General features: G+C 57.3%; 4 protein-coding genes across 5 annotated transcripts in view; 2 read left to right on the top strand and 2 right to left on the bottom strand.

The window, feature by feature from the left end:
- Window positions 1-2,494, bottom strand: part of LOC105819613 (receptor-type tyrosine-protein phosphatase V-like) — a 17,873-nt gene extending 15,379 nt beyond the window's left edge. Inside the window, 5 exon segments of the mRNA XM_012655898.1 lie at window positions 759-1,022; window positions 1,175-1,444; window positions 1,648-1,920; window positions 2,033-2,081; window positions 2,438-2,494. Coding sequence (XP_012511352.1) covers window positions 759-1,022; window positions 1,175-1,444; window positions 1,648-1,920; window positions 2,033-2,081; window positions 2,438-2,494 — 913 coding nt within the window.
- A 5,160-nt stretch (window positions 2,495-7,654) lies between these two features.
- On the top strand, window positions 7,655-18,641 carry PTPN7 (protein tyrosine phosphatase, non-receptor type 7). Its single transcript, XM_012655905.1, has 10 exons — window positions 7,655-7,822; window positions 9,627-9,796; window positions 10,319-10,502; window positions 10,788-10,872; window positions 12,353-12,429; window positions 13,919-14,056; window positions 14,393-14,503; window positions 15,281-15,438; window positions 17,261-17,374; window positions 18,244-18,641. Exons 2-10 carry the CDS (start codon window positions 9,675-9,677, stop codon window positions 18,335-18,337), a joined length of 1,083 nt encoding a protein of 360 aa, XP_012511359.1. The 5' UTR covers window positions 7,655-7,822; window positions 9,627-9,674; the 3' UTR covers window positions 18,338-18,641.
- A 3,018-nt stretch (window positions 18,642-21,659) lies between these two features.
- Window positions 21,660-30,316, top strand: ARL8A (ADP-ribosylation factor-like 8A). 2 transcript variants are annotated; one of them, XM_012655957.1, is made up of 8 exons: window positions 21,683-21,944; window positions 23,572-23,679; window positions 26,459-26,539; window positions 26,919-26,992; window positions 28,120-28,213; window positions 28,391-28,458; window positions 28,710-28,780; window positions 29,233-29,402. In XM_012655957.1, the coding sequence occupies exons 1-8, from the start codon at window positions 21,822-21,824 to the stop codon at window positions 29,280-29,282; spliced, it is 669 nt and encodes a 222-aa protein (XP_012511411.1). In that variant the 5' UTR covers window positions 21,683-21,821; the 3' UTR covers window positions 29,283-29,402. The 2 variants fall into 2 exon arrangements, with proteins under 2 accessions (XP_012511412.1, XP_012511411.1); XM_012655958.1 differs by lacking the exon at window positions 23,572-23,679 and having other exon boundaries at window positions 21,660-21,944; window positions 29,233-30,316.
- Window positions 30,317-34,259: 3,943 nt separating this feature from the next.
- GPR37L1 (G protein-coupled receptor 37 like 1) lies at window positions 34,260-38,958 on the bottom strand. The gene is made up of 2 exons (XM_012655911.1): window positions 38,245-38,958; window positions 34,260-35,200 (listed from the first exon to the last, which is right to left on the bottom strand). The coding sequence occupies exons 1-2, from the start codon at window positions 38,872-38,874 to the stop codon at window positions 34,385-34,387; spliced, it is 1,446 nt and encodes a 481-aa protein (XP_012511365.1). The 5' UTR covers window positions 38,875-38,958; the 3' UTR covers window positions 34,260-34,384.
- Between the last annotated feature and the right edge of the window lie 29,006 nt (window positions 38,959-67,964).

Genomic DNA, 67,964 nt, shown 5'->3' with positions numbered 1-67,964 from the left:
TCCCAAGTAGCTGGGACTACAGGCATGCGCCACCATGCCCGGCTAATTTTTTCTATTTTTAGTTGTTTGGCCAATTTCTTTCTATTTATAGTAGAGACGGGATCTTGTTCTTGCTCAGGCTGGTCTCGAACTCCCGAGCTCAGGCAATCCTCCCACCTCAGCCTCCCAGAGTGCTAGGATTACAGGCGTGAGCCACACAGCCTATCACCCCTTTTAAACACGCAGAAACCCAAGCACAGAGAACGTAACCAACTTGTCCAGAGACCCATAGCCAGCAGGTGGCAGAAACAAGTAGTCTGGCTCCTCTGCTCTCAATGACCACACAACAGTGCTCCTCTGAGCAGAAGTGGGGAAGCTGCGGCAAAGTCAGCGTGGCTCTGCGCTCGGCGCAGGGTCAGATCAACTCGGCACACATGAGCTACGTGACCTTGGGTTCCTTCTCCCCCTAAACTTCAGCTCCCCCTCCCATAAAATGGGAATAATGTGACTTACACAGGGCTGTTTTGAGGATTAAATGAGACAATACAGAGAAAGTGCTTAACACAGAGCCCAGCACACAGCAGACTTCAACCGCTAACTACCATCTCCACCATCGCTTTCTCTGGTGGGCATCTACCGCCAGCCAGCTGGAAGGACGCCCCCTCCGAGCCTCCAGAGGAAGCCCCCTCCCCATCAGTTGTACCCTGGCTGCTTGGCCAGAGGAGAAGAGCTGAGCAGTCTCTGCTGTGTCCCTTCCCCCCACCCCCCAAGGCACTCACAGGTCCACGCGGTGGCACTGGGGCCTGCCGCCTGATGGGGCCCAGCAATAGCACTAAGTGTCAGCTCATAGCGGGTGCCTGGAGACAGGTGAAGGAAGGTGTGATTGGAGACCCCCCGTCCGACGACGGCAGTCAGGTTGGTGCCACCTAGGAGGTCTGTGAGCACGAGTTGGAGCCAGGCAGCCCCCTCAGAGCCATTCCAGGATGCTCGTAGGGCACTGGTGCCCAGGGCGTGCAGCGCCAGGTGATCCGGAGACATGGGAGCTGGAGGAAGGACGGAGAGAGCAAAGTCAGGCTCGAGAAAAGGCCCTGGGGCAGGATGCTGGCCCTGACTCTGGCACCAGGGAGCCCAGAAGCCACTCCCACCGTGCCCAGATTGGCTGCCATCTGGGGCCCTGCCCAGGTGCCCACCTTACCTGTCCACTGGTGGAGACTGGTCTTGGTTTGGAGGCTGTCAGCCCAGGTGATGACTTCCAAAACATACTCACTACCTGGCAAGAGGTTGCCGAAATTGTAGGACAGGGTGTCCGGAGGCGTGGAGGCATTACGTGCCAGTGTCTTGGATTCCCGGTGGTAGAGGAGGAGTTGGTAGCCATCCTGCTCCCCGGGGGCTTCACTCCACGAGGCCTCCAGGCTGGATGGGCTCCCGGGGTTGTGCAGCTGCAGCCCGTGGACAGGTGATGGGACTGCATCGCAGGTAAGGCAAGCACCAAGGTCAGGGCCAAAGGCCCCCCCCCCCCGTAGTGCTTCTAACGGTCACTGTGCCCGACGCAGGCCGCAGAGAAGCCGTCCCCTTTGGCTACCCTGCCCCATGCCAGCCCTCTGGGTCAGCCAGCTCCCCCCTCAGCCCCAGACGATGCCCCTCCCACTCAGCCTGCAGGCCTCATACCGGTGCAGGCAGTGAGGGTGACGGTGACATTCTGCCCGCAGGGTCGCAGGGCAGTCACTTCCAACTGGTAGCGACTCCCTGGCACCAGGCCCTGGAACTCGAAGCTGGATGCGTTGGTGAGGGCCTGGAGCTGCTGCCCTTCGGGAGAGCCGAGGGGGCTCAGACGCGCGAGGCGGAGGGCGTGGTGGACCCCACCTGGCTCCGGGGCTGCCCAGCTCAGAAAGAGGCTTGTGGGACTCCCCCGGCTGCTGACGTTCACTTTGGGGGGTGGGCCTGGGGAAAAGGGGTTCCTTCAGAATCTCCCAACATGCCTCTGCCCTAAGGGGAGAGCAGAGGCAGGGTCTGTGTGGAGAAATGGTCCCGCATCCCCCGCTCCTCAGCCTACCTCCGCTCTCCCGGGCTGGGCTCCCCTCCTGGGAGTGGCACGGGTCTTCCTGCAGGAAGCAAGGGAGGAGGGGGGAAGGGACGGGCAGGGGCCTCCGAGGTCCAGGCCTCTGGGAAAGCCAGTAGGGGACAGGGCCAGGATCCCAGAGGAGGCTGTCCCTTGTCAACACCCCCACAGTCGAAGGGACATCACCTGAGGCATGCCCAGGGCGCAGGAGGCAGCCCCAGGCAGCCTGGAGCAATCTGTTCTGGATGTGCGCTGGCTGGCGGGTGGGAAGGGAGCAGCCGCCCTGCCCTCTCGCCTAATGCAGCCCAGCTGTGGGCCCCACAGAGCGCTGGGTGGCCCAGCTGTGCCCGGGTGAGCAGGGGCCCCATGCACCAGGCCTGCCCCCCATGCCCCCCTTACCTCAGCCAGAACACCCCGGAGCCAGAGGAGGGCAGCAAGCAGGACCCGGGACCTCATCCTGGTGTCTGCGGAGGAAAGCGGGGAGGCGGCAGGGAGGAGCCAGCCCCCGCTGCCCCGCTGGCTGGCGCGAAGGTGGGAAGGGCAGAGTTTCAAGCCAACTGGGCAGGCAACAGGCAGCAAAGGGCAGGGGCTGCCTCTCAACCCCAGACCCCCGCCCCCTTGGCAAGGCTTGTGAGGGGCAACTGGCAGGCGGAGGCTGGCTCGGGGACTATAACTCTTAGGCTGCAGACGGGCCCACCTCTTTCCTCTGCCTCCCCCGCCCCACCCCACCTCCCGAAGTTGGCTCTCGGGGAGGAAACCGTCCTGTGCTCTCCCGGAAGACCGAGAGGAGAGATGGCCTTGCAAAAGGACACATACAGCAGGGACAGCTGGCTCCCCACTCCCTGACCTCGGAGAGGGGCGTGGCGTCTACTGACTCGGTCCACATGTGCGAGACAGGGTGTTTCTGCTATCGTGTATGTGTCGTGCTGCTGGCACCATGTGGATGTGTGTGCCCGTGTCCTGAGTGGATGGACCAGCTGCGTGTGTGTCCCCTTTTGTGTATCCATGTGGCACCATGTTCTTGTGGACAGAGGCACAGAAGCACATCATTTGGGCCCTAAGTCACAGTGACTGCAGATCTAGAGCCCATTGGTCCTTAGGACTCACCTGGTCCGCCCCTCACTGCCCAGGTGAGGAAGCTACATCCAGGGAGGCGAAGGGCCAGCCCGAGGCCCCACATGTGTGAGGAGAGAAGCTGGACTGGAACCTGGGACTTCAGACTCCATAGAGCAGAGAATGCAAACTCCCTAAATTGGGGTCCTCTGAGCTTAGAACCCACCGAGGACTGATTCAAGTCCCCAGAATTTCTGCTCGCCTTCCCCCACTCCTCTCCCTAGGTCGGCAGTGCCCACCCCGGTTCCCCCGCCTGGCTGCAGGCACTGCAGAGGCCCAGGCAAGACCACCTGAGGCCTGGCCTCAAAGACCTTGAACTTGAGGCTTTGCTGTAGCGCAGCCTAGAGCCAGCTAGTCACCGTGAGCTGCTCACCCCAAGTGCTCCCACCCCAAGACAGCCGAGGGTGGGAAGGGAGGGAGAATGGAAGAAATGCTTTGGGCCCTGGGAGGGAAGCCTGGGACTCAGGAAGTGCGGAGGGGGAGTGTGCAGAAACAGATATGGAAAGTTCGAACACCAAGGCAGCTTCTGTGGGAGCCAGGTTCTCCTGGGCCTGCCCCGGCAGGGAGGACAGGCCTGTGGCAGAGACCAGCTCCCTGCTTAGGCCAGAGCCAGGGGCTGCGTGTCCCTCCCCCACTCCGCCCAGCCCCAAACCTCAGAGCCTCCCACCCGGCCCTGGAAGGGGGCCTGGAAACTCAGCACTGCAGACTCATCAGATTTTCCAGGCTGTGTGCGTGTGTGCGTGTGTGTGTGTGTGTGTGTGTGTGTACACATGCACACGTGTGCTCTTTGGGTGGGGGGAGGGGTGCGACTGGGGAAACTGATGTGAAAGGGAAGAGGTCCCAGGCACCAGTCTGGCCAAGAGGTGGTGGGAACATCCTGCCCCCATCCCTCCTCACCTGGGGACACCTCCCTTGTTCTTTCTAGCAGTCTCCATCAGCAGCCGCAAAGGGCAGAAGTGGGCGGGGGTGAGGGGAAGCGCCCTAATTCAGAATCTCAGTAGAGAGATGCAGCAGGACATGAGTTAGGAAAAAGGGGTCTCAGAACCTGTCCAAGAGTCCTCCCAGAGACAGAGGGCATGGCTAGTCCTGCAGACAGAGCCCTGAGGAGGCGCCTGGCTGGAGAAGGCACAGCTGCCAGCTCCCCGCCCCGTCTGGGGCAGCCTTGGGGATGGGAGGAGGGCTCCGGAGAGGGTGCAGGAGGGTTCTGACAAATAAGCAGCAGCCTCCCCAGCCCAAGCCTCTCCATTCAGCAAAAATAGTACCACAAGGGCTGCATCTCCTCCCCAGCAACCACCCCCACAGACAAACCCACATCCTCTCCCTGGAGAACCCCTGGGGTCCTCCCAAGGTCTCAAAGCACCTTACTGATTTCTTCTGGAGAGAGCCAGCCAGGAGGCAGAGCAGGGCAGGGGGCAGGTCCAGGTGTCCTGGCTCCCAAAGGTGAACTGGCCGGATCTCTCCCTAGAGCCATCCCAGGCAGCTCTCCTGGCCCCTCCCCTGCTCTCCCCCAGCCTGAAGCCAGGCCTTGGGCACCCCCCACGCTGGAGGGAGATAATCACCGGGCAGCAGAGGGGCAGGGTGACTCCGGACAGCCCAGCCGCCCACTCTCCCTGCTTCCTATGCTCTGGGGACAGCGGCCGGGGAGGGGGAAGGCCCAGGGCCCACTGACCGGGTGGTGAGAGAGCAGGGGAGGGGCTGGGGGTGTGTGTGCACACGTGACCATGAGGGTGTACATACCTGTCCGGATGGAGGCGTGAGTGGGTGTTCAGGGACAATACGGAGGGGGAGGGAGACAGGAGGGCCCCTGGGAAGAAAAAGCCACATGTCGAACAGATATCCATTGCGCTGGCTCTGGGCTCAGGAGAGAGGGAGGGACTCTCTCCTCCCTAAAGTCCCCCTACCAGAGTCCTGAGTTCTGGCAACAGCACGCAGGTCCCGCGCCCCCCGTCTGGGCAGGCCTGGACCGAGGGTCCTCTTAGCCAGGGGCGGCGGTGGGAAAGTCCCTTTCACCAGCAGCCACCCAAAAGGCAGCAGTAGGTAACCGGGTCCTGGGTGGCCTGGCACAGGGGTGTGGCCCTGCGACGGGGGTGCCATCCCGGGAGAAGTCCAAGGTCACACAGCCTTCACACTGGCTGTCCCAGACCCATTCTCATGCCCCTAACAGCACTTCTCTGCCCCACTCACTGTGTCTCCACCGGTGTCTCCCAGCCTCCTCCTGGACACGGCTTCCCAGATCCCAGTTCTCAGTGTCTCTGTCTCCCCCACACAGGCAGGGACAAGCCCGGGCTGGTAAAGTTGGGGCAGACCAAGCTGGCTTGGGCTGGCCTAGGATTTAGGGGGCGGGCAGGACTCAGGAGCAGAGAGGAGCTGAGGAGGGCGGCCAGGGAGGGGAGGGGGCAGGTGGAGTGTGCAGGGCCCAGGAGTCCCAGCACCCAGCAGCTGACCCTCTCCCCAAGATCCTCCCCTTGGAATTTTGTAGGGTGGCAGCCTTTGCCTCTGGGGGCCAACGGCAGCCTGGCTAGGAGCTCCCTGCTTCCTAGGGGCTGCCAGGGAACAAGAACTTCTGGGAAGTCCAAATATAATCCCCGTCCTCTCCCCAGGGGCTTCTGACACCGGGGACAGGGAGCTGTGGCCCGCAGCCATGTGATTCCCACGAATTGGGAATCACCAGAGGAGGGAAACAAGAGTCAGGGTGCGTGTGGCCAGAGCTCAGGAGGGCAAGGGTGCCGGCCACAGCCTCAGATGGGACAGGATGCCACCATCACCCTGCTCAGGATACGCCCTCTGCCCTCTCCAGGGGGGGCTGTGCCCCATCTGGGCTGCTGGGAGCCCCTGGGAGCGACTCTGTCCAGAACCTCCCCCTGGCTGGGGTGGAACTGCCCGGGCAGCCTGGCTCCAGGGAGAAAGTGAGCAGTGAGGAGGAAGAGGGCATCTGGCGAGAGGTGAGACTCCTGACCAGGCCCCGATGCTGCTCCCAGGAGCACTCCCCGAGCCGGCTCCCTCAGCCTCCTGCTCCTTCCACTGGCCTGGCCACTCCTGAGCTCCACTGTGAGGGAAGGGCTTCACAGGTCTGGCCCCAGGTGACAAGGGAGGGACTGTTATCATCTCCTGGGAGGGAGCAAGCTCTGGGAGGCGCAGTCACTTGCCCGTGGTCACAGCTAAAAAGCCACAGTTTAGACTCATTACGCACAGGTCTTGCTGACCTCCAACTCTAACCCCACTTGCTCTGGAGCCCGGGGTGGCTAGAACCTAAATCCCAACTCAGGAAGACACAGCAGCAATGGGTGCGATGGAAGTTTGAGAGCTGCCTGGGATAGGACTGTGGACGGTGTTAGCAGAAGGTTCTGGAGGGGAGAGAAGTCACTCCCAGGAGCCTCCCAGCAGCCCAGACGGGGCAAAGCCCACTCCAGAGAGGGCAGAGAGGAGCGCGCCGGCCCCCAGGGCCAGGCTGGGGAGGGGCTGGTGCAGGGCTGTGACTGCGTCTTGTCCTATCCGAGGCTTGCAGTGGGCGCCCACGCCCTTCCTGCACTCTGCCACACACCTCCGTGGACGTCCAGGCATTTCTAAGCAAAAGGGGGGGACCGAGGGGGCAGGCGGCAAGAAGTGACTATCTCCTCTACCCCAAACCCACGCACGGGGACCCAGGGGACACTCAAGACCTTGCCTGGTGCCCAACCACCACCCCCAACCCCACCACCAACTACCTTCTCCATCTCCCAGCTCCCAGCAGCCTTGCTCCCTGCCCAAGAGCTCAGCTCCAACTGGAACCACTGCCGGGCTCCAGCCTGAGGGGCAAGGGGAGTGCTCACAGCCAACGGGGCTCGGACCCTGGAAACCTGGGGCCACTGGGCAGACCAGAGTGGGGAGGGCTTTGCCCACTTCCTCCTTCCCACCCCTGTGGTATCCTAGCTTCCTGTTCTTGATAGCAATCAACAGCGTGGCCCAGAGGCGGTGGCCCTCTTTCCAATCCCCCCGGGGCCCCAGCTGGTGTTGGGGGGTGAGGCAGGGGCCAGTCTTGGGTCACTGCCCACGAGCATGTCCGGGATACCCAGGCTCCTGCTCCCCTCCATCCTGGGCACCAGAGCCAAACACTTCCCCAGCTCTAAGCAGCCTCCTCCTCAGGGAAACCCACCCCCTCCCCAGAGGAGCTCAGGCCAGATGGAAGAGGGAGCCAGGATCAGCTGGCCATGGAGGGGCTCAGCAGAGCGCCAGTCCCTGTGCCCACTGCCAGGCGCAAGGGCAGCTCTGGGAGCCTCCTGAGCCCCAAAGGGGCATCCTTGCTCTTCGCCTCAACCCTCCTCCCCCATGGGCCAGCAGAAGGCCAGCCCCCTCCCACCACCCCCTCCGGGGTGCCTACCCCTGCGCCTATTGTACATCACTCTTTTTTGCTGTCATCGTCTGACAGCTGAATCAGGGAAGTGGGAGGAAGAAAGAAGACGCGGACCGTGTGTGTCGGGGGCCGGGCGGGGAAAGGAAGGGTGCTTGGAACGTTGCGAGGTAGAAGGAGAGGTGCGGGGAGCATGAACCGGCTGGGCCGCGGCCGAGCAGGGGCGGGGGGCAGCGGAGTCTTGGACTCAGGGGCCACTCCCCAGGCCCCAGGCATCCAGGCACCCCAGCAGGAAGAGGACATGGGAGGCCCCTGGTGTGAGGGCCAGAGACTGTCCACCATCTGTGAGTCTCCTGAGTAGATGTTCTGGGAGGAGGTCTAGAGGTGGCTGGGGACCCCGGGGAAGCCCCTCAGGCTCTCGCACAAGCTGTCTCCGCGATCTGCTCCCCGACTGGCTGGCCTGCGCTGGGGCCAGAGACAGCTGAGAGCAGGGGTGCGGCCCTGGGCTCTCCTTCCCCTGGTAGAGCATGGACTCTTGCCTCCTCTGCCCACCCCGAGTCTGCGTCACATCTGCCCTGGGAAGAGGCAGCCTCTACTTGGCCATGAATTCCCAAGGCTTGCAGCCGCAGGGGCTCCAGGGAGAGGACTCTGGAACAGAAGCAAAGAAGTGGAAATTAGTCTCTGGCCAACGTCCGGTTGAGCAAGGGAACCTGAGGTTGTCTGTGGGACATCATGGAGCTGGGGGTCAGCTGAGTGCTGCCCTGCAAGTGGGCAGAGACTGGACATGACAAGGACCCAGAGGAGAAACACGGCAGGAGAGAGGAGAGTTTGGAAGCTAGGGGAACCGGGTGGTCAGCGAAAGACCAGCCCCTCACCCACTCCCAGGGCACAGGGCCCGGAGGGGCACAGGCAGGAGGCATCCGACCCCTGGTGGCAGCAGCAGACACAGGAGGGCAGCATGCAGCTGGGGTGTGCGTGGGTGGCAGCGAGGAGGGGCGGAGGGAGGAAACTGGCTTCCTGAAGCCTTCTCAGCCCTCAAAGACAGACCGACAGACAGACAGACAGCTGGCAAGAGGCAGCCTGGGGGCCACACCTGCTTCAGTAAGTACCTGAAGGGGGGAGTGGGAGTCCCACGGCCCTGGGATGGTGTGAACTTCAGGGAAATGGGAGGGCATCTCCCAGGAGGGTGTGCGAGAGGGCAAGCTGGGTGCCCCAGTGCCTGGCTGCGGAATGGGTGCTGGCAGACCCGGTGTCCCTGAGGCCGGAAGGACAGGGAAGCCGCAGGGCGCTGCAAAGAGAGCAGAGCTACAGGGTCCCCGCCTGCTGCAGAAGAGTCGCCACCACCCGCACCTGCACCAGGCCCACTCTGTCCCCTCACCTCTTCCTGGGGGCTTGGCAACTCTGACACCCCCACCGCCCCAGCCACTGCGACCCTAGCTCTGGGAGATGGGGACCGCCCCCCAGAGGAGATGGTCCCACCACCTCCATGTCCCCTCTCGTGCCCCCTGTCGCCTCACCATGCACCATCGCTCAAGGGCTTGCTGAGGCCATTTCCTGTGACGGTTACAGAGGCGGGAGACAGGGGGATGGGCAGGAGGAGGAAGGAAACACCCCCAGGCTACCTCCCTGGACAGAGACCCCAGAAGCCAGCAATGAACTTGGGAGTGGCACTGCCAGCAGCTAGGAGAGGGCCCTGCTGGGGGCCAGCGGCCTGGCGCGTCAGGGTCCGCAGCCAGATCCAGCTCTGCTGGGCGCCGCCAATCCCTCCTTCGGGAGGAGGCCCACTGGCCAGCCCAGTGGTGGTTTCCATGAGCTTCCTTCTCTGGCGAAGACAAATTTTATATTTCCTCCCTCGCCTTTTCTCACTCGGACCCCAGCTCAGAGCCCCGTGCACTTTGGTCTCTTGCCTCTCTCCCTGCCCTCTTCCTCCTTCCTTCCTATCCTCACCCACAGTGTCTCCCCTGCATCTTGCCCTCTAACCCCAGGCTGCCCGCTTTCCTGGGTCCCACCAAAGACATCCTATCCTTCCCATAGCGGCAATGAGGCCACTTTGTGGGAACAGAAGACACCTCCAGTGAAAACAGAGCAGAAAGCCGGCCTGGCAGACAGGCCAGAGGTCAGCAGGGCAGGGCCTTGTCTTTCAGGCAGAGCTCATGGCTGAGTGAGCTTCCCCTGGGCCCAGCACCCCAGCCCAGCATGGTCCAGGCCTGCGGGGGGCGCTCCAGAGCACAGCCGCCAACCTTGTCTTTGGGGGCAGCCATGACCCAGCCTCCACCCGCCAAAGCGCCAGCCAAGAAGCACGTGCGGCTGCAGGAGAGGTGAGATCCTTCCCAGGGGAGGGGCCTTCCCAGCCCTGAGACCCCGTGCGGCTACTCCCTTCCCTCCACCTGCACCTCCGGCTCTGAGAGTTGAGCCCAGACAGCCCTCAGTTGTTGACTCCAATCTGGAAAGGAAACCAGTGGTGCTCATTTGCATGTCCTGTGCACGTCTGAGACACAGGGTTTCGTGTCAGCCCCGAGCCTGCTTCCTAAATCCCAGGCTGGATGGCGCAGTCCCGGGGCACAGCCAGCGCCCTTCGGTGCTGGAAGCAGGTCGGGCCCGGGGCCGGGAGTGGGAAGAGGTGGGCTGCTGGAAGGAGCAGTGGGGTTCAAAGCTGCCCTGTTCAGGCTGACAAAGGGAGAAGAGGAGACAGGAGGGGCCTGAACCCATGAGTTCACTGGGCCTTTGGGTCAAGGGAAAGACAAGGAATGGCCTCCTCAGATGTGCCTTGCAACAATGATACTTGTAAGAAAAGCAAACGTTATTGGTGCTCACTCGGCACCGGGTGGCTGTGCCCGCAGGCGGGGCTCCAATGTGGCTCTGATGCTGGACGTGCGGTCCCTGGGGGCCGTGGAGCCCATCTGCTCCGTGAACACACCCCGGGAGGTCACCCTGCACTTCCTGCGCACAGCTGGACACCCCCTCACCCGCTGGGCTCTGCAACACCAGCCACCCAGCCCCAAGCAGCTGGAGGAGGAATTCTTGGTAAGAACTCGGGGTCCCCTCGAAGTCGCTGTGCCCCTCTGTATCAGAAGCAGCCAGCTAGCCCCATTCTATCCTGGCACTATGGGCTCCTTAGAAAAGAGAACTTCAGAGCCCGGGGGAGGGGGCCGGCCCTGGGCTTTCCCTTGCGCCCCCTGCCCCATCCAGGCCCACACACTAATGCCAAGAAGGAACAGCCAGGGCCCACCTGTAGTAGGAACGGGCTCAAGGGGGAAAGAGGAGCCCGGGAAGGGGTATCACCTGTTCACTCATATCCTCCCCCACCAGAAGATCCCTTCAAACTTTGTCAGCCCCGAAGACCTGGATATCCCCGGCCACGCCTCCAAGGACCGATACAAGACCATCTTGCCAAGTAAGACCTGCAGCTGGGATTGAGGGAGGTGGGTATACTGTTCCTGGGGCTGGAGAACTTCAGAAGGCAGGATGCACGGCTGGCCGGGAAAGGACCACCTTACTTGGAGCACCTCCTTTCAGTGGAGAAATCCCATAGCATGCCCGGCAGGGGAGGAAGGAGCAGTAACCACAGCAACAACAACAACATTTGCAGATGCTCACTGTGGGCCAGGCCCGGCTTTAAATCCTTTATATTAACTAATGTCTCACAATGATCCCATGATGTTGATACTGCAATATTATTATGCCCATTTTATAAGTGAGCAAACTGAAGCGCAGACAAGTTGAATAACTTGTCCAAGGTCTCACAGCTAGTTGCACAGACCTTCTTCCTCATCTTCCTCCCCTATGGGGAATGCCCAGCAAAGGCTTGCGTGGAGGAGACAGCATCAGGAGGAAGGGCAATGAGACAGCCAGACAGAGGCCAGGCAGCAGCGGTGAGAGAGCAGTGACAGGTTGGGGCGGAAGACCCTGGGCTGGAAGGGGTTGGCCCTACAAGCTGACGGACCCAGGGCCAGCACCTGCCATTTCTGAGGTGGGCATGAGGCCTCCAGCCCTGGAGGCCCTTGGAGCCTCTCCCTCCCTCCTCGCTCCCAGCTGAGCAGCCTTACTGGGCTAACCCCGCTGGTGACTCCCAGCTGAGGTGACAGCCCAGCCGAGCACACTGGTCCTGCCTACTGCTGACCCTCTGGCCTGCCTCCGCCTGCGCGGGCAGAGCAGGGCTGTCAGCACACGCCCAGGCTGCGGGGAGGAGTGGCCCTCGCTCTCCGCCTTGTTCCAGTCAGTCCTGCAGCTGCCAGAGCGGGGAGAGGTCCTTCTGCCTGAGAGTCTGTGGGGTACCCTCTGTCCATACCAGGCTGGCACAGGGAGAGCGACCGTCTCCTCTCCTTTCCTCACAAGCCAACTTCTTCACCCCCAACTGGATTGGACTTGGAGAAATACCACCCTACCCCACCCCCAGAGCCCATAATGCCCAGTGCAGTCTGAGTCTAGTGCCACTTCACTGCTGCGAGATCTTAGGCAAGTCGCTCATCTGAGTCCCATATTCACTGTCAGAAAAAAATTCTTCCTCTACGACATCTCTTGTTCCATTCCCACTGGCACAATCCTATTCTAAACCCCTACTGCGCTCAAGGCTAGAGTACTATATCTCCCCATCGGTCTCTGCTGCTCCATTCCTTTGTCTCTCTAGTCCATCCTGCACACTACCACTCAGTTAACCTTCCCAGCTTATTGCTTTGGTCATGTCACTCTCCTGCTCAAAAACATTCTGTGGCTCCCTATTGTCTACACATAAAATAATTCAGTGGGTATCAGGCTCCCTGCTATACACAAGGTACTGTGATGAGCACAGGAACTCTCCTCTTTCTGACACTGTTGGAATCCACATTCCTTGGTCACCTTTTGACCTCTGACCTCTGCTGATGTTTACTTCCTAGATCCCCAGAGCCGCGTCTGTCTTGGTCGGGCACAGAGCCAGGAGGATGGAGACTACATCAATGCCAACTACATCCGAGTGAGCGGCCTGGCTGCAGTGGCAGCGTGGGGAAGGCCGTGGGTGGGGGCTGTGTGCGAAGGTGTCTGAAGGTGTCTTTCAGCCGCCGCTGGGGGTTCGGGTGCCTGGGTTTCCCTCCTCCTTGCTTCAGCTCACTGATGCCAGAGCCCTGTCAAGCTGGGCTGGACACTGGACAGTCCCCAAGACACCAACCTAGAAAACAGAGCAGCTCACAGTCGGTGGGGCTAAGATAGATCAATTGACAGATGCATAGATAGATAGATAAAGAAAAGAAAAGGGAAACAGAGCAGATGTTAAAAATATTTGAAGAGGCGGGGCGTGGTGGCGCGCGCCTGTAGTCCCAGCTACTGGGGAGGCTGAGGCGAGAGGATCTCGAGCCCAGGAGTTCTTGAGCCCAGGAGTTCAAGGTTACAGTGAGCTATGATTGTGCCACTGCACTCCAGCCTGGGTGACACAGCAAGACCCTGTCTCTAAAAACACTAAAATAAAATGAAAATAAAGATAATATATCTGAAGAGACCACCAAGCCTCCTTAACCTACCCTATCACCGCATCCATTTCAGCAGTCCAAACTTAGCAGGAAGTTAGTTAGCATTGCGGAGCCCAGTCTCTAGCTTCCTGAGGGTTAATCGCTCCTGAAATTTGCAGGGCCTATGCCAGCACTAATGGGACCTCCCTCCCCTCTCCCCTCCCCCCGCTTACCTTAACTTCGCCTCAAGCAGCCCCTCCTTTGTGGGGACGCCTGATTGATGTCAAGCTATAGGAAGCTCAAGGCAAAGTGGGCTCTCCACCCCAGCTGCGTAGAGGAAAAAGCAGCGCTCTCTAACAGCTCAAAGTGGGCAGAACAGCAGTCAGGGGCGCAGGGAAGCAGGGAAGCGCGAGCTTCCATTCTTCCATGTGCTGGCCCAGACCAGGTGAACGGGTCTGGATTTCACCCCGGTCTTGAGGAGCAGGCAGCTGAGGATCCCGGAGGGGAGAGAGACCGGTTATAGAGAGGGTGCTACATTTCGCTACTAAATGGATAAAAAACGCAAAAGTGAAACATCATTCTCAACAAATATTATACACTGTTTTGGTATTTTGTGCTAGAAGAAAGCAGCAGGAGAGGAAAGGAACAAACATTTATAGAGCACTTGCTAAATGCTAGACTCTCAATATATCTCGTTGAATTTAATCCACACTATGATACATTCCTACAAGATAGATATTATGCCCAATTTATAGATGAGAAAACTGAGGCTTACAGAAGCTAGAGAACTAGCTTACAGTGGCACAGCTAGGAAACGGCAGAACAGGGATCTGATCCTCACTCCAGAACCTGTATCCTTCCCACCATGTGGCTTCCGGATGAGTGTGTTCGTGCATATGTGTGTCTGCGTGTGTGTGTTCACTGGCTTCAGCCTGATCCCAGCACCTGCAGACTCTGGGGTCTCCCCAGAGCTCTAAGCTCACTGCTTCCCACCCTTCTCCTGTGCGTCCACCTCTCCAGGGCTATGACGGGCAGGAGAAGGTCTACATTGCAACCCAAGGCCCCATGCCCAACACTGTGTCGGACTTCTGGGAGATGGTGTGGCAAGAAAAAGTATCCGTCATTGTCATGCTCACTCAACTCCGAGAAGGCAAGGAGGTAGGAGGCAGAGCCGTAGTCCTTGGTGAACCTAGAAAGGGCTGTGTCCATGTTCACACAAACACACAGAGGCCGCCCTGAGAGCCAGTCCCAGCTCGCACCTCTCAGAAGGGTCCCTGAGATACACCCCAGGGAGGCCGTCCACGGCCAAAATGTGGGACAGGGTGAGCACTTTGTCTGCAGGTGTCAAGCTCAGGAGAGCCAGGCCCCAGCTGCTGCCCGCCAACAGTGGGGGTGCACAATGGGGAGGGCATACCACCCCCCTCTCTGCTGCCCTGGGCCCTGCTCCAGATGACAGACCCTCCCCCTTCTAACGCCCAGCTCCCTCCCTCCTAGAAATGTGTCCACTATTGGCCCACAGAAGAGGAAACCTATGGACCCTTCCAGCTCCGCGTCCAGGACCTGAAAGAGCATCCCGAATACACCGTGCGGCAGCTCACCATCCAGGTACTGGCCCCGGGCCCGGGCCCATCCACAGGGCAGCTGGGCCTCCCCAGCATCTCTGGAACTCTGGCCCAGTCTTCAATGGGAGCCAAGGGTTTAGGAAACCTTCTTAAATCCACCTCTAAAAGATCATTTTAAGCTATAGAAGAAAGAGAAACTTGAGTACTACCCCAAGGGAGCCTCTAGTCTACTAGGGCAGAGCCAGCAGAAACTGCAGTCCGTCCGTCTGTGCTGAATGGCCCAAGGGAGGAGAGGTGGGGTCCAGGAGGAGAGGTGGGGTCCAGGAGGAGAGGTGGGGTCCAGGAGTCGTGCCGAAGGAATGAGTGGTTGCAATAGATGCACAGTAACCCATGTCAAAGTGCTTTAAAAAATGCCTTCTGTGATTGTGTGGTGTTTTACATTTTTCAAAGCATTTCTCAATCAACTCATTCTCCTCCAAGCATCCTGGGAAGTAAACCAATAAGCTATCACTGTCCCCATTTTCTAGGTGAAGAAAATGAGGCCAAGGGCATTGCCCAAAGTCATGTGCTAGGGAGAGGCAGAGCTAGGACTTGAACTTGGGTCTTTCCCCTCTCCCAGGACAATGCTCCTTCCCAGCATTTTGGAGGGGGCAGTGGTGGAGTAGGATGATCAGGAAAAGCGCCAACCTTGCCTCCTTTGAGTCAGTGACGCCCCCACAGGAAAACTCCAGCCCGTGCCCTCCTCTGGCACCAAAGAGGAAGGTGGGCGGTGCCCCCCATCCCAGGCTGACTCTGATTCTCATGCTTGTCTCCGCCCCAGCACCAGGAGGAGTGCCGGTCCGTAAAGCACGTCCTTTTCTCGGCCTGGCCTGACCACCAGACTCCGGAATCAGCGGGCCCCCTGCTGCGCCTGGTGGCAGAGGTGGAGGAGAGCCCAGAGGCGCCTGCCCACGCCAGGCCCATCGTGGTCCACTGCAGGTGCGCGACCCCTCCCTCCACAGCACCCTGTGTGCTGTGCTCCCTCTCCCGCCCGCTGGGTCTCTCCTGGGAAGGGGTCTGAGCAGAACAGCATCGGGCAGGCCGAGTTCTTCCTTGGACAGGAATCTCAAGATCATTCCGCAAGTGCTCTTCTTACCTCCTTTGTGCAGGACCTGGACCTCTGAGCTGGACACTCAGGCACAATCCAGAGAGGGGGTGGAATGTCAGGAAGCTCCCAGTCTGCTGGGGGAGACATAATCATGATCCCTGCTGTTGGGGAACTCATGTATTCATTCAACAAACATTTACTGAAAGCCTGTTATTGTCAGGTACGGTGTCAGATGTGAAGGAAATGGCTGTGAACACAACAGTTTGGTTTCTTCCCTGACAGGTTCACAGCCTGATGGGAAAGACAGCAGATTAAACAATTAAATACAACATGACGTGATGAGCATTAGCATGGGGGGACTGTGGGGGAACATAGAACCAAGTCTCCTAACGCAGACTTTGGCTGGAGAAAGTGTCCAAGAGAAAGGACATCTAAGCCACCCTAAGACCTGAAAGGTGAATTAGCCAAGTGAGGAGGGAAGGGGTGAGGCGTTCCGGGCAGATGGAACAGCACATGCAAAGGCCCAGAGAAGAAGTTTTAAAATTGCTACATTGCTGGGAGCAGAGTTAGAGGCTGGGTCTGGAGGTCGCGTGTGGGATAATGATGAGAGATGAGTCTGGAAGGCAAATGAAGGCCAGATGAGGACGGACCCTGTAGGACTGGCTAAGACACTTAGATCTGCCATGTTGAAAGAATACTTTCGAGTGAAAAGCGGATCGGGGTGGAGTAGGGGGTGTTCAGGGGACCATGCGGGAGTGCATATCCTAAATGAAACAGGACGCAGAGGCAAAAGTACAGACAGAGGGGGCGCCCGAACCTACCCACAGGTGGCACTGGGACATAAATGCTAGGAGGTTATTGGTGGCTTCTGTTAGAAGAAGGGGAGGCCTGGGAGGGTTGTGAGATAAAGGAAGAGCAAGATAGGGCAGGGCAGAGAGAAGATGACCGTGGGAGGGAACAGAGGTGGGAAACGGGCTGAGCGTCGGCAACACGGGAGGTGGGTCCGGGCTGGGAAGGAAGTCATGGTTAGATAATGGGGGCTCAAGAGGTCGGCAAGTGCACAAGTTGGGGGCTGTCTGTTGGAAACCGCTGTAGACCACTGAGCAGAAGAAAGATCATCAGAATGTCCACAGGGACCGGAAGGTGGCCTGCAAGAGGCTTAGCGTGAGGCGCCAGTTATAACCTGCCTCCAGCAGGGACCCCCGAGGGGGCTGGAATCTGAAGCATTGCTACCTTCCTCCGTCCCGAGAGCCCTGTGCCCCAAGATAGAGCATGTTTAAGGCCGGGCGCAGTGGCTCACGCCTGTAATCCTAGCACTCTGGGAGGCCGAGGCAGGAGGATCGTTTGAGCTCAGGAGTTCGAGACCAGCCTGAGCAAGAGCGAGACCCCGTCTCTACTAAAAATAGAAAGAAATTACTTGGATAACTAAAAATCTGTATAGAAAAAATTAGCCGGGCATGGTGGTGCATGCCTGTAGTCCCAGCTACTCGGGAGGCTGAGGCAGGAGGATCGCTTGAGCCCAGGAGTTTGAGGCTGCTGTGAGCTAGGCTGATGCCACGGCACTCTAGCCCGGGCAACAGAGCGGGACCCTGTCTCAAAAAAAAAAAAGATAGAGCACGTTTAGGTCCCATTTCTTCCTCCATAGTTTGGGGCCTAGCTCCCATGTTCCCAGGTCTCCTGTGACCTCCCCGTCCCCTCCCTGGCTATATCCAGTGCAGGGATTGGCCGGACTGGATGCTTCATCGCCACGCGAATCGGCTGCCAACAGCTGAAGGCCCGAGGGGAAGTGGACATTCTGGGCATCGTGTGCCAGCTGCGGCTAGACAGGTGGGTCCATGGATGTAACAGGTGGCATCGATGCCTCTGGGCCTCAGAGCACTGCTAGGCACATCGCCACCACGCACTCACTCCTGGGAGAAAGGAAGGGACCCTTTTGATTAAAGAGCTGTTTATTTTGCAACTAACGCCCAGGAAAGAATCTCTATCTGAAATTTTGGCTTGGAGGCCTGGGATTGAGCATGTCACTCTATGGATCTACCCTGAGCCTTCAATTTGTTTTTTCCCCAAATTCCCTACGCAGACAAAAGTTGGCAATGGGCAACTTCTAGGCAGCCACAAGCAGTGCACAGAAGTTCACTGGGTTTGGAGACAGGACCCGGGTTCGAATTCTGACGTGTATCTCACTGAGCTGTCACTGTATTTCTCTGGGCCCCCAATTCCTTATCTAGAGAGAGATGACAGCTCCTACCCCACAGAACTGTTAGAAGCAATGAATTAACTTACATGAAAATGTTTTGGAAATGGGCATTACTATACAAATGTATAGAATCGTTATTTTTAAGATTATTGGAAAGAGGGAAATTGAGGCTCAGGGATGTTCCTGGCCCAACCCGAGAGATCAGAGTCTGGTTTTGCCCCAGGAGCTGAGGGCGTCAGGGAAGACCAAGCATCTGCCCGCGCACGCCCAGCCACCGGGCTCGGCCTTGAGTGAGGCGCAGAGGGCTTCCCTCGAAGGGGAGCGCTGAGGGGCAGCGAGGAGGAGTAGGGAGTAGAAAGGAGGAATATACGTGAAGAAGTTGGCGTGTGCTCGGAGAGAGTCAGCACTTTCCCAACAGGACTATGAGGATGTTTGCGCGAGCCATTCGGCAAGTACCCTGGGCCTCCTTCACTCGTCGTCTGTGTGTCTCTCCTTGCAGAGGCGGGATGATCCAGACCGCAGAGCAGTACCAGTTCCTACACCACACTCTGGCCCTGTACGCGGCCCAGCTGCCCGCCGAGCCCAGCCCCTGACCGCTGCCACCCTCCACCAGCCCAGGTGCCAGCCCCACCTCAGGCCTGGGAAGGTGGGTCTGGGGAAAGTGGGCTGTGTGATTGGGGCGACCCCCTGGGTGGGCACGGGGAAGGAGTGCCTCCCTGGGGGCGCTCGCAGTCACAGGAAGCTGCATCAGCAAGGACGAGGGGCCAGACTCCAGGTCTTCACCACTGGCCGCTCCTCTGCTTCCTCTAGTGGCCCCACATGGACCTTAGGGGGATCTCCCCCATGTCTCTCTGTACTTAAAGATGGCACTTACAACAGGCCAAGAAAGCAGCCCAGGTCTCCTGGTCTCCTCTAAGACGCTGTTTGTGGGCTTCAGTTTCCTCATCTACAGCATGGACATTAAGTGCTTTGCTGCCATAATGGAAAGCAATCAGAGAAGTTCCTAGGAGCCATTCCAGCTGTCTCCCTTCCTGGGACTGGCAAGAGGGTAATTCCAAGATCATCCTCCAACTGGGCCCAGCCCCAGCACAGGCCAGATGCAAGAGAGGGGAAAAGTCTGGTCCTGACCTCAGAGTCTCAACATCCTAGCAGTGACTCCCTGCTCCCCCACCACACATCTGTGAGGGCTGGACCCCCTCCGCTGTCAAAGAGAACGAGGACTGAGATTACCTTTGTTTCCACCCATGTGTCCTGAGAGCAGGCTACAGAGGCAACCAGGCCTGGCAGTTGAAATCTCTGCAAGAGGGAATGTGTGGGGACTATTCAGAGGCCGAGAGAGCTGCCCCTGACTCCGTAATTGCCAACCACTCACCCCAGCTTCTCTCCAGGGAGGCCCAGCATTCTCCGCTTTGCTTCCATGACCTTGAATGATACCCCGGGCATGCAGGAAGTACCGAAGAAAGAGGAGAGGAGGAGACAAAGAGCACAGTCTGATTTTAGATAACCAACCCCACCACCTCCCTTCATAGCCTGCATTTGCAGAGTACACCTGGAGAGCTCGGCTGTTTCCAAAAGCAGCCTGGGTGACAACCGCTTCGTGCAGACGTGGAGGATCAACTGAACTGGGACCCGTCACCATTTGCCACAGAGACCTAACCCCCCTCATTCGTCAACAAAATTTCCAGGGGACCCCAGATCTATCTCAGGGTTGAACTCTAACCCCAGGATTCATCCTCCTCGAATCCGAGAGGGGGCTGCCATTCTGAGATGGGGGTAGGGCGAGGCATCATTTCGCCTGGCACCCCACCCCTGAGATCTGCCTTGGCTGACGCCAGCTCTCTGTGGAAAGCCCCAAGGAGCTGAATCCTGGACAGCAGCTGAAGAACATGCAGTGCTAAAGCTGAGGGTGGCTGTCTTCTGCTCGGCCTTACTGAGGAGCTCCTCCTTCTTCACAGCCCTGGGGATGGACTCACCTGCCCCTCCACCTTCCGTAGGGCCTGTGAGCGGCACCACCGTCTGTGCCCGTGCGGCGAGGTGGAGGGCTCCAAGTGCCTGATCCTGCCCTGAGCTCAGCCCCCGTCTGGAGGGGAGCCACTGCATAGCTCCGCAGGCTCCCCTCCCTGGCAGTGTCACCCCAACCCTGTTTCTGGGCTCAGAGGGGACAAGTTCCGCACAAGTAACCAAGTGGCAAAATAAAGGCTTCTTGGATGACTGATTCATTCCTTCTCTCCATCTTCCTCTCAGGCCTCTGAGGCCTCTTGGTAGCAATAGAAAGTAAAAACTCCATAGACAAGGAACGGGCTGCAAATCTTCACCTCTGGGATACGCACTTTTCTAGAACTTCCAGGGACATCAATCAAAGTGAAACTGAAGTCAATTTAGGAAGTGAGACAGAGGTATACTGTCACAGTCCACTCAGGCCTCTATAACAAAATACAGTACCATAAACTGGGGGGGGCTTATAAACAACAGAAATGGATGGCTCACAGTTCTGGAGGCTGAGAAGTCCAAGATCAAGGCCCCTGCAGATCCACTGTCTGGTTAGGGCCTGCTTTCTGCCTCAGACGCAGAGAGTCTTGTCTCTGTCCTTACATGGTAGAAGGAGTATAAGCTAGAGTTTTGTTTTGTTTTTCTTTCTCTCTCTCTCTCCCCCTCCCCTCTATATCTAAGGCCACTAATCCCACTCATGAAGGCTTGGCCCTCATGACCTAATCACCTCCTAATACCATCACCTTGGAGATTAGGATTTCAGCACATGAATTTGGGGTGGACACAAACATTCAGATCGTAGCATGTACCTTAGAAACTAAAGAGGGACTTATATAAAGGACACAGACTAGAAAGGTGGTGCTTAATAAACCAGAATATTCTGCTAGTCCAGGACCTGTGATTCCTCCACTTTGGATACTGTTTGATTATTTGGGGTTATTTAAGTCTTGGATAGATTTGACAGGAGTGGTTGATATTGATAGTTTATTCACCTTTGACTAAAACATTAGACTCGAAGTATGAGCACACTTGAAAACCAATCCTAAGGAGCATCCGACACAGGCGGGGGACTGCCCTGAAGCCTGGGACCAGCGGGGTACAGCCAGCTGGGGTGACCAGCCCCTGCAAGGGATGGGGGAAAGAGCAGGGTGCAGGGCATCCCCGCAGGCCCTACGCCGCCCGCCATCGGTTCTCCTCTTGAAGAAAACTTTGCTTTTTACCACAAACGGGGCCAGAAACGTTCTTCACCAGACATCCCCCAGCAGGGTCTTACGTGTTTCAGTACCATGGCGAGGCTGGTGAGAACCGGCACCAAGTTCAAGCATCCATCTCACTTTGGGCCGGGGCTTCCTAAGCAGGTGGTCCAGGTAAATTGTGGTTAACTAAACCAGACGAAGTATTAAAAGACCCCATACGGTTGTTACTCTCTGCTGGGCACCTTTTGAGGGGATGGGGCTCTGTACCCAAGGGTGCTCAGAGGCGGGGGTTCAGGGAACAAAAGGCCTCCGTTTGCCTTCCCTTCATAGAGTTCTCATCTCCGTGTCCTGGAAAGTGGGTGACCCACCCTTCTTCACCTGGAAATGTTCCTGCTTAACCGGGGCCGCACCCACCTCGAGCCCACCACCCTTTAACAAACGGGGTGCCAGTCAGGGCGAGGCAGCCGGGGACGAGGGGAAAAATAAATTAGACCCTATTCCCCTAGCGCCCCTCGACGCCAGCTGTCAGTCAGCCCCTCGCCCTGGAGCCCGCGGGTTCCCCGCCCACCGCACCCGCGGGCGCCGACCCGGGCCCCGGCCCGCGCGGGGGAGGAGCGCGCGCGGGTGCGAGCAGGACACGGCCCGGCCGCGCCGGAGGGCGGCGGCGGCGGCGCCGGCGGAGGAGGAGGAGGAGGAGGAGGAGGAGGGCGCTGAAGCCACACCCATCGGCGAGCGGATCGGGGGCAGAGTCGTCGGCCGCTGCTCTCCAGCCTCCGCCCGCACCGAGCAGCGGGACCCGGGCCGCACCGGGGAGGGGCCGCTCCGGGCCGCAACGCGAGGGCAGCGAGGGGCGGCGGGGACCCGGCACCGGGCGGGGCCGGCGGCAGCGACCATGATCGCTTTGTTCAACAAGCTGCTGGACTGGTTCAAGGCCCTGTTCTGGAAGGAGGAGATGGAGCTCACGCTGGTCGGGCTGCAGTACTCCGGCAAGACCACCTTCGTCAACGTGATCGCGGTACGGGGGCGCCGGGAGCGGGGCCGCGGGGCCGGCCTGTCTCCGCCCGCGCCGCGCCCTCGTGAGCCGGGGTCGCCGCCTGGCATGGCCGGGCACGGCCGGGCACGGCCGGGCGCCGGGCGGGGGAGGAGCCGGCCCTGGGCGCTTGGGGCCTAGTGCGGCCCGTGGGGGACCCGGGTGGCGCGCCACCCGCTCTCCCGCCCGGGCCGGGGTGGCACGGCCGGGGGCGAGGGAAAGGGTTCAAGGAGACGGGGCTGGTGCCCCGGGGCCGGCGGCCCGGAGGGGGTCTTGAGGCGGGAGGGATCCTCTGCAGGCCCCCTCTGGGCCCCGCGCAAGGGGCATGACGGGGCGAAAGTGCCCGGGCCTTCCCGCCCCGCGTGTGGAGGGTCACGGGACGGGGTGGCTGAGCGGCGTGGGGAGGGGGCCTGGGCTAACCCAGCCCCACCCTGAGGGCTTAACCCCTTCTTGCCGGAAGAGGAAGCCCCGGCCCTGCTGAGGAAGGGGAGGTATCCCCTGGGGGCGGAGGAGTCCGCTGAGGTCCTTGGCTGAAGCCCAGACTCCTCCTCCCTGCGCCTCTCCGCGACCTGCGGTGTCGAGCCGGGGGTCGGGGAGGATGGCATCATGCAGGGAGTCTGGAGTCCCCGCCTGGCTCAGAAGTTGCCGGAGGAGGCGCTTCCGACCAGAGAGTTGTAAGGGGCAGCGCCGCCGGGGACGCGGGTGCGAGTGGCTCTCAGGTCTGCGGGCAGTCCGGCCCGAGGTGGGGGATTATAAGAGTCTTTCAGTGCCAGGGAGTGGCGGGGAAGGAGTTAAAATCTCTCTCTCGCAAAAAAAAAGGGAAGATGCGCTCCCTGGGTGTGAGCTGAGGCTGCAGTAATGGCTGCGGCCTGCCTTTCAGGGCCGGGCGGGACCAGGCTTGTGGTTCCAGGCAGCTTGGAACAGGGGCTGGGGTTGTCCAGGGACCTGAGAACTGTGAATTGACCAGGTACTGACCCAAAATGCTGTTGAGGTAGGTCAGCAAAGGAATGTGGCCAGCCAGCTTCATACCTCCACCTGCCTGTGTTGCCCAACCTGGCAGAAGACGGGCCTCCTGGACGGGTCTCAGCATCCCAGAAGGGAGTGTTCCAGGCAGGGAATGTCACTGACACCGGGCCTGAGGCACAAGGGGAGAGGGAAGGCTGAAGGGGTTGGTGCCTGTGGTCACATGATTGGGCACTGGCTTCGTTTCAGAAGCATGCTCTGCAAATGACCTCTGCCCCTTCCTCGACCCAAAGTCTCCTGGCTCCTCGTCTGACAGGGAAGGATGTTCGGGCTGATGCTGGGATTCTTGGCACAATGTTTTTCTCAGCTAACATCCGCCCCTGGGCTCCTATCTGCCCCTAGGGCCAGAGACCCACTGATTAGACTTGCCATTGACTTGGGCTCTTGGGCTCCCAGAGCAGCAGCAACACCTGGACTCCTCTGGCTCCGCAGGCCGGGGGGCTTGGCTTCCAGGCATGTAGGTCTGGGAACTGTCTCTGGGGTAAGACCAGAAGGAGAAACAAGTTGCTGGGGTTTGGCCTAGGCGTCACTTCCTGTCCCGAGGGAAGGTCTCCTCATGGAATATTACTAAAGCTATACCCCTGCACAGGGATCCACAGGTACCCAGGTGGATTCTGTCTCCAGATCTAGAGGCCAACCTTTGAAGGAGGGCCCCCTCCAGACAGCGTCGTGTCCAGAGAGTTGGAGGCTGTGGCAGGTCAGAAACAACCCAAGAGCCCCCAATTCCACTGCCAGGGTCAAGAGTTTCTGTGGTATACAGGGAACTTTCCCCCTCCCCGGCCCATGTGTTGCCCTTTTTGATAATAAATTTGCCACTTCAGCTGGTACATCCTAAAAGAGCAGGCTAAGTTTCCTATTTAAAAGAGGCTTCCCAAGGAAAACCACCCCTTGTGAGCTGCCCTTGGAATTCCAGGGTCCGGGTAACTCCAGTGTTTTCAGATCGTCCAGGGCTGCCACACTGGCATTCCTGCCCACCCCGTGTATAATCACAGCTGAGCGTCTTCCAGAAAGAAGTGAAGAGTCAGAACCCCGGGCTCTGTTCCCGTGCCTACCACTGAATTTCTGAATTACCTTTGCCTGTGCATTTGGTCTCCGTTTGTCTCAGATCTTTGCTCGTTGGGTTTTTTACTCACTCTATGAGGTCTGGCTGTAAATAGAAATTGAGTTTAGTGTGTCTAGCTGCTCAGCAGGGTAATGCAAGCTAGAAAGAAATTACATAGAGACTTTACAATGCTTTTAAGAACCTAAAACTGATCCTGTTGAGTTCTGAAAAAGTCGCGATGCTAGAAAAGTGGGAGATGTTCAGCCCTAGGGGGAAGAAGAGGGTCGTTTTCAAATATTTAAAAGTTTAAAAGACTGCCCTATGGAAGAACTAGGGTCAGGGTACCCAACGGGACTTAGGAACAAGAGGTGGAAGTTACAGGAAGATGGATTTTGACTCATTATAAAGAACTTTCTGGTAGTTGGAGCAGCCCCAAGAGGGAATGGGGCAGGGGGCATTCAAGTCTGAGATGAGAGGGTCCGACGTGAGGACTTAAGGTTACTTCCAACCGTAAGTGAGGAGTCTGTGGGTCAGGGAGGCACTAGCAGGGAAATTAAGTCATAGCCTGATTCCGTGTCAGTCCCATGCACAGCTGAACGGGAGCTGTGGGTGCTGGGGAGCCTGGCTCCGGGAAGCTTCTCCTAGCATCCCCCTTTGCCGCGGTCACGTTCTGCCAGGTTAGGCTTCTCTTTTATTTGGGAGCCTGTGGATCTTCTCGTTGCCAAAGAGCCATGGTGGTTCCCACGCTGCATCAAAACCGGTTCCTAGCACTATTCTCCCTTCTCCCCCATTTTCCAGTAAGAAACCTGAAGCCCAGAGAGGTTAAAGTGTCTTGTCCAAGCTCCCCCAGCCCCACAATGAGCGATAAACAAGAACCGAGCTCCCTTCCTCAGACTCAGTGTTCTTAATCTGCACGTATAGGGGCAAAGTGGACTCGAGTCCAGTGGGTGGCAGCCCCCCAGCACCCCAGCACACTGCGGGGGTTTGGGCAATTGTACTGCACTTGGCCCTCCCCACTTAGCTAGGGAGAAGCAGTCCGCCTTGAGGTCGCTGCCTCTTCCTCAGTCATTCCTAACTTTGGGGGGCTCTTGGACCTTGGTGATCTCTGAGAAAAGTTATAGACCCTCTCCCCAGAAAAGTGCACATACAGACAAAACTTTGCACACACAGATTGTGTGCTATTCCAGGGGACTCAGGAGAGCTCTGAAGCCTAGCTGTGGAGCCCAGGTTAGGAACTCTACTCTACCTGCTCCTTGGCATCAGTCGTGGGTACTCAGTTCTCACATCATCCTAGGGCCCCGCTGAGTGGGCGATGCCTGCAGATGAAAGGGAATCCATGCACTGCCCTCAGGTGGGACCTGGGGGTCTTCATTTGGACTTGCAGGTGCTGAATAAAAGCCAGTCATCTCCTACACCTTGGCTAATGGTCAGAGCCCATGACCTCTCTGTGTGGCCCAAAGCAAATTATTCCTGCCACCTGGCAGGAGAAAAGGGTGTGGGAAATGAGCGAGGGCTGTCACACTCAGATTCAAGGTTAAGTGAGCCGCTTCTCCTTTAGCCTGCTTCTGGGGTGAGCACAGGTGTCCTGTGTGTGAATATGGAGGTAACCTGGGAGAGAGTTGGGACCGGCCTTATTTGAAGCCTGTGACTAGTTCAGAACAATCCAGAGATCTTACAGAAAATTTAGAGGGGAGAAGCGAGAATTATTAGATTTTGAAAATGGGTTTTGGGAAATGGAATTCCAGTAGACTCTCCAGTATTCAGCAAACATTTACTAATGCTGTTACTATAAACCTGGTTCCTCCCTCCGGGAAGCTTTTGGTCTAGGGCAGAGACACGTGAGTAAACAGATAACACAGAGTGTGGATTATCCTTCTTAACAAATGGAGTAGAGTACAAATAAACCAGAAACTGTGGATAGGCCAGAAATTGCCTGGCATCCATTGCATTTTGGGCAGTGGCCTATTTACTTTGCCCCGAAAAGTTTGACTTGAATATTTACTACTAGTTTGAAAATATGTCTGCTTTCCTTGAGATCTCCTTGCCTGTTAATTAGACCATGACCTGTCAGGGGTCTTTTCCTGGGAGGTAATTTCTTCTTCCTCTCCCCTGGAGACTAAATCCAGGAAAGGGCGTCAGTTACAACAGAGAGATGTAGCTTAGACCTCCCAGCCTAGGTTGAGAGACTGAGATTGCCTGGTGAAGATGGGCAGATCCAGATAGGAGGGGACACCGAGGCCGGTTATGGCCTGTCCTTGCCTGAAAGCAAGGGGCATTCACGAGACGCCCCTGCGATGCCCACATGGAAGTCCGAGGTGCTCTGGCCCGACCTCTGTGTCGTTCTCGCAGCCGCGTGGCCCGTGGCTGGGGAGGGGGCGCGGATTTGGGTCCTGTCGATTTTTGCAGCTTTTCCCATCCCGAGTCTTCTCTCCAGTCAGGACAGTTCAACGAGGACATGATCCCCACCGTGGGTTTCAACATGCGCAAAATCACCAAAGGGAATGTGACCATCAAGGTGAGGGGCAGGAGGCTGAAACTCAAGGCCCAGGCGAGGGCATGCAGGGGAGTGCGTGTGCGTGCATGCGTGTGTGTGCATGCGTGTTTGTGTGCGCGTGTGTGTGTGTGTGTGTGTGTGTGTGTGTTGGGGAGGGCAGCCGCTGAAGCCCCTATGAGCTAAAGGAGAGCGGGGGCTTGGGTCCCCTTGCTGGGGAGCTGGGAAAAGAGAGCAAGAAGACTCCTGAGGGAGTCGGAGGGGTCTGGGGAGAGAGGGGAGAACTGGAGAGACCAGCGGGGAGGCCAGGGGGGTAGGGCGGGGTAGGAGGGGCACTGGGGAGCCAAGATGGGTTTTGGTTGCCTGCCTGCTACTGAGGCCATCTCACACTCTTCCTTCTCAGCTCTGGGACATTGGGGGACAGCCGCGTTTCCGCAGCATGTGGGAGCGCTACTGCCGAGGGGTGAGCGCCATCGTGTAAGTACAGGGGCACAGCCAAGGCCCTTCAGCCTTACCTGGCTTCCCCCAGCCCCGCTGCCTGCAAGGACTGCCGAGGCACAGGCTTGGATTAGACATAATCCTCCATGCACGGCACAGTGTACATGCATGGCCTGCCTTCATTTCGCATGTTGCTTGTTTCTTATTGGATAGATGCTCCAGACACCCACTGCCCACTTTAAGGACCAGAGCATTGGCCAACCAGATGTACCTGTGCGTTCCTCCTCATTGTCTCCCTGCCTCCCCCCACCCATACTTACCACTGTCTTGAATTTTGTATGATTTATATGATTTATTTCCCTTGTGGGGTATTTGTTTGTTTGTTTGTTTGAGACAGGGTCTTGCTCTATTGCCCAGCAAGAGTGCAGTGGCATCACCATAGCTCACTGCAACCTCAAACTCCTGGGCTCAAGCGATCCTCCTGCCTCAGCCTCCCGAGTAGCTGGGACTACAGGCTCACACCACCATGCCCGGTTAATGTTTGTAGAGATGGGATCTCACTATGTTGCTCAGGCTGGTCTGGAACTCCTGACCTCAAGTGATCCTCCCACCTGGGCCTCCCAAAGTGCTAGGATTACAGGAATTTGAGGCCAGCCTGGGCAACATAGACCATGTTTTAAATTAAATAAAATAATTTTTAAAAATTAAAAAATTTTATTCCCTACATATATGTATATGCCCAAACAGTAGATTGTTTCATTTTCCCAAAAGAAGAAACAATAGACTATGGTACCTGATTAAAAAGAAAATTTTCTGGGGTTTCCTTTGCTTTTTTCACTCTAACCTTATCTAGTCTTTCCATGAAAACATAAGTGGGTCACTTTGGGAGGGATTTATAGCTAATCCCATAAGGCCCAAACTTTGCCACGGGAATCCTGGCTTCCCCAGAGTAGGACTTTGGAGGACAGGAGAACGGCAGGCCCCAAGAGTCCCTGTAGCTTTTTACTCCCGTGGATTCAGAAAACATCCACTGAGCATCTGCTTAGAGCCAGGCTGGGCAGCCCCTGAGTTCCAGGTGACCAGCGTGCTGTTTTCTCCTTCTCTTCCTTCCTGCCTCTCAGTCTGTGGGGTCAACGTGCTTGTCCCCACCCTGCCTTTTTCCCCAGGTACATGGTGGATGCTGCCGACCAGGAGAAGATTGAGGCCTCCAAGAATGAGCTCCACAATCTCCTGGACAAACCTCAGCTGCAGGGCATCCCGGTCAGCAGACCTAATGGGGCGGGGCAGGGGGCTCACCTCGGAGTCACTGGGGGCTGGTGACAGCGAGACATTGTGGAGGAGGGGAGAGGAAATGGGGGACCCAGGAGGCCAGCTCACTCCCCAGACCACCTGGACACAGCTGCCTGAGACCTCATCCTCGCCCTGCCTTCTCCGTAGGTCTTAGTCCTGGGCAACAAGCGAGACCTCCCGGGAGCACTGGATGAGAAGGAGCTGATTGAGAAAATGTGAGTTGGGTGGCTCTGATAGTTCCTGCTCCCCCAATTCCCCAGCCGCCAGACCTGCAGGCGGGGCCCGTTGCTGTTCTGAGCATTTGCCACACGGTGGCAGCAGAACCCACCTTTCCCGGAGCCTCACCCTCGCCACTGTAGCCCTTGAGTGGGAAAGACTCTGGCCTCCCCTAGCACCCCTGACCTCCCCTGGCCCCAGGCCCCCCGGCAGTCCTAGCCTCAGCAGAGTCTACTCTGGTTCCCCCCAGGAATCTGTCTGCCATCCAGGACCGAGAGATCTGCTGCTACTCCATCTCCTGCAAAGAAAAAGACAACATTGGTGCGTGGGTTTGGGGAAGGGCGGGGAGGGAGACATTTCTGGGTGTTCTGGTGGCTCTCAAGGGTTCTCATTCCACCCTGCCCTTTAAGCCCAAAGCTCCGTGGTCCTTGCGGAGAACAGGCAGCAGGAGGCCCAGACTCGGAGCACTCTCCCAGCTCTGCCTCAGACGGCTGCGTGATCTTGGGCAAATCTCTGGGCCTCACTTCTCGCCTCCGAAGTCACAGGGCTGGACCAGGCCATCCTCAGGCCCCTCTGGCTTGGGCACGCCGTGGCTGTCTCTCCCCGACCACCCGTTCAGGCTGTGTGGAGCTTGACAGCCCGGACTTGCGACGCCCTGGGGCTAGGTGCCCGGCTGCCCCGTGGGAGGCCCTGGCTCACTGCCCGGCGGCTCCTCTGCTGCCCCCGCGCCCCGCCCATGAGGGCCTTGTAACCTTCTCACTTGTCCCCCTCAGACATCACCCTACAGTGGCTTATTCAACACTCAAAGTCACGGAGAAGCTGAGACTACGGCCCTTCTCCCTCGGACCAGGGACCGTCATCATCGAAGCCCGAAGCCAAGCTCCCCGCCCACCCCCGTCGTCCCCCCTAGGCCCACCCCCCTCACTTAGTGTTGGGGGCCCCTCTGGGATCCCAGAGTCCCATTCTGCTGAGGTTTGAACTCCTGTTTTTATTGTAAAATAAACTGCCCCTCATTCTGGTCCCCTAACTTCTCACTGTCCCCCTGCCATGGTCCCTTCACCCAGCCCTGCCCCCCTCCTCCCCTCCCAACACCCCGGCCCGCAGCCCCTGCCCTCCGCTCCTGTACTTCCAACACTCTGTTATTGTCCTGTGTGTACAGTATATATATGTATATATATTTTAATTTTTTAATTTAAGCAAAGACTAAAATCAACCATTTGATGCTGCAGGGGCCATTCAGGATCTGGGAGGGGGCAGCCTGGAGAGAAGGGAAGAGGCGCCGGCTGGTGTAGGGCGAGTTCAGATCAGGAAGGGTGGAGGCTGGCACCTGGGGCAGGTACCAGCCTGGGCACTGGTGGCCACCCCTGTCCTGCGTGTGTCTCCACCTCCCAGTCTGGCGTGTCCCTGCTGTGCTCGAATGCCACAGGCTGGAAGCAGCCTCTGGAGGTGCCTCTTCTCTGCTCCCAGCCGTGGTAGGGCCGCCGGGCATCACCAGGTGCCAGAGACCACCAGGCCGTGGGGCAGGCAGCAGCGTCCACGCCGCCCCAGCACCCCCTCCTGCCTGTTCCCGGCTCCTGGCTCCGGCCCCTCCCCGGGGCCCCCACCTCCATGGCCCACCTCATTTTCTGTTCTCATTTTACAGAGTTGCACAAGGAGAGAACTCAGCTTGGGGGGTTGGTTCTTTGGGTTTTGTTTGTTTATTTGTTTAATTTAATGATTTGTAAAGTGATGTTCCTCTTCCTTTTTTACACTTTTCAGCTCATATTTAACCTCTGTTTGGAAAATGATTCTTGTAACTGTACATTTTTTTGCCTCCTAATAACAACAACAAAAATAAATGACCAATTTTGTGTTGGGGGGGTGTATGGCACCGGTTCTTTTCCCGCAGGTGGCATGGAGTGAGCGGGTGAGGGGCAGGCCCACAGGCACCAGCACACCCCCGCACACGGGGCACAAACGAGCCACAGAGAGCCACGCCCACAGAGAGTGGGGCACGTGCTCACTCGGGGACACAATGGCGCTGCACAGAACAGTCTCCCACACGTGTGTGCGTCTGGGCTCGCGCTGCCTCCTCCTCCTGCTCTGTTCGGACTCTCACATGGTCCAGCTTTGAGCGGGCAGCTGCCAGGGGGAGCTATGAGGGGCTTGGGTGGTAGTGGCAGAAGGGCGGGGGCTGGGTGCTGGTTTGTGCTGCGACTGGGTGTCCCTCGTAACCAGTTCAGTCCCCAGCCGCTCCCTCTCCCAGGCCCAGGACCTCCCTGCAGCCAGGGTGGGCCAGAACCAGCACTGGGCCCCCACCCTAGTCCCTACCCTGGGGCCTGTTAATTGTCCTAGTGGCGTCCTCTCCTGCTGCCTCTCTGTTGGTGGCAGTGCCACTGGCTTCCCGGGAGGAGCCCTGCCCTCCATTGGAGCCAGGCCTCCCTCTGCACTGCCCACAGCTGCTGCCGGGGAGCCTCCTGGGCCTGCTGCTCGCATGGAGGCATCTTGACCCAGTTTTGCTATAAGCCCCGCCTTTGCTGCGCCGCCGCCCCTTCACCCTGCAAAGTGGAGCAGGCCCCTGCGGAACATCGTCCCTTCCCAGGCCTCCCACCGCGGGGCAAAGGAGCTTTTCCCCTCAGTTCTGGGAAGAGCCCTTGACCTCCCTGTCCTGGGCCCCCCAGCCCCTGCCCTTTGTGGGTGCCCAGGGCTTCCTCCTGGAGGCACTTTCTAGTCTTTGGAGCGGTGGGTGGAGAGGAACACCCTACCTGGAGAGGCAGCTCCCCGTAGCCAGAGTTTGAGGAAAGATTGGGGATGGAATTCCGCAACCAGAGCTAAATGATGCTAGGGCGCCTTCCAGCTCCTAAGGATCAGGAGACGTGCTCCGCTGGTTAAGGTTGAAGGTGGCCCAGGCTCTGTCCCCTGCCTTCTCCTGGCTGCAAAGGTGGCTGGGTCTGCCCCTGGCCTGGGAGCCAGAGGGGAGAGGACAGTCATTCATCTGGGGCTGTTTTTCTCAAGCTCTGTCATCCTCCAGTGAGGGCTGAGGTTTGAGGTGAGTGGGAGTTAGCGGGCGACCAGTAAGCACCAGCATCCCACCATCGTGCCCGCACACAGCAGGGGCCGGATATGACTGAAAGAACTTGTTAAGCTATTTCAGGAGGCTGAGACAGTTGGATTGCTTGAGCCCAGGAGTTCAGCCTGGGCAACATAGCAAGACCCCAACTCAAAAAAAAAACTTTTAAAAGTTGACCGGGGAACAGTGAATATATGTAAATCATCACGTTTGGGGCCCTTTCATGCCAAGACCTGGAAGAGTTTAAGGATACCCTGGCCAAGCCTGCCCCACAGCACTGGAGAATTGAATTCCCAGAGGAGAGGAAGGAAGGAAGAAAAAGTGCCAAGCACCATGCCAGACACTTTATGTATCTCGTCTCACTAAATGACCACAGTCCTCTGTGAGGGAGGGACTGTTCCCATTTTGCAGATGAGGAAGCTGAGACTGCGAGCGAGGCTAAGTGATGTATTCGGATAAACGATGGAAGGGTGATTTCCTAAGCGGGTGGGAGATGCAGTGGATGGCAGGCCCCTCACCCCCGCCAACCTGGCATTTGGATCTGTAGGCTGGTCCCCCCAAGTCTGCTCTGGGCGTGTCCGTGTCCCCTCAGCATCCCAGCTCGAGTTCACCGCCGCCATGTGCCACCCTCCCCCTACCCCAGGCCTGGGACCCCTGAGCAACAAACCCCACATTGTTTCCCCAGCTGGCCCAGGCTGGAGGGACAGAGGCTCTTTCCCAAGGCCGCTGGCCTGCTGGCCGATTCTGCAAGCCACTCACGTTGGCAGGCCTGGAGGCGGCGGTGGCAGGGCCTTGGATTCACTGCCAACCCCCGCTCGCCTCTGGCCAACCAGCGGGAGGGAAAGGCAGAGGGTGCCCCCCAAACAGGATGCTGAGGTGCCCCCTCCCCTGCCCACAGCCTTCCATCCTCAGCCCTCTCCCTCCCCACCGGACTTCACCTTGGTTCACCCGGCCCCCTGCCTGTGTCCCTTAGGAAACTTGGTGGCCTGGGACTTGGAGGGGGGGCAGAGAAGGAGGTGGGGGAAACATGGAGGAAGCGGCCCCAGTAGCCGCCGCGCAGCAAGCCCGCCTTCGGCCCCCTCTCCTCCACGCCCCCCCTCCATGTTAAGTTTCTGCAGACAAAGCTGGGGGCTTCAGTCACCGTGGCAACAGGTCTGCTGAGAGATGGGTGGGTGTCATTCCCCAGCACAAAGGGTGTGCGCATGGCAGCAACATCACCTAGCAACGGCCTCCTGCTCTCTTGGCGACACCCAGCCCTGGGGGTGGGTGCCAGGGAGCGAGAACAAGGCCGTTAAGATCCCTGGGAGAGGGGGAGGACAGCTTGGGCACAGGGCAGGCTGAGGCCAAGGGGCGTGGGTGGGTGGACAGAGGAGAATGGAGCCCAGGGCACTGGAACCCCCTGCCCCTCAGCACCCCTGGGCCCCGGGGGCCCTTCCTGAGGCTGGTGTGGAGGTTCTAGGTGGCCCAGGGGGCGGAAGTCTCTCGGAGGACCTGGAGCTGAGCTTCGGACAGGGGAGGGTGGCTCTGAGGAAAGCTGGGCTTCTGGGGCAGGGAGCGGTTGGTGGCCCAGGCTGAGGCCTCACTTCCGGCTCACGTGTCAGCTTCTCAGGGACCGACAGGGCTCAGGGTGCCCTCTGGAAGGCCCCAGGGGTGGAGCTGTGGGAAGGGGGACTTCAAGGGCACGGGTGGCAGGAGGAGCTGCAGGGTCTGCTGGGGACGGTGATGGAGCTCTGGCGGGAAGCGGGGGCTGCTGGGGGGTGGGGGCAGGCCCGGGGCAGCAGCTGCGCCGTCAGCAGCGAACACTCCATTCCAAGAAAGCGAACAACGCCAGCTCTCAGAGCGAGAGGCTGGGCAGCCCTGAGGCTCATGGAGGGAAGGCCGCTGGATTCGCTCGAATGGGGGCTTTGTGGAGAGAGGGCCAAACAGACAAGGGGGCTCCGGAGGACATGAGTTCACAGCCTTTTGACTTCCCAGGGACCGCTGAGTGTAGGGCAGGATGAGGATTTAAGTCTCCCCCACAACCTCAGCCCGCTCCCTCACCCCCGGCTTCCCAAGCCCTCCGTCCTCTCTGTCCCTCAAAAGCCATAACACCCTTAAAGGGGCAGGGCTGTGCAGTACAGCAGCCGCAGGCCAAGGCCAAGGCCAAGACCAAAGGCGGTCAGCAGGAACTCCCCCAGGGCCCCGCCTGGCCCAGGGAAGGCCCAGGTGCATCTGGGCTCTGCCAAGATCCGGCACAAGAAAGTGCAGTGGGCATAGGGGTATTTCTACCTAGTTTATTGTTTTTCAAGACGGGCCTTCTATAGGGAAGCACCTAACAAGGGGGGCCGGGACAGGGCAACCCGGGGCATCTCAAAGAAACGAGGAGGAAGGAGGGAGACGTCCTCCAGAAGAAGAGAAGTCTCCGGTAACAGGGCGCGTCCAGGGCTGGGACAGAGCCAGTCCGGAAAAGAGGGAACTGAGCCAAGTTGGGCAACCCCAGGGAGCCCCGACCCGGGATGGGGCTCCAGGGCGAAGGGTCGGGGACGATGCTCAGAGGGGGCACCTGAAGTAGAGTCAGGTCCCTAGGTGAGAGAGGGAAGGAGGGCTGGAACCAGGAGATGGCAGGTAAAGTTCCGGCTCCCAACTGGTGGCACTGAGTTTCCAGGCCGCTCTAAGGACCTAGAAGCATCACTGCCCACTGGTGGAAAGGACAGGGCTAGAAGGCCCCAGAAGTGACAGGAAGGGCCCTGCCTGGAGAGGGGGCTTGACGTCCCCAAACCTCGACGAGAGGAACCAAATCCATCTCTAGACAGCAAGACGGGCAGCAAAGCAAGACCTATGGGGAAAAAACGGCAGACACCAGCTGGGTGGCAGCTCCGCCCGCCCCTGCTCGGGCCTCAGCAAGGCGTGCCCAGGGGCAGGAGCGGAGGCGACTCCCTGGGCTTGTGGAAGTAGATGGAGGAGGACACCTCGGTCTTGAGCTTGTTGTCCGAGCCGTCGGTGGCCGCGGCCTCCGCGGCCCCGCCGCACTCCTCGCAGCAGCAGCAGCAGCAGCAGTCCAGGAAGGCCTGGCCCAGCGGCTTGCAGACGCACAGCAGGAGCACGGGGGTGATGGCGCCCTTGAAGAAGGTGGAGAACTGGTTGATGAGGCCCAGGAGGTCCAGGGTCTGGCGGGTGAGCTCGGTGGAGAGGTAGGCCACCACGATGTTGCACACGTTCTCGGGGAGGGTGCAGCAGGCGTAGACCACGGTCAGGCCCACCACGGTGCTGTTGAGCTGGCTCTCACACTGCTCGTGCTTGCCCGCCCGGCACTCCGGCTTCCTGCCCGGGGGGCCCCGCACGCGCCACGTCACCAGCTGGCAGGTGACGGTGAAGAGGAGGGGCAGGCAGAAGTAGCAGCCGAAGTACCACCACATGCGGGCGTTCTGGTACGTCATCACCAGCGAGTAGAGGGACTCGGGCAGGCTGGCCGAGGGCTTCATGACGCACGAGTCCACGGTGCCCGTGGTGGGGGCGGGCTCCTGCGCCAGCTGCCACAGCAGGAGCTCAGGCACGGCCAGCGTCATGGAGCCCACCCAGATGACAGCCAGCTTGGCCAGGATGGACTGGCACCGCTCGACGGGCCTCACCTTGGGCAGGGTGCTGGTAGCCACGTGGAAGCGGTCGATGCCCAGGGCACAGAGGCTGAAGGTCGTGACTCCCAGAGAGGAGACCTGTGGGCAAGGAAGTGGAGGAAGACAGAAGCACTTGGTCAAAACCTCTGGGGACAAGGGAGGAGGACAGACTGAGTGAGAAGCATAGAAGTAACAGTAATAGCAACAACGACTATTTAACGAGCATTTTCTACTGGCCAGGCACTTCCCACACCGCTGATGGATGGCAGGGGTGAGGCTCAAGCACACACACCTGCCTCTTCCCACCTTGTCTTTGCCTCTCAGGCTAGGGGACAAATGGCCTGGCTCCCGCAGACCCCGTGCTCTCTGAGAAACTTTGGAAATTCATCTCTAAGGAAGAACCAAGACAAAGACACAGAAGTTCTGGGTCTTTGCTGGTCCTTCCACTTCCTGCACCCACCCATGTTTTGCACCGATCGGGTGGGTGGTGTTGGGGAGCGTGGCGCTCACACATGCTCACTCTCCTGGCCCCGTCCTGAGGAGCCCGGGGCCGGCTGCATGGGGAAGCAGCCCCCTCCGAGCCAGCCATACCCCCCATTCCCACACAGAAGTCACTGAGCACACAGGAAAATGACCCTGCGAGCCAAGAGGAAGAAGCCAGAGCAGTGGGGGGGAGAGCGCCAGAGAACACAAAGGGAGAGGAGAACCCTCCCGCGCCACCAAATGATGTCCAGCCACACTCGGGGATTGTGCTGAGATCCCCCCTCCTGTCCAAATTCCTCCCTCTTCTGGCTGGCGGACACAATCCCCGGCTTATTAGCACTGCCACCAAGTGTCCTTTGTGAGAACCCCAGCCCCCTCCCTTGGCAGGGGAGCCCAGGCCTGCGGAGGAGCGGCCCTCGGGCTTGAGCAAAACACCACTCTCTCCCTCTGTCCCTGCATCTCAAAAAACATCTCAAGGCGAGGCCGGGCGCGGTAGCTCCTGCCGATAATCCTGGCACTCCAGGAGGCCAAGACGGGCGGATTGTTTGAGCTCAGGAGTTCAAGACCAGCCTGGGCAAGAGCGAGACCCTGTCTCTACTAAAAATAGAAAGAAAATTAGCTGGACAACTAAAAATACATAGAAAAAAATTAGCCGGGCATTGTGGCGCATGCCTATAGTCCCAGCTACTCGGAGGCTGAGACAGAAGGATCGCTTGAGCCCAGGAGTTTGAGGTTGCTGTGAGCTAGGCTGACGCCAAGGCACTCACTCTAGCCGGGGCAACAGAGTGAGACTCTGTCTCAAAAAAAAAAAAATCTCGTATTTATTCCAAGCTGTCTTCTTTGCTCCCTGCTGGGGGCCATCCTGAGATCCTCCCTATGAAAGGGTTCGGGGCAGCTGTTTTGCCCCCCGACTCCCACCCCATTGCCCAGCCTGGAGGGAGGACACTCTATCAGCCCATGGGTCATCTCTATGCCCCAGGAGGGACGGCGGGTGGCCTAGCCGGACCGAGGCCAGAGCCTGCATGTCGGGTACGCTGAGACCCACAGCCAGGCAGGGCCAGGCGTTCACAGCCCCACTGGCCACTTGCAAGCAAGAGTTCACATGCGTCTGTGCTTCCCCATTCTCCTCTTACACCATTCCCCAGTAAAAACCACCAACTATTGGATTATTTTAATTCTAAGCACTTTATAAACATCACCGTTTAGTCCTTCAAGAATTCATGCAGGTAGCTGTCGCTGTTGTTGCCGTTATCCCCAATTTAAAGATGAGGAAACTGAGGTTTAAGCAGGTTAAGTAACTTACCAAGATCACTCAGCTAGTGACAGGCAAAGCCCATTTTCTAATCAAGCCTGCCCCATTCCGAAGTCGCGTGTCTGACTGCTCTCAGCTCACCTGGCTGGGATGACTAAGAGGCACAGGCTGTCCCCATTGCAGGTCTCCTTTCAGGTCAAGGTGCCTTTGGGCCACCGTCAGGCAGCCTCCCTTGCTGGGAAAGGACAGGAAAGGACTGTACCAGCTGCCGAGCCTCAGAGAGTCTGTCCAGGTGTGAAATCGTCATTCACACATAGTGACTTAGGGACAGACCTGGGACTAGGACCTGTGTCCAAATGCCTGATCCCGATTCCTTCTCCAGCCAGGCAGGTCACTCGTGTCATGCAGGGTCACCCACAGGGGAACAGCCACAGTCACTAAGTCCTCAATGTTACCCCCCATGCAGCCAAAATTTAGAAGGCTGCTTGCTTATTTATCTTCTGATACAGAGACGGTGGTCTTGCTGTGTCTCTTTCATAAATGTACCTGTACTGGTATATTTTTGCAGTGTTTTAAGTTGTCTCTATTTGATCTGCACATCCTTCAACACCGATGGACTTACCCTGGGGTGGAAGTTCCCAGAAGTAAGGTGCAGTGATACACCTTAGAGCACTGGCTGGAAGGGCCATCTGGTCTACCCCCAGGTTGGGGGCTAAGGAAACTGGGCAGGCGGTGCGACCCGCCCAGTGACAGCCAGCATGTCAGCGGCAGAGCTGAGACTAGAGCCCCCAGCTAGCTCCAGCGCCAGAACCAGATCTTCCCTTTCAGAGAGGATTTAGGAGGTTGCTGATGGAGACAACAGCGATGATGAGAATCACAGTGAGAAAGGGAAGGAAGGGTCTTTCCTTCTGGCGTCTGTGCTCCCAGGGAGTGGATGGCGACTTTAGCACGGGGTCTGTAGGAAACCGGGCTCTGCGTAGGGAGGCAGGATACTGAGGGTAGAGTAGGGAAGCTGTGGGTGCGGGGCAGCGGCAACAGGCACAAAGGGAGGAAGAGGAGGCACGACAAAGGGCAGCGTGATTTCTCGGGTGTAATGACGGAGGGGCTGAGGCAGGGTGGGGCGGCTTAGGGTCTAGGGAAGGGGCAAGAGCACTGCCTTGAGGTTGCTCCCAAAGCGGGAGACCAGGCTGGGGCTGGAACCCAGGGGTCCTGAACACCTGCCTGGTTCTCCCGCGAGTGACCAGAAACCAGTACCGTGTCTGCACCCTTCCCCAGGTGCAGGAGGAGCAAGTCAGAGCTCCACGGCTCTGCACACCCACAAATGCCACTTCCAAGGGCCTGACGGAGACGTGGCCCCCTTCCCTGGATTGTAGCCCCATGGCTGAGCTCTGGCAGGACGTACACTCACCTCCATGAAGGGCACGGCCCGACAAGAAATGTCACCCAGCAGCCTCTGCTTGGTGATCTCATTGAAGATGACAACAGGGAGGCAGAAAAAGAGGACCAGAAAATCCCAGAGGGCCAGGCTGGCGAGGATGGAGTTCCAGGCGCTCTTCAGGTAGTAGCTGTGCCACACGATGCACATGACCGACAGGTTGCCCACGATGCCCACGGCGAACACCACCAGGGCCAGGAGCATGATGGCGTAGGCGCTGTAGGAGCTCTCTGTCACCGGGTACAGGGGGTTCTGGATCTGCAGCCTCTGCCCCGGTGCCCCCGTCAGATTGCCTCTCAGCTGCTGCCCGCTGCCTGGGGTGCCCCTGTCCTTGTCTGGACTGGGGCTGGTGGCCACCAAGGGCTTGGTGGGCTGCAGGCCAGCAGGGTGGATGGGCCGGGGGTACTCGGCCCACTCCTCAGGCACATACTGCTGTACCCCTTTGGCCTCCTCATCCTCGGTGCCTCTCTTGGGTCGGCTCTGCTGCTCCTGGGCCTCAGCTCTGCGCCTGTCCGAGTGCAGAGGGGCACCCCCGGAGACCCTGCTGAGTCCCGCAGCCCACACGGCAGCAAGACAGATGGCCAGGGGCCACAGCCGCCGCATGGCCGCACGAGCAGGAGGCAGCTGCCCCACGGAGAGCAGGTGAGGGCAGGGCGCCCAAGTGCAGGGCTCCAGAGAGGCAGCGGGCCGGCTGGGTCCGCCTCCCGTCAGGCGGCTGGCATCACCGCCCTCCTGCCCAGCCCCCGGCCGGGCCGGCCAGGGCCCTCTGCTGGACGCACAGCGCTCTTTGCTGCCCTCGCGCGTGTCGTGCTGCACGACTCTCCCTCTTGGGCCCCACAGTGTGTCCGACTGCGGGGCCCTCAGAGGCACCTGCTGCAGGCCACGGAGACTAGGGAGGACGTGTGGCTGGCCTGGGGTGACACGGCGGCGAGGTGTCTGGGGCACAGGTCTCCTGGTCACACCTGATTCTAAGGCAGCTCCTACGTTCGAAACTGAGCAGTAACCGTCACTGTCATTGACTGAACACTTACTAGGTCCCAGCACGCAACGGGTTTTTCAGTTTCCCTTACAACAGCTCTAGGGGCTAAGTGCTATAATCACCCACTTTTCAGATCTGAGCTCTGAATGTTCTGGGGTCAGTCACTTGCCACACAATTGAGGCAGAGCCGAGCCCAGAGCTGGGTGTGACTTGACAGCCTTTTAACTGGACGCCGTTCTCAACAAGTAGGAGCCCGTCCACCTCCTTCCTAACCGCGCCGCTCCCCAAGGAAAACAGCAACGTCCCGAATTTTATTTTATTTATTTTATTTTATTTATTTATTTTTTTTGAGACAGAGTCTCACTCTGTTGCCCTGGCTAGCGTGCCATGGCATCAGCCTAGCTCACAGCAACCTCAACCTCCTGGGCTCAAGCGATCCTCCTGCCTCAGCCTCCTGAACAGTAGGTGAGATTACAAGCGGTTTCCACAATGCCCAGCCAAATCTTTGTTTCTATTTTTAGTTGCCCAGCTAATTTTTTCTATTTTTAGTAGAGACAGGGTCTTGCTCTTGCTCAGGCTGGTCTCAAACTCCTGACCTCGGGGGATCCTCCCGCCTCAGCCTCCCAGAATGCTATGACTACAGGCGTGAGCCACCGCACCCAGCCTATCACTTACTTTACGTTATTACCCCAGACACAGAGAGGTAAGGTAATTTGCCCAAGGACACACAGCTACTGAATGACAGCCGCTAACCACTCCTTTGTGTAGCCTGACAGAATTCTAACACAGGAAGAGATCCTAGAGACACCAACTTTCTAATTTTTCAGAAGCGGAAACAGAAGTCTCCGAGAAGAATTCAAGTGCCAAGGCCAGGCGCTCAGCAGTGCCATCTCTGCTATGGGGTCCTCATGCTCCCAGGCACGTGCCCACGCAGCATAGACCTTCGCACAGGGCTGCACCTGGTGAGCCGAGTTCTCTGCTCTTTCTTTACACCCACAAAGATGCTCCATGGCACCTCATACTGTGCCTTGCCCAGAGTACGTGATCAATAAACACTGGTGCCTGAAAGGGCATCCACGCTGCTGGTCTCTGCTGGGACGGTTGGAAAGTCAGAGGCCACTAGGTGGAACCAAATGTTCAGTGATGGAAGTTAAGTGCACGGCCTCAGACCTTCGCCCCTAACCTGTCCCACTCTGCCCAAGCCCTGCCTTTCTGTGGCTGTCTGAGACCAGCGGAAAAGAGAGGCCAGGGTGGGTTCTGGGGGCGAGACCAGCAGGATGATGGGATGTGCCCACTATTTCCTCCCCTCCAGAGAGTGCCTGGCATGGAGCCCCCCAGTGCTCTTCTCCTAGCCCTGGCTCTACTTCAGGAAGATTCCTCTGTCTGGACCAAGCCCGGGGCATCGCCCCTATTCAGAAGCATGCCAGGCAGAAGGCGAAAGCCTTTTCCAGCCATCGGGAGTGATCTATGATCCCAGGAATTCCCCACTCTTCTCCCTGGGAATTTCCCCGGTGCTGGCTGCAGGATCCGTACTTAGCGGGGACGCAGTGGGAGGGAGGCTTTTTTTTTTTTGAGACAGGGTCCCGCTCTGTTGCCTGGGCTAGAGTGCCGTGGCACCAGCCTAGCTCACAGCAACCTCAGACTCAAACTATGAGCACTTGTTAAATGACCCCATAGTTGTTATATTTATGTGGACTGAAATCTTAGATAGCGGAAAAGTCATCTTTTTTTTTTTTTTTTTGAGACAAAGTCTCACTGTGTTGCCCGGGCTAGAGTGCCGTGGCATCAGCCTAGCTCACAGCAACCTCAAACTCCTGGGCTCAAGCGATCCTCCTGCCTCAGCCTCCCGAGTAGCTGGGACTATAGGCGTGCACCCCCACGCCCCGCTAATTTTTTCTGTTTTTAGTAGAGACGGGGTCTCACTCTTGCTCAGGCTGGTCTCGAACTCCTGACCTCAAGTGATCTTCCCGCCTCGGCCTCCCAGAGTGCTAGGATTACGGATGTGAGCCACTGCGCCCGGCCGTGAGAGGGACTGAGGGGGGTGTCCGGGCTGACGTGGAAGTGCCATCCGTGAAAATGATAAGAGCCAACATTATCTTGGGCAGACAGATTCCTCGTGCCATGCATTCTCCAGCCAGGAACACGCTCCGGAACCAGACTGCCCGGATTTCATTCCTGGCTCTGCCCCTTACTAGCTGTGTATGTGACCCCGGTCAAGTACTAACCTTGGTGCCTCCGCTTCCTCATCTGTAACGTGGGGACAGGAACAGGCTTGCTGTGAAGATTAAGATTAAATGATGCCACGTGCAGTGGCTCGTGACGAGAGTCCTAGCTACCAGAGAGACTGTGGCAGAAGGACCCCTTGGGGCCAGGAGTTCAGGCCTGTGGGTAGACATTGCACAGAACCCTGGGAGCGTAGCAATACCTCGTCTCTCTCTCTCTCTCTCTCTTTTTTTTTTTGAGACAGGGTCTCACTCTGTCGCCCAGGTGGAGTGCAGTGGTGCCATCATAGCTCACTGCAACCTTGAACTCCTGGCCTCAAGCTATCCTCCCACCTCCACCTCGCAAAATGCTGCTGGAACTACAGGTATGAGCCACGTACCTGGCCAACCTCATCTCTTAAAAAAAACATTAAATGAGTTCATCATGTAAATCACCAGAACAGTATCTGGCACACAGGGAGCACTATATAAATGTTAGCTATTGGCTAGAGTTAACTCGTCTAATTCTCACAGCAACCTTATGAGCGAAGGTACTTTTATTGTCTTCATTTCACACATTTGGAAATTGAAGTGCAGAGAGGCAGAAGGTGGGGAGGGCACATCTGAGGTAAGTTCTTCCCCCTGCCAGGGGTCCAGGCCTGAACAGTGACATTGACCTGGCCTGCAGTGGGCACAGACTGGCGCTGTCTGACCCCACTGACTCTCACTGTGTCCATTCCCCTCCGTGCTCTGGGCTCCTGGGCCCAGGAGCACTTGGGTCCTGCCCTGGAGGACAGAGGGCTGCTAGAGGGAAAATGTGCTTCTGAAAGTCGAGGGATCCAACTCTGCCACTAACCAGCCCCGTGATGGCAGTCACCACTCAGTCACTCCTTTCCCAAATATTTGTTGAGCACCTACTATGTGCCAGGCATCATCCTAGACACTCAGGAAACAGAATGAACAACATGGCATGATCTCTGTCCTCATGAAGTTCGCATCCAGCGAAGGAGGCAGTCGCTGAAAAAGCTGAACTCGGAATAACATAACTACAAATTGCGACGAAGGACACGGAGGAAATGAACAGGTTGCCATGAGTCGTGGACCTCTCTGTCCTCCCGTTTTCTCCTGGGTAAGAGGTAAGGAGCGTCATGCTGGGCCTGAGGCTCACAAGGATGCTACCAAAATAAAATGTGGTCATTGTGAAAGCGTTTTTAAGAGACAGTATCAGCTTCTACAAAAACGTAAGGCAGCGGTGTTCCGTTGGATCCGCAGGGTCGCAACACCTGGAAACGCATTTGAAATGCACGCTGTCAGGCCCCGCCCTGGACCTGCTAGATCAGAAGCTCTGAGGCTGGGCCCAGCCCTCTGGGCTGAGCGAGTCCTCCCGGGATTCCGATGGGGGCCAGACGGGAGGACCACCGTGCAAGGTAGCTCATTCATGGCATTCAGGCGAGTGCTTCCTCTGCAGAGCCTTGGGGAGGTGCTTACAGGAGTTTACGGAGGGAGGAACACTGGACCTGGGGGGCTGCCAGACCACGGCCTCACTGAACCTCTGGCGAACAAGGCCCACGTGTCCCTCTCTGCATCCTTGGTGCCTGGCACTCCGTGGATACGTGTGCTTAAGGGAAAATAAATAAATGAGTGAATGAATGAATGAATGAATGGTTGGTGAGTGGAGGCAAAAATTGCTCACTGAATCCGTCCTGTCATACGATGCCAAAATCTCTTCACTGGGGGTGGGAGACAAAGGAACTTCTGCTTCCTCAATAAAAGTAAAACAACTTCCAGCTGTCTTCCACTCCTGCCCCAGGATGTCCCTTTCGTCGCGGGATCTCTCGCTGTGACTCTCGGCGCTGGCTCCCCCAGAATGCCAGGTTCCAGACACATCTTGTCACCGTTCCTCGCTGTCCTACAGAGCAGCCGAGGCAAGGCTGGAGCGTCCAAACGCAAGGAGATGCTCAAGGATGCCAGAGAGATGAAAGCAGAGCCCGCTGCAAGGAGCCCAACCATCTGGCCAACACGGCGTCATCTCACCTTGTGGACGCAGAGCCCCTCCATGGAAGCTCCCAGCTGGCACCGGCGCCAGGAGCTTCTCTGCAAGCATCCACGCTCTTCCAAGCGAGGATGTGCAGGCCGGTCCTCTCCCGCTTACTCAGGACTGCTCGCTAGGGTTTCTCAGTGAGGACCCCTTCAACGTCAGAACAACAATGGGGACTGGACTTTCAGGATCCAACCGGCTGGCCCCAGGAGAACAAAATCCCCAATTCTTGTGAGATGCATACATACGGTAGGAGGAGAGAAATTCCTGCTGCTGTTTGCTTGACAAATGTTTACTGAATGGTTTCACGTGGAAGACACATCATTGACACCCAAAACCATTTGTTGTTAACCCCTGCATGGACAGAGGTTACTGCCTTTCGAGACAGCCCGTTCCAATTTAAATGGATATAATCTGGAAGTTACTCCCTTACTCCCTGGAAGAGACAGAGTCTCTCTGTCTCTGTCTCTGTCTCTGTCTCTCTCTCTCTCTCTCACACACACACACACACACACACACACACACACACAGGACCCAGGTGTGAGGCAGTCAGCGGGCAGAACATCAGACACAGGGGCAGGCAGTGGCCACAGCCAACAGGCGGAGGCACGGGAGGGCAGCCAGCGGACGGGAGTGTTCGAGGGGACCAGATGGGCTTGGGTGAGTCCGAGAAGGCTTCCTGGAGAGAAGCCTTAGAAGGGATTTCTTCTGGAGCCGAGTTTGGGTGGAAGTGGGGGATCCAGTTTGGCACAGGGGAGGTGCGGCAGAAGTCCCGACAGGAAGGGGTCTTGAGGGAGGAAAGACTGACTCCAGGAAGAGCCAGCGGCCGGAGCCCAGCAGCACCCAGCTGGAGGAGAGCCCGGCCCCTGCAATCACAAGACCAGGCAGTTGAGCCGGGCCGGGTGGGGGAGGCTGGAAGAGCTGGGAAGCCCCGCAGGGCAGCCCTGCATCCTGTCCTACCTCCCTCCCCCACCCGTCCTGCAGGCTCTCCCTGGAGGGCCCTGCGCAGCCTGGGGCCTGGCCCTGAGTGCTGGGGGTGGGTGGGGAGGGCTGAGGTCAAATCTGAGGGGAGAGCCAAGCCCCAGGCGGTGGCTGCGCTGGGTTGGGCCGCAGCCAGGGGCAGCGGGGAAAGCTGCGCAGCTTCTGTGTGACCGTGACTGCGTGGGGGGCGGAGCAAGCACCGGACGCAGAGGGGTCTCAGGGTCCCCCTCGGAGCTGGCCGGGCCCTCACCCGACCCTCGCCCTCAGGTCCCAGCCACACAGCCACAGGGCGGCAGGGCCAAGACAAGCAGATTATTCATTGCCAGGTGCCCTGGCCATGTCCTTTCTGCTTTCTTGCCCTGATGTCCTGACACAAGCTGCCAACCCCAGAGAGCTCAGCACGAAAGAATGCGGTGTGGAGCCAGAGAGGAGGGTTAACCCTTCCCTGGGCAGCATCTGCCGGGGCAGCTTCCAGGGCCGGCTGGGCGGGCGTCGAGGGGAAAGGTGGCTGAACGTCTATTTCCGAGTCCGTCTGCGCTGCGCCGAAGAGAGGCACCTTCCTCCTCCCCTTCTCTGGAGTAGGGGGTCGTCCTGGACACGCGAAATCCGATTCACACAAATCCACGTGTCCTCCCTTCCTGGTAGCCGTGGGTAAGTCACTTAACCTGTCACTACCTCCGTTTTCAGCAGACGAGGACAATGACATGTGTCTCCAAGGTTTCCCTGAACATTGAATTACGTAAGTGGCACATCCGTGACACAAAGTGGGTTCCTAAATGTCAGTTCCTTTCCTCCTTCCCTCTTCTCCCTCCTCCAGGCACCTGCCTCCCTCTCCTGGTCCCACTACGAGCTCCTCTTGAGCGCTCCGAACACTGGTGCTCACAGGGGCAGATCCCTGCGCCGGGAGATCCGTCCTGCTGTCCCGCCAGCCTGGCCATTTGACTCTGACTCAGATAGCTGAGGGCCCCCGGGCCATGCCACCAAGATCCCAGGCATCCCAGGGACCCTGGAATGGGTCGGAGGGTTTCCTCTCCCCCTCCTAGAGTGCTGGGTTTATTCTATGCCCACCTTAGCCACCTTGGCAGACCGGAAGTGGAGAAGCCGCACAGAGCGCTTCAAAGGGAGGGGGGACAAAGGTCCCTAGCCACACCTCCCCGTGGGAAAGATGGAGGAAATTCCCTGCGTGCTCGAAGGAAGCACAGGTGACACAGAGACCCCACCCCGTCGCAGCCCCAGGCAGAGCTGAGCCTCTGCTCCCTGGAACAGCAAGGCCAAGCTGGCCGCCCAAGACCTTGGGGAGACTTGGCCTAGGATGAATAAAATAATTTCCAGCCACGGGCAAAACTCTTCCTACTTCTGCTTGTCCTTGGCTGTAGGGGTTAAATCTTGCCCCCTTCTGAGTCTTCCGGGGATCCGATCTTTCTTCTCTCCTGGGGAAACCAGCACAGAAGCCCTGTGGGTCTGCCGGGGTCACCTGTAGACTGGCTCTTGGTCTCGCCTGGTTTGGGGCCGATGACCTTGGGGGCTGAGAGGGGTCCTTTGCTGACGCTCCCTCCATAGCCCACACGGGAGCTAACTGACTGCAGGGGCGGAGGCACCCACGCACCCCTGCTTGCCCAGTGCCTGGCACAGTCCCTGACTCAAAGGCCGCACTGCATACATGCGAGTTGTTTTTGTTCTTAGCAGGGCTCTGCTCAGGGGTGTGGCGGGCTTTGGTCAAGACCGTGCCTACGGACCGCGTAGCACGAGTGCCCTGCATCTGGAGGGCTTGAAAACGCGAGTGTGGATTGAGCCCGCCGCCTCCGGGGTTACACCGATCAGGTTTGGATTGCCCCCAGCTCCCTCCACGGAGGTCCCCCTGCACGCAGCACTGCGTGCCAGTACCTGGCACTGACCCTTCCCCCTCAGAATCTGGTGAGATCCCAGTTCTGCAGCCCCCGGGCAGGTCCTAGGGTAGGGAGGTGGGCGACATAGCTCATCGCCGCTTTCCCAGGCCTTCCTCTGGGCATGCCTGACCCACCGCTGCCGGCTGGGGGCACGCACCCAGGAAATCCTCCAGGTGGGACCATCTGGCCAATGCCTGACCTGGCTCCTGGAACTTTGGCAAGATGCCTTTGCCAACAATAACAGGCACTGAACCTTCCTCTGGATGAGAAACCCTCCCTCTTGGCCCCAGCTCTCGTCCACAGAAAATGGGGCTTTGTGGGGAGCTCTCAGTCCCCCGCAAGCACTCGCGTTCCCAGAGGAGCCTCGAGGGGTGATGCCCAACTGACAATGTTTCTGTTAGTTTGGTTTCGGTGCGGTTTTTGTTTTGTTTGTTCTTTGCACGGGATGAGGGAAAATTACAGGGAGAATTTCTGGACCACTGTTGGCCTAACGATTCATAGAAAGCTGCCCCTGCGCGCTGGAGAGGTCTGTGCAGGTCCAGTGCAAAATCCTGAACTTTTCTCTGTTGCCAATTTTGGACCCAGGAGGTGGAGGAGAAGAGATGGTGGCGACCTCGGCAGAGGCAGGAAGGAGCAGGGCTAAGGCCAGGTAGGTTTTCACCTGTGCAGGTGCACGTTTACGCACCTGTCTGTCTCTGCGCCTCCTACAGACCCGTGTGCGTCTCCCTCCATATTAGAGTTGCAGAGCTCTCCATATGCAGCTGTATAAAGAGATTTATATTTCTTTCTAGAATGGTTGGGGCAAGGGTGTGGTCCAACAGATGGCTAGCAGGTTACAGGTGTGTCTGGCTGAAAAAGGTATCTGGCCCAGGGCCTCCTGATTGGCTGTGGGTGAGTCACAGCGGTTGGGTTCTCGAAGCGGAGCTAATTGGCTGTCATGGAGTTGGGTTCATGCCCTGTCTTATCTTCAGGGCCTTCTCCTGCCAGCCTAGACAGACAGTGTTCCCTGTACCCGCAGTGACGCTCGCAGCCTGCTGACTGCGGGTCAGTGGGACATGGCCTTTGGGTAGCTTTCCCAGCAGTGTGTGGTTCGCCTTGACCTCACCATGCCCTGACACCTCAGCCCTCCAGTGCCCAGTGGATGGGGCCCTGCCGGGGCGACTCCAGGGTCCAGGTGGCTGTGACCCAGCAAAGTCACAAAGGGGCTTCCTCAGTTCCAGAAGATCCATCTGAACTGACTGGCAGCATGAAAGTGTTGTTAGGTAAACATTCTAGAAACCAACTCCAGATTCTGGAAAAGGCCTCTGGGGAGTCGGACAAGGAGATGTTGCCATGGTAACTCAGCCATCTTCTGAGGGTCTGGGCAGAGCGCAGGAGAGAAGCAGGTGGAGGGGTGCCTGCCCTGGCTTTTAGACACAAGGAGTCCCTGGACTCATGGGCCATGGGAAGTGCTCTGCCTCCCGGCCTCGAGTCACGTGCTCGCACAGAGCTGTTCACTCTTCCCGGGTCTTGCGCGGCCCGGCTCCGTGCCCTGCCAGGAGGGCGGGGCCCACACGGCTGTCCCGGTATCAGAGACGGGCAAAGCACCGTGTTGGTGGGGATACGCACTGCCCATGGTCACTAGGCAGAGACTGGCAGCCAGCAGGAGCCCAGAGGACACGCGGACACTTGGCAAAGCTCCGTTCCTGTGTGTCTACCAAAACAGCCGCGGCCCCTGGTCCTCCATTGATGTGCAGGGATCACTCCGCACAATAGTGGGAGGAGCCGGCACAATCGCCTTGGCTCGGGGCTGCGACAATCATGCATTTCCCGTCCTCCTCCTCCCCTCCGTCTGTCCACCTGAGTAGACACAATTTCTGCATTTGGGCAGTGGGGGGCAATGGAGCTCCGGAGACCTGGGCAGGCCCCTTGCCAGCTCCCCGCGGCTGCCGGGCTGTCAGTGCCCTGGACTCCCAGCTCCTGCTCGCCTGGGCTGGCACAGCTGCCATCCAGGGTGCCTGGGCAGAGCGCCAGAGGGAATTTTCCACCTGCCTGGCTTTGTTGTCTGCTCTGTGGTCTGGAGCCTGGGCCTGGGGTGGGGCAGGCCCACTGTGGATTCTGGAGGAGAGCTCCTAGGTTGTCCTCGGCTGCCTCTCACAGGGCCCCTTTTCCTCCCTGGGGGAGGTGCGGGAGCTCACGGGGGATATGGGAAGGTTGGGCACTGGATGGCGAAGCCCACCTGGGTAACAGCAGAGCGCCAGGGTTAGAAGGAGCCTTGACTTATCCGCCTGAGCCCATGCCTCGTATAGACGGGGATACTGAGTCACCAAGAGGGGAGGGGACATGCCCAAGGTCACAAAGGGAGGTGGCAGCCACAGCAGTACTCAACGCCGGCTCTCCAGACTCACAGTCCAGCGTCCTTCACCGTACCTTTCGGTATTCCCCGGAGGCCGCCTCCCCCAGCCTCACTCTTGCACCCCAGGCTGAATCAGGCTGTGATCTCCCAGCTCAAACTCCACGCCACACACACACCCTGTCCCCTCTTGTTGACACAGGGTTGTGGGGTCCTCAGTGTAAGCAGCAGCTCTGGTGGCCCTCACCACCCTCAGGGTGCCCTCCCCGCCCTGGGCTGGCTGAGCTCTGCTGGGGGCCTCAGGCTGCAGGTGGGGCCTGGGCTGCCCTGCGGGGTGGGCGAATGAAGACCGAAACCAGGGGAAGAGATTAGAGGCAGATAGCTGAGGACTCAGCAGCTCAGCGTGTCCCAGTCTCATTCGGAGATTTGTTTATGCCCCCCAAACCCCTCACCTTGCCAGGGAGTTCCGAGACCCTGATCTGGCCTTAGGCCACCTGTGGGGTGTGGCCAGGTAGTGCCCCCGCATTGCCAGGCCCCTGAGCCTGATACCTCTCCCTCCTGCTGCGAGGTGACCCAGGCGCACCTGCTCCGGGAGTAAACAGCAAATGGAAGGCCTGGGGCTGGGGCGGGGCGAGACTGAAACTGGTGCCTGGAGCCGGGTGAGTCACGTCCTTGCTCCACGGCCACCAGGGACAAGAGGAGGAGTGGAAGCCAGGAGGAGGACAGATCAGGACCACAACCAGGCTGACTCAAGCCCCAAGATCCCTTCCTCTGGGATTCCTGAAAGGGTCCTCAGAAATCTCTCCTCCAACCTGTTCGTTTTCATTGATTTAGGAGGCTGTGCCCTAGCAATGGCTCATAGAGGACAAGTGACTTGTCTAGAGACACACAGAGTATTGGTGGTCTCAGGTCTCCTAAGCCAGGTTCAAATCCCAGAGCCAGGAGCAGAACTCCCAGCAAGCTTTCCCCACCCCACAGGTTCAGAGAGAGATTTGCAATTATAATCATTGCTGAAATGCAGTCAACCTCTGAACTGCCCTGGGGACAGGGGGGACCAGCGGCCCCTCCCCTGCCTCCTGACGTCAGCTGGGTGTCACCATTCTCCGGAAGCCCTGCCCAGTGGTGTGACATCACAGGGCCAGACCGGCTTTGCTGGAAAGAAGGGTTCCACCCTGGAGAGGAGGAGGAGGGATCTCGTCTGGGTCTAGTGTGCAAACTGAGTGCAGGGGTCACCGAAACTGCTGGCCTCTCCGCTGCCCCCCTTCAACTCCCCCCGAAACCCAGGACTCTGGGGGCTGCTGCCACTGGTGTCTGAGTCAGCTCTCCAGGGCCCAGTTATGAATAACGTAAAGTCAGGCCTTCCCTGACTGCACATAGTGTGGTTAAGACGGTGGAATTTAGAGAATTCAGAGTATCGGCTCATCCTAGCAAATCTCCGCTGGTCGCCAGTCAGCTGTGAGAGGCAGGCAGGTTTCTGACCTCACTGAGCCTCTTCTGTAGATCGGGGAGAATGCCTCCCTCCCAGGGTAGTTGTGAAGATCAAATGAAATGACCTATGCATCACTCGGGCACAATGGCTGGTATGTAGCACTGTGGGTCTATTTTTGAAAGATAAAATACAAATACCATAGAAGAAAACTGTAATAATAATAAAAAACCAAAGTTCCAAACCTTGCGTTTACGTCACAGAAGAAGAGTGTAGGGTACTTCTTGGCTTTTGTTTATTCAACAATCTTTGGTGAAAGCCAACAGTTGAGGAAGTGCCCCTCTGACCAAAGTTAGTGGAAGTGATGTGGGGTTCCTCTTCCAGAAGTAGAGGACCCAAGAGGGGACTGAGAGTATGGCCAGAAAAAGACAGCTTTCTGATAATTCCAAAAACAAGTGCACCTCCTCCTCTCTCTGCTTCTACATAGGTGTTTTCTTCCTGACCAGAACTCTTTGCTATTCACTTCAAATTTCTTTTTTGCCAGTTAATTTCCACTCCTTCTTCAGAGCCCTGAAGAAGTGAACTCAAGCTTCACCTCCCCTGAGAGGCTAACCCAGACCAACACCCCTCTCCAGGCAGGGGGAAGTGCCTCTCCTACGTAGAACACTGCTTCCTCTTTCTTGCTTTTTATCCTATTTTGTGATGAATTGTCTCTTCCATTAGACTGTACACTTCCCTGGGTCAGGGACCTCTTGCTATCTCGAATTCCCAGCAGAAATAACGGCAGGCGTTCGTGAAATGAATGGGTGGAAGAAACGGGCTCCCTGGATGAAGAATGTTTCCATGGGCTTCTGTGCCCATGAAGGGGGCCTGGCTGTACTCCCAAAGTGCCCAGGACAATCGTGCTTTATGCTGTTGTCCTGTCATGATTATTAATAGCACCCCTTTTCACTCACCAGAGTGTCCAGATTTGAAGGATAAATTTTATAGTTGCCCTGGGTTGGACAGAGAACCCTGGACAGGAAGCCCAGTCTTGCCAACCAAAGGTTTCTTGCTACTTCTTGATTATTTCCTTTTGCTATGCCATTGTTCACTTTCCCAGCTGTGTAGAGGGATGTTGTCGGAATATTCTGTCCCAGGCTGGGCCTGGGTTTTAAGGGCAGTGGGCAGCACTATAGGGACCCACAGAGGAGAAAGGCCAGAGTGAGGGTGGAAGGTGTGGCAACTCCTCCCAGGAGGGAAGTGCCCGGTCTAGGACACTTAGGGGTGTCTGAGGCCTAATTAGGGAAGCCAAAAAGAAAAGCCACAAATTGTTCAAAGAATTCAATAGGCTCAGCTGGTATGTAAAGAGGAAATTACCATACAATCAACCTCTTTGTGTTTCTAAATCCTTGTGTGGTCTCAGTGGGGCCGGCCCAGCTAAAGTGTGAGACCCAAAGTGCACAGGGTGAAGGTGTGGAGACCTGAGACTCCTCCTACCAAACACATGCAGATGTGAATTCTCAGCCAGGCAGGGCCTCCCAGGACCAGACTCGCTCCCCCTGGCTGAGTGCATCCTCTCCGGGACAGAGAGCTGCCTCTGTTTCTCCAAGGCCCCCAGCCATTCGGATCTCCATGCAGGGGGTGGGGTGGGGGGAGGTCTGAAAAAGAAAGACAGAGGGGCTAAGAGAGGAATGGGTGGGTAACCATGGCAACCAGTCCATCAATGAAGACTCATGGAGAGGTCTGGAAGAGAATTTGAGGAGGCATCTAGCCAGCACCTCACTCAATTTATTCAGCAAACATTTATTAAGCCTTACAGGGTGTCAAGCACTGGGTTAGGCCCTGGGGGACAGAAATGAAAAACCTGTCCCCGCCATGGAAGCCCACAGGCTCCCAGAGGAGGCCGACAAGCACACTGAGCAGCAGGGACCCGTAGGGGTGCTGGGCTGGAGGGAGGCCAGGAGTGTTGCTGGGGCACAGGAAGTGTCGGTAGCCAGACTGGGGGTGGGGGGATCAGAGATGTGACATCTGACCTCAGGCCTGAAGGGGAGAAGAGACCATCAGATCAAGAGCTGGAGATAGGTTCAAAGAGGGAGAGAAGCATCTGGGACCGGGGGGCAAGGGGGTTTTTTGCCAGGGGGGCCGGGGAGGGCTGGGGGTTTTGCGGAGGTTTGGGCTTGGGTTCGGCTTGTTAAGGAAACTTCCCTTGGTTTTTTTCCCTTGTTTTTTCCGGTTTCCGGTTCTACTTCTTTTTTCCCTTCGTTCCCCCTTTTTCCTTCTTGCCTTTGCTTGTTTTAAATGGGGAAAAGGAAAAACAAAAGAAAAATTACCCAAAATTTGGAAATAAGACCAAAAAAACCCAACCGTGTGGTCTTTCAAAAATCATTCTAGAGCATTAACAATCTGACCTAAGACTCATCGGATACTCTAAAGATAATAGCCAGCTCTGTTTGGCTACTTAGGACTGAGTAGGGCTCTGTAAATTTGGTGTTAACTTGTGGGAAATTGGTAAATTGCAAATAATTTTTATCTGGTACAAAAGATAATGTCAAAGATTACAATATTACCTTACAGAATGTCAACCAGTGTTGTATCCAACATTGCAATCTTATTCCAGAATTCTTTTTTTCCGCTACATATGTATGTATAGTCTCTTGTACCCTCCGTTGAACTAGCTTTACACTAACTAATGAATTAAATCTCTGCTTTGTGCTTACTATGTATGTAGGAAACACGGTTTTAACTTTTTGAAACTGTACAGTTGGTCCTCCATATCTCGGGTTCTGCATCCATGGAGTCAACCAATCAGGGATCGAAATATTGGAAAACATGGATGGCTCCTCTAGAAACATGGGTCTTGGCCTCTCATAGGACCCAGGCATTCTATTTCTCTCAAGAAAGTCCCCCGTCACCAGACAGAGAGTACCCTCCTGGGTAGGCCATCCCTGGAATCCTACTGCCCAGAGCCCAGGGCACCCCGGAGGCCTCGCCCCTCTCCACTTCCTAAGCCCCCTGCCCATGTCTGCCCCCATCTCTCAGCCTGCAGCGAGGCAGAGTCTTGGTCAGATGACTGCCCATGGGCAGGAGGAGCTGGACACACAGCCCAGGGTCAGCCATCACCATGGTGACAAGCTGGAGGGAGCTGGCCCAGAGGAGAATGCAGATCTGTCTCAGCCCACACCCACCCACCCCCACCCCTCTAGCCTGTCCCCCCTGCTGCCTCTGCTGCCCTCCCCCAAAAACATGCAGCCCAGCTCTGCACCTGTCTTGGCCCTTCTCTGTCCCTTGCTGGCTCTCTGAGGTCCCCATTCTACCTGTCCTCATCTCTTTCTGAAAGGGAACAATAGAAAGTGACTCAACATTTGGAATGTTGATTTTACTGTGAACTAAAAATAAAACCCTAAGCCCTCTGCTCACTGAGCAGACCGCTCTCAGCCAAGAAGATCCCAAGAAACACCTTAAAACTAAGTTCCCAGCCTTGACAGGAAAGGAGAGATAAAACATAATTGCAGATACACATGATTTCTTTTCATAAACATTCATGACTCCTCCTATGGCTTGTTGAATATGTATATTTGACCACCCCATTCCCAGTATAAAAATCTTGTTCACTTCTCATTCTCTTCATTCTGTCTTCTACCCAGGTCTGTTTCTGGCTATGACCTCATCCCTCCAGCAGGACAGGAGTGATCTGAGCTCCCCTCTTGGCCTCTGCAGGAAGGAGATGCCTGGGAAGCCCAGGAGGACGCTGCCCAGTGGCACAGCAGAGAGCTGGCCTTTGAAGCCACAGACACAGACACTGGACTTCGAATTCCATCCCATCTGCCTGTTCAGTCACTAAAGCTCTCTGTGCCTCAGTTTCTTAAACACGATTTGTTGTGATGATAGATTTCATATCTGGATTTCAGCTCCTTGTAGGTATACCGTAAAGAAAGTCCATAGGATGACAGCTGATGTCCCCAAAACTCATCTCTTCTGTCCCCCTGCCCAGTCTGTCTGGATCTTCAGTCTGAGATCAAGAGCCTGCTCATCTAGTCTTTTTTTCCTTCTAGACAGAGTGTCACTCTGTTGACCCGGGTAGAGTGCAGTGGCCTCATCGTAGCTCACTGCAACCTCAAACTGCAGTGGGTTCAAGCGATCCTCCTGCCTCAGCCTCCCAAGTAGCTGGGACTATAGGCACATGCCATGACACCCGGCTAATTTTTCTATTTTTAGTAGAGATGAGGTCTCGCTCTTGCTCAGGCTGGTCTCAAACTCCTGAGCTCAAGCGATCCTCCTGCCTCGGCCTCCCAGAGTGCTAGGATTACTGGCATGAGCCACCACGCCCAGCCTGCTCATCAAGTCCTGATGTCCCCCAGCCATGACCTGTGCAGCTGGGCCCAGGTACCAGCCCCCTGTTGGGGCAGCCTCCCTTCCTCCCCCATACAAGCCCACTGGCTTCCTCTGCCAGGGTAGCAGCCTGCCCCAGCCGGCCTGAGCAGGACGGGGTTGGGAACACTTCCAGCCCCCCACAGGGCCCAGTGTCAGTTTCAAGCCCTTCTGGGGTGGGAGGAGGCTCAGGGTGGGGCTGCCAAAGTCAACACAGCCTGTCACCATGGGCAGGGACAGGTTTGGCACCTGCAGGCCTGGTTTCCAGCCCACATGCCTTGGTCTTGGCCTCTCCTGGGGTCAGCTGGAGTTTTTCTTTTTCTCCCTCCATTTTTCCAAGTCTAAACTTCTCTGTCTCCATCGTGCAGTCTGGTCATTTCTCTTCAGGACCACAGACCTGCGTGCTCCCCCCCATTCCAGCCCCTGGAGCTGTCTCCCTTCACACTCCAAATTCACACCTAAAAAATGGCAACTACCCACCCCATACACAATAGACGGCGCATTAACATGACTTCACTATTCCATTGTCTCCATTAGCATGACTTTGCTATTCCAGTGGACCTCCCCCCCCAGTAAAAGACTTGATTGTTCACTAGAAGAACCACCCAAAAGGCTCATCAGCTTTTCAAAGGAAGCATCAGCAGAGAGTCTGCTCCCTACCATTCGATTCTTTGAATCCCTTACCTCGAAAATCCTCCCCTTGCTTGTTGGTGCCAATCGGACTACCAGATGGTGACCTTACCCAATCCTAATCAAAGCCCCGCACAGAGAGCCCACCTCAAACCAAACTTCCAATCCTCAACACGCTTCAGCCTTGCCTTCCCTCCACGCCTCTGCTGCGTGGCAGTCTCGCTCAGCAAGGTGAACGAGAAACTGGGCTTGGTGTTGGCAGTAGGTTGTACTGGTGATGTTGGGGAGCCAGCGTGTAACACTCTACTTATCTTTCTCCCCAAAAGGAGTCATTCTCGTCCCCGCAGGTGCAGCCCCACTAAGATCCCAAACCTGGCCCTCGTCCCCCCTGAACAGATGGGTCTCCCGAGTCCCTCAGGGTCAAGCCGGCTCTCTGCGCTGCAGCGGCCTCCAGGCCAGTCCAGGCCCCAGCCCAGTCCAGGGCCAAGCCCAGGGCTCTGTCATGAGGACAGAAGGGATGGCAGGGAGGGAAGGGGCTGGATTTAATTAACAAATAGGTGAGGGGTGCAGCCGGGGTGGGCAGAAGCCCCCGCCAATCCAGACTTCTACCCCTTGCACTGGAAGGGGGGCAAAGCTCTCACCCTCTGCAACTGGATTTGTTTTGCAAACTCTGAGGCATGCTATGCCCAGGCGCAGGGAAGCTGTGAGCGCAGGGAGGAACAGCAGGAGGCAGCTCCAAACAGGACAGAGCTACTGCACTCAGACTGACCACCTCCTCCCAATACGCCCCTTCGCTCCTATTTCCAAATGTTCTCCACGTTCTCCTAACTCTCACTCTGCACCCCAATCCCGCTCCCTGCCTGTTTGCTCAGGTGTGGAAAATGAGCCAGCCCTTCCTCCAGACAGAGGTAGGCATGCATTCTGAGCCCAAGGCTGGAGCAATCAGAAAGGAGCCCCCTTCAGCCCCCACCTGAGCCTGGGCATGCCCCTTGGGCGGGCAGCAGACGTCACTAATGCCCTTTGCCCATCTCGGCAGGCTCGGTGGGAGCCACGCGGCTGCCTCACCCAGCACTGCCCTGCCCCAACCCCCTTCCCCACCCCGGGCGGAGCTGTCCTTCCTCTCCCCCAGTGGCTCCGGGGCTCGGGTCCCAGGGCTGTACAAAGAGTCCTTTGTCTGGGCTGGAAACAATTGTTCTCCCCTTTATGGAAACATGGGCTGTGTCTCATAATCAAGCCTTCAGAGGCTGGATCAAAGGGCGCTGCAGCTCGGGGTGCTGGGATTATGGAGCTGTCCCAGAGCCACTGACAACCTGTCATCGGCCCCTAATCCCTGCCTGTCCCAAGCCCACTGAGAACACCCTTTCTCCCCTGGGCTGGGCTCGGGTGAGCCTCGGAGAGGGAAGGGAGCTGGGGAGGCAAGAGGAGGACAGGGCGAGTCTCTCCCTGTCCTGGGCACCCGGGGCTCAGGTTACAGCCCCTGCCAGCACAGCACTGGGTGTGAACGTGCACACAGGCACTACCTGGTGAGAAAGGGTGGTGCCCGGTTTGGCCCAGGGCCACCCCCTCTCCTGGATCCCTGTCAAGGGGGGACAACCCCTCAAACTCACAGGGGGCCTCTTCTCCCGTTCCCTTTGGTGCACGAGGACTTGCTCCGCCCATCGTCACCCCAACCCCTCCCGCCTCCCATTCCTATCTCCCCCGCTCTCCAGGAGGCCTCCCTCCCCCTGCGTGGCCCACGTCAGGCCTTCCCCTTCCATCACGCCCTCGTCCACGTCGCAGGCCACCGGGAGGCTGAGGACAGGCAGGCTCCAGACCACGAACTCCTCCTCTGCCTCCACAAACATACTCCATACACCTTTCTTTAGAACCCCCTTCACCCCACAAAAAAACAAGTCCTAAATCACCTACCTGGAGATTAAAACCAGTCTCTGCCCCGGGGCTGTGGCTGCCGTCAGAACTCAGAAAGTCACATCATCAGAGCTGAGAAAGGTCTGAGGGGCAAATTCAGGGGCTGTGGCCCTGCTCCTCCCCATCACGCCAATTCTGTGTACCTACTCTTTATTCTGGAGAGGTGCATAGATTTCGCTGGTATTTCAAAATAATCTAAGAGTCACTGATGCGGCCCAACCCTTATCATCGTACGGACAGGAGGCTGAGGCTCAGCGTGGGAAATCAGCAAGTTTACTAGTACAACTGAGGCGGAAAGTCAGGTCTCCTAACTCCAGGCCACGGATGTGGACCCCTGCTCTTTGTGTCTCCCTGCCAGCCGCCCTCCACAGGGGTTTATGACCTTTTGCATAGAAGGTCAGGATCAATTCAAATGTCTAGGAAACCAAGTCCCTCCCCCAGGAAGCTTACACCCCAGCAGAGATGAAATGATAAGAGCTGTCAGACAGGGGTGTGAACAGACGGGGCTCTACGCAATGGCTGAGATATGTTGGGAACATCAGGAACGTGTCTCCTACGGATACGGATACGTGAGAAAGCTAGTGCTGCAAAGAAGGGAGGCCACGGGGCCTCTGTGCCACCCTCGGCCAGGCTGGCTATGGGCATGCGAGGCCCGAGGACAGCGGCTGGGCAGCATACCAGCAAGAGTGGGCTCTGGTGTGCAGCCTGGGGTCCCCTCCCAAAGAAATTCAGTGCTCTGTCCAAGACACAGGGCACAAGGCCCCCACACTCTATTCTTCACTCAGTGGCCAGAGAGTGCAAACCCTCGTGGCTGCACTCCGCACCTACAAAGTGAAAGCAGAAGTCCCACAGAAGCCCTGTGATACCTGGCCTCCCGCCTCCAGACCTCATCTCTGCTCAACCCCCTCCCCTCGGCCTCCAGCTATAGGCCCTTGTGGGGGCAGAAAGATGTCAGAGCTTTCCTCGCCCATCATACGGGTCATGGTCTTGTCAAAACCACAAAGGGGTTTCGGGCACGTGAGAACTATTTTAATGACTACTGTTGCGCAAATACGGGAAAAGGAGTGTTAGATTGACTACGTGGCCCCAAATTCCCTGTATGGGAAGTAGAAGGGGATTAAACTGGATCTTTTCGGTTCCGTCAGCATCCCGGAGTCAGGCTGTGCCAGGGCGGCCGGGGTGGGGTCACGGTGGGGCTGAGAGGCGAGTTAGTTGCTTCGGGCTCTGAGCAGAGCCTGTGCGCAGCCGCCGCAGGGGAAGGCATGGAGGAGGGGCGAGGGGAGGATCTTGCTGAGGACCATCCAGAAGATTTCAAAATTCCCCCAGTGAGATAGGGCCCGGATGAGGGCAGCCTGTGGTCAGGCCATGGGACCCACCAAGTAAACAGCGGTGCCATGATAAATAGCCGTATCCCCTACTTACCCTGAAGCCAGAGCCGTAGGGGTCTTCTGCATTGTTCCCATTCCCTCTGTCCCTACATCTGAGCAACTTTCAAACCTACAATTCTCCCTAATTCCCCTGCAGAACAGTCATCTTTATAAACACTAGCATTTGTTGAGTGCTCACCACAGGCCAGAGTCTGGTGAACCCTAACAACCCAGGGACTGTGACCATCCTGCAAGCTCCTCCCTCCAGGGCCCCCTCACTGCTGGAAGGCCCTCCCAGGGTTACTTGGGTCTCAGGCTAAATGTCGCCTCCTTAGAGTTGTCTTCTCTGACCGCACCCCATCGCCCTCTAACAACCTAACAATCGTCTTGTTTTAATTCGCCACATAGCACTTGGCACTCCCTGCGGGTTTTCTGGTTTGATGTCTGACTCCCCCATTAGAATGGAAGCCCCCCCAAGGGCTGGGTCTGTCTCCCTCACCTTGGCAGCCCACACCCAGGACAGCACCAGGGCCCAGCAGGCTCCCAGTGGACACAGGGGGAATGCAGCATGCTACAGCTGCGAGAGCAGAGGACCAGGGAGGCCGGGGTCTAACAGAGTGCATGGCAGAGCCGGGAGCCATCCTTCCCCCCTGTGCTTCCTGCTTATTGTGCATGTCTCTCTGATCCGGCCTCCACACACCGGCCAAAGTGAGCTTTTCAAAATGCAAATCAGATTCCTTCCGACTCACCTTCCCATGGCTTCCAATTCTGCTTATAACCATCTCCAAACTTCTTCTCCGGGCCTCCCTGGCTGTCCTCAGCCGGCCTCTGCCCACCACTCTCTCCTACCACTCCCCAGCCGCTGCGGACGCCCGACAGACCGCGCTCACACGCACCGGGGCCTTTGCACTTCCCCTCTCCTCCCCAGGAAGGTCTTGCCTGGGCTCATTCTTCCCCAGCAAGGCCCCTTAAGAGGCCGTGCTGACCACTCTAAGGCCACCCCCTGGTCTCCCCTACTCGCCCCCTGCTGCACCCCTCTTAGCATGTCCTCCATTACACTCGCACCCACTGTAGTTATTGATTTATAGTTGTCCCTAGTCACCCAGAACATAGCCCTGTGAGAGCAGAGACCATGCCTGGCGGCTTCCCCACTGTGTCTCCGATATCCAGAGCTGTGGCTGGCACAAAGTGGCCACTCATTAAATATGTGCTGAATGAATGAATGCAAGAGTGAATGCGTTTGGGAAGAAGGCCCAGCGGCAGCAAAGAAAGGGGGTTGGAGAGGCGTCAGGGCTGGCTGCCGAGAGCCATCCCGCAGGACACGAGCAGAGGCCTGCAGGCGGCACAGATGCACGGATTACACGGAGGCTCCTTGCTGTGCTGGGGAATCTGACTTGTGGGTAGAGGGCTGGTTATTAAAACTGGCAAAAGGCAAACAGGCCAGGCTGGTGAGCTTAACCCAGTGCATCCCACTCCTCTTATCACATTTCTCTGAAGCTGTTATCTCTCTGGACTTCAAACAGCTGCCTCTTATCTGCAGCCCAGCCCAGGTAGTTATCAGGTTCTAGAATAACAGCTTTCCAGGCTGCTAGGAGCAGAGCCCAGTGCCAGGTCTCCAGCCTGGTGTGGGGAAGGCCCTTGTGTCTTCCCTCCCTGCATTCGGCAGGGCCCACTTCTCCCAGCCCCCAGGGCCCCTCACCGCAGTCTGGGGACGGGCAGGAGACAGCTTGAATCTCATGAAGCTGTCTTGGGCGAGGCCAGAGCTAAAAGGTTTGGTTCATGTGTCTAATTGGTCTCACTAACCATTTAAATGACAGGTCCTAGGCCTCTTTTTACCACTTGAACCATGGGTTCAAGTCTTAAATGGGCCACCTGGGACCCCAGAACATGCCTCAGATGCCAGGCCTCCTCTGAGAATACCCCAGGCTGCAGCACCCTTCAGTGCAAGAAGAGAAGTTCACCGGGGAGAAGCAGGCCCTTCTATGTGCCTCAGTCTACCCTGTCCTGAGAAATCACTGCTCACCCACCCAGGACCAGGTCACCTCCAGGACTTTGAAGCCAGATGGGCATGAGGGAGACTAGGTCACTCTGCAGGACAGAATGTGTCTCCTCGCCCTCCTCACCACCCCAGCAGGACACAGCCTCTCACAGCTCAGACGAAGTCCGGGAGGCCACAGGCTGACATCCACCTGCCTCATTTCACACCAGGGTGTGCCCTGGCCCAGGCCCCGCTGATAGGAGAGCCGGGACCCTCCCTACACCCCAGGGCAGGCGAGCAGCACAGTGTCACCTGCCCTGGAGGACCTGTGCCAGCTGCCCTCCACGGGTGCCCTCCCTTCGGTAGCTGCAGAAGTGCATGCACATTTGGGGGAGGGGAAAGCTTCCTAAGCATCTTTAGAAGCTGTCCAGACCCCTCCCTTCCCTGTGCCCCTCTGCTCTGAAGCAGGAGCTGCCAACACGGAAAAGCAACACACACAGAAGTGGAGCGGGGGATGGCGGGCGCGGCAGCAGCGGTGCAGAGCAGTGTGTCAGTAAATGGCGCCAGATGAGTGGGGCCGAGAGGGGACAGCCTGGACTTGGTCCAGGGACAGAGGGATGTAGGGCTTTCAGTAGAGGATGCACAACCCCAGATTCACAGGTTTGAAAGCCCCTCTGGCTGCAGCGAGTGGGGAGGGGTCTGAGGGACACCGCCTTGCAGGAAGAGATCCTTTGAGACAGTCCGCAGGGCGCGTGTACTTTCTCGATACAAAGACACTGAAAGGCAGACTCCCAGCGCGTGGAGACTCCTCAGGAGTCTTTAAACTGCTTTTGAAAAAAAGGAGTCTTCATTCTCCGAAAGGCTAGGGAAGCCTCCTCGTGTAGGGGGCACCCAAACCCTGCTCAGGCCCACAAAGCCTTCCAGGATGTGGCTCAGCTCGCTTCCCAGCCCTGGGTCCCTGTCTGCACGCTCCGCCCAGGCGACCGCAGGGCCCGCGCCTCCACGCCACAGCACGGGCGTCCCCTCCGTGGAGGATGCCCCCTGCCCCCCACCCCGTGTCTTGTCCGACGCCCAGCGCGGGCCTGGCCCATGGCGAAGCTCTGGATCACGTGTGTTTGTTTCACACACGGCAGGGTCGGTCACGCCCTCTTTACCTCCACCGCACAGAGCACTCGCCTCCGATGTCGCACTCCGGTTGCTCAGCAACAACCTGTTTACCTGCCGTCTCCACGCAGATGTGAGCGCCATGAGGGCCGAGGCCGGGGCTCTTTCATCTTTGAGTCCCCACGGCCTGGCACACGGTACGTATTCCACACGTGCTTGTTCAATGACTGCATGGCACCTCTCTCATGAAAACTTCCCCCATCACTTCTGAGTGACCAGAGCACACTCGAGCTGCCTCCCGTATATCCCTCCCCACGCTCCTCTGTGGCCCAGTGGTCAATCCAGGGACTCAGATGAGTCCAGGTCCAACTCCCGGCTGCACCATCTGATGATGATCTGGGGCACCCCTTCAGCCTCAGTTTCCACTTGGCTTCCATATTCCATTAGGGGACTGGAAGCGTGCAATCAGGTCATTCCCGGCAAGAGTTTGGCAAATGTCAAATAAATGGCAACTTTGTTATTTTGGTCTCATTCACAGTTTTCTCACTCGCACAATCCTAAAGCCAGCTGTTTAGTGCCTCAAAGGTTTGCTCTTAGGGGGATAAGATGCCCTAGGTGTGGGCATCACAGAACAGGAAGGTCCAAAGGAAAGACAACATTTTTTTTTAAGAGATGGGGTCTTGCTATATTGCCCAGGTTGGCCTCCAACTCCTGAGCTCAAGTGATCTTCTCACCTCAGCCTCCTGAATAGCTGGGAGAATGGAAGAATGAGAAAGGACAAGGAAGGCTGGCCAGGGTAGTGACAGAATCAGGAGGGGCCTGAGTTTGCCTGGGTGTGCCTGTGTGCATTGGCGTGGCAGGGCCAGCCCTCAAGGTCCGGCACCAGCCCGCCAGCAGCTGGGCTCTGTGTGGTTATTCTGGTCCATGCTGGGTGGCTGTTTCTCCTCCCACCCCTCCAGGGCTGTCCTTCTCCAGCTCCCTGGCTCTCCCCACAGACCTGCTGTGAATTTCCTGGAGTTGCTGTCCAGTTAGGGATGGGAGTCCTTGGAAGTGAAGGACAAAACTGTCACCAGGAACCCCGACTGACCACCTGGCAAATTATGGCATTTCCTGGGTTTCGTAATCCTTTATTTGTAAATTGGAAGAGCAACATCTAGCTCATAGAATTTTTTTTTTTTTTTTTTTTTTGAGAGAGTCTCATTCTGTTGCCCTGGGCTAGAGTGTTGTGGCATCAGCCTAGCTCACAGCAACCTCAGACTCCTGGGCTCAAGTGATCCTCCTGCCTCAGTCTCCCAAGTAGCTGGGACTACAGGTGCTCACCACCATGGCCAGCTAATTTTTCTAACTTTAGTAGAGATGGGGTCTCACTCTTGCTCAGGCTGGTCTTGAACTCCTGAGCTCAAACAATCCTCCCACCTTGCCCTCCCAGAGTGCTAGGATTTCAGGCGTGAGCCACCACGCCCAGCCGATCTTATAGAATTTTAATGATTAAACTAGATCATATTAGGGTGGCCGTGTAATTTGTTATCCAAACTAAGACACATTTGAGAGTGAAAGGAGACCACTGTTAAGATTTATACTGGAACAGCAGGCAAAAGCCAGGACTGCCCAGGCACACTGGGGGCCAAGGACACCCTAGGGTCTGTACTTCAGCCTCGCATGAGCAGTAACAATGACAGCTGACACTCACTGGCTCTCTGTGCGGTGTGTGGTTCCAAGTGCCATACCTTGTTTGAGCCTCACAATGGAGAGAAGTACCTATTTTACAGGTGGATACCCACCATTTTACATGTGAATAAACCAAGGCATAGAACAATTAAGTCATATGTCTTGGGTCACCCAGATGGAAATGATGGCCTTAGAAGCTGAACCCAGAGTCCTATCCAGTTTTATGTTCCAGCTTCTTAATCAAGCACCCTCAGAACATAGTTCCACCCCAACTCCCTGGCCCTGCCGGCACCGGTGACTAATTCCTGCAGTTCATTTGGTGACTTTTCTCCGTCACTAGGCCCAGCACTGCCCAGCGGGGTTACCCTGATTAAAGACTTAGAATCCGGAATAGGAGGTGGGGGTAGGTCCTGATGGGCCACAATTGTCCCGCTGGGGAGAGGCCTCTGCACGGCCTTTGAGCGGGATCTGGGGAGAGCGGCAGTGCTAGCTCTTAACTTGGAGGGCCGGGCCACGTCTGCGCATTCAGGAGGCTAGGATACCAAACTCCTCCGGACACTTCACCCAGATATCCCCATACCTGTCTCCATATCACGCGTCAGGGGCCCAGATTTTTCTGACCAGGACTCCAACTTCAGTATGGCAGACCTGCCTTGACTAAATATCTAGCTAGCTTTGAAATCCAGACGATCTGACTGCTACATCCCAGGCTCGGTCCTCGGTTTCCGGGCCCTCCCGCGGCAGCTGATGAGAGCTCCCTACTCATCGCACAACCAAAGAGGCCCCTGATACGCTCCCTGGGCCCTTCCTTGTCCTTCTGTGGAGCATGAGCGGCTTAGTGACAGCCCTTCAGTGCCCCTCTCCGGGCAGGTACCGGGTCCTCCACACCTATCAGGCTCCAGGTACTTCCCGGTGTGTTCTCTCCGGCTGGCACGCCATCCTGATTTACCGCCAGTGAAAGTTTCAGCAGCGTCGCCTGGCACCAAAAGCCCTCCGTACCTCACTCACCGCCAGTGTTGAGCCCTTATGGCCAGCCGGGCATGGGCGGCCCAGCTCCCAAACCCCAGCTCGTCGCCTGCTTTCTGGGACACGCCTGCCTGGGTTCTCTGGAAGCGGACGTCAGACAGAGCATCAGAAATTCACCCGCGACAGGAAGGGAGAGGGAGCAGGACTGTGCAGAGGGAGAAGTCTGTCTGCCATGCACACCTGTGGCACCCGGACCAGCCAGCGAGAGCAGCGGAGTGAGCGGTGCCTGTCAGAGTTGTCCCGCAGGGCCGAGGTGGCCGGGTGGCTATACCCCCATCTTGCTCAGTCACCAGGTCCAGGCTGCCCTGGGTAGGCCGTGACCTCGGGCTCTCTGAATATACAATACTAAAACCTATTGAATTGTGTACTTTAAATAGATAAATTGTATGATATGCGAGTTCTATCTCAGAAAAGCTGCTTAAAAAAATAATTATCAAGGCCATGCTACCTTACCTTCTATTACCTGCTAGGCACTGCTCTAGGTGCTGCAGATGCAGCTGTGTGGAAGACAGAGTCTCCCTCTGTCACTGGGCTAGAGTGCCGCAGTGTCTGCCGAGCTCCGAGCAACCTAAAAGCCCCGGGCTCAAGCAATCCTCCTGCCTCAACCTCCTGAGTAGCTGGGACTATAGACGCGTGCCACCACGCCTGGCTAATTTTTCTGTTTTTTTGTAGAGATGGGGTCTTGCTCAGGCTGGTCTCAAACTCCTGGCCTTAAGCAATCCTCCCGCCTCAGCCTCCCAGAGTGCTAGGATTACAGGCGTGAGCCACCGCGCTGGTCTTTATTTATTTTCTAATTAATGTTTATTGAGCAATTACGATGCTCCAGGCTCTGAGATTTAATGGTAATGGTAATAAAGACACAAAACCTCTCTTATGGCATTAATCTCAGGCGTGTTTTATTATGCTCAATTATGCATTTATTTATTCACTCAACAAACTTTTCCGGAGAACCTACTAAGTGCCAGGTACCCAGTGCCGCCCAGCACACAATCCCCGATATTTTGGTGGAGGAGACAGGCACGTCAGCCGGCAACGTGAGACAGTGTGGGTAGGCCTCTGTCTCGGAGCCTCACTCGACTCCAAGCTCCACGGCGACAGAATGTACGCCTGATTCAGCTTTGTCTTATCTATAAATAAGCGCTCCACAGGTGTGTGTTGAATTAATATAAACTTGGTGCCTTTCCAGTTGTGACCGGGTGCAGCAGGGCCTCCCGTGTAAGCCTGCCCGGCGCCTCCCAAACTGAGGTGAACCAGAAGCTCTGGGCTCCCCTCGCCCCTTCTACTCCTGCAGCCTCAGGTGATGGAGTCCCTCCCAAGTCCCCTCATCCCTGCCATCAGCCCCTCCTCCAATGAGCCCCTGGTAGTGTCGCAGAGCCTGTCTCTCCAGAGAAAGGATGTGGGGAAAGAAACCAGAAAAGGCAGTGGTACTAGCTCCCTACCTGCCTTCATTCCCCCAGGATAGGTTTCCTGTGAGGCTCCAGGGTCCCCGGGCCACCCCCCAGCCTTACTAATCTCCCTTCACAGGCGCCTGTCTCCGGGCCAGACCCTGAGCTGGGAGGCAGGCCTCGGCCACCACAGCGGGATCGGCCCCGCCCCTGCAGTTAGGTTGCCCGTGCATCGCCCCGTGCATCCTCGCTGACAACCCAGCTGAGCACTGTGCTGGGTTCGTGACTCGAGTCTGTTTGCAGAGCGCTGGCACCCGCCGCGCTGACAGAGCTGACGTTCAGCGCCATTCTCTGGCCCCGGGCCCACGCGACACACCCGCCCCCACACAAGCGAGGCCAGCTCAGGTTACACCAGTGCACCCATGGCTACAAAGGAGGCCTACGGCGGGGTGGGAGGCTTGGGTGCCATCTGAGGCCTCTGGGAGAGCAGTGAGGGCACGCAGCGGCCTTCGTTGTCATAGCCACCCAAATCTGCGGACAGCCCCACTTCCCTTTTCCCAGGATGCATTGTGTGGAGCCTCATCAAGCCACTCTGGGCTTGTCCACACTTGCCCCGTTCCCCTGAGCGTAGCTTCAGTGCCCGCCTCCGCCCTTCCCTATCTTGACCCCACGACGCCTGGGGAGAGTGGCAAGAGCAGGGACCCTTTGTCGATCACGGCCATGATGCTTCCACCACCTGTGCTCATGGCCACTTACCATCCTCCAAGCAAACCCCTCGACGCCACTGGTGATTCCCGTGTTTCTCGGGTGTCACAGCTGATTTGTCAGCAGTCCTTGCAGCTCCTCACCAAGATATAATCCTACTCTCTCCCTTCCTCACACGCCCCACCCTAGTCCAACGCACCGCCGTCTCCGCCTGGGCCACTGCCGTGGCTGCCCAATCTCGGTTCGGCCTCCGCTCTTGATCCTCTCTCCACATGGCCACCAGAGAGAGCTTTTAAAAATGTAAGTCAAGCTGGGCGCGGTGGCTCACGCCTGTGATCCTAACACTCTGGGAGGCCGAGGCGGGAGGATCACTTGAGGTCAGGAGTTCAAGACCAGCCTGAGAAAGAATGAGACCCCGTCTCTACTAAAAAAAACAGAAAAAACTAGCTGGCCAACTAAAAATAGAAACAAAAAATTGGCCAGGCATCGTGGCACACACCTGCAGTCCCAGCTACTAGGGAGGCTGAGGCAGGAGGATCACTTAAGAGTGGGAGTTTGAGGTTGCTGTGAGCTAGGCTGATGCCATGGACTCTAGCCCGGGCAACAGAGCGAGACTCTGTCTCAAAAAAATAAATAAATAAATAAAAATAACAGATAAGAATGTAAGTCAGATTGGATGACTCCCTGATTCAAAACTATGGTTTCCCATCACCCATAGCAGGACACCCTAGCTCTTTGCTCTGGCCTGCAAGACCCTGTGCCTTCTGGTCCCTCCGGGTCTACCTCCGTGTATTCACAGGCCTTGGGACACAGCTTCTCTGGTTCTCCAAAACACCCGGCTTTGTCCTGCCTCGAGGCCCACCTGCCGATCCTCTCCCCACCCAGGTCTCAGCTCCAATCTCCGAGAGTCCTCGCCCAGCACCCTGTCCAAGATAGATCCCCTGCCCGGCCCTGCCGCGCTCTCAGCTCCGCACCCGGCATCTTGTCTTCAGAGCCCTTACCCACCTGACAGTCTCTGCCGTCTTCCTTCACCAGCCCCATGGAAGCTGCCCGAGGGCAGGTGGACTTTCTGTCATGAAAATGACACGCCAAGTGAAAGAGCCAATCCCAAAAGACCATATATTGTATGATTCCATTGATATGAAATGTCCAGAATACGTAAATCTATAGAGACAGAAAGTAGGTTACAGAGTGCCAGGGAATGGGGGAGTCCTTCTTAGAGTGACTGCTAACGGGTACAGGGTTTCTTTTGGGAGTGACAAAAATATTCTGAAATTAGACAGTGGTGATGGTTGCAGAACTCTGCAAATATGCTAAAAACCACCAAATTGTACACTTTAAAACGATGAATTTTGTGGTACATGCATTACATCTCAACAAAACTGCTATTTTTAAAAAGTAGTATATGGTTAGTGTATAATTCAAGCAGGGCCAAAAAAATAAAAAGAAGAAATGAATATTTGTCTTAAATTCCACCTCCAGAGATGGCAACTGCTAGCCGGTTAGTGAGTGTCCTGCCAGACCTTTCGCTGCCACTGTGCAGACACAGATAGGCAGGGTTACTCTCAGCCTGCTCCGAGATGAAAACATCTGAAGGCTCTGACACTCCCCCGGGAACCTGAGCTAACCTCAGGAGTGAGTCTCACCTGAAGCAGGTTCTGCTAAGGGCTTACATCGGTGATGGGGGAGGGTGCTCTGTGGTTTGCGGAGACCCACCAGCCAATTCTAA

The sequence above is a fragment of the Propithecus coquereli genome, unplaced genomic scaffold (genome assembly GCF_000956105.1).
Source record: "Propithecus coquereli isolate 6110/MARCELLA unplaced genomic scaffold, Pcoq_1.0 Scaffold491, whole genome shotgun sequence".
In the NCBI taxonomy this organism is placed as follows: domain Eukaryota; kingdom Metazoa; phylum Chordata; class Mammalia; order Primates; family Indriidae; genus Propithecus; species Propithecus coquereli.
Note: the sequence above shows the minus strand (reverse complement) of the source record. Positions and strands in the feature narration are given on the sequence as shown.

Coding starts and splice junctions, on each gene's coding strand:
- ARL8A (XM_012655957.1), top strand. CDS start 21,822: ATGATCGCTTTGTTCAACAAGCTGCTGGACTGGTTCAAGGCCCTGTTC. Junction 23,680..26,458: donor AGAGTTGGAGGCTGTGGCAG/GTCAGAAACAAC, acceptor TCTTCTCTCCAG/TCAGGACAGTTCAACGAGGA. Junction 28,459..28,709: donor AAGGAGCTGATTGAGAAAAT/GTGAGTTGGGTG, acceptor GGTTCCCCCCAG/GAATCTGTCTGCCATCCAGG.
- PTPN7 (XM_012655905.1), top strand. CDS start 9,675: ATGGTCCAGGCCTGCGGGGGGCGCTCCAGAGCACAGCCGCCAACCTTG. Junction 9,797..10,318: donor CACGTGCGGCTGCAGGAGAG/GTGAGATCCTTC, acceptor CTGTGCCCGCAG/GCGGGGCTCCAATGTGGCTC. Junction 14,057..14,392: donor AACTCCGAGAAGGCAAGGAG/GTAGGAGGCAGA, acceptor CCTCCCTCCTAG/AAATGTGTCCACTATTGGCC.
- GPR37L1 (XM_012655911.1), bottom strand. CDS start 38,874: ATGCGGCGGCTGTGGCCCCTGGCCATCTGTCTTGCTGCCGTGTGGGCT. Junction 35,201..38,244: donor GGGCCGTGCCCTTCATGGAG/GTGAGTGTACGT, acceptor CCTTGCCCACAG/GTCTCCTCTCTGGGAGTCAC.